Source organism: Salvelinus sp. IW2-2015, linkage group LG4q.2, assembly GCF_002910315.2.
Source record: "Salvelinus sp. IW2-2015 linkage group LG4q.2, ASM291031v2, whole genome shotgun sequence".
NCBI classification, from domain to species: domain Eukaryota; kingdom Metazoa; phylum Chordata; class Actinopteri; order Salmoniformes; family Salmonidae; genus Salvelinus; species Salvelinus sp. IW2-2015.
This window is the reverse complement of record NC_036843.1, coordinates 27025242-27096858: the sequence shown is the minus strand read 5'-3', so window position 1 is coordinate 27096858 and position 71617 is coordinate 27025242. Positions and strand designations below refer to the sequence as shown.

General features: G+C 42.9%; 4 protein-coding genes across 6 annotated transcripts in view; 1 reads left to right on the top strand and 3 right to left on the bottom strand.

Moving 5' to 3' along the window:
• LOC111963541 (transcription factor HIVEP2-like) overlaps window positions 1-4748 on the bottom strand; it is a 13115-nt gene extending 8367 nt beyond the window's left edge. The window contains exons 1-2 of one of the 2 annotated variants that reach the window (XM_023987052.3): window positions 4504-4748; window positions 1-1604 (exon numbers count right to left, since the gene is read on the bottom strand). The exon at window positions 1-1604 is cut by the window's left edge and continues 2424 nt beyond it. In XM_023987052.3, coding sequence (XP_023842820.1) covers window positions 1-1521 — 1521 coding nt within the window. In that variant the 5' untranslated portion in view covers window positions 1522-1604; window positions 4504-4748. The remainder of the gene's footprint in view (window positions 1605-4503) is intronic. The other variant, XM_023987053.3, reaches the window with a different exon arrangement.
• Window positions 4749-17303: 12555 nt separating this feature from the next.
• On the bottom strand, window positions 17304-30283 carry LOC111963557 (plasma alpha-L-fucosidase-like). Its single transcript, XM_023987089.2, has 7 exons — window positions 29952-30283; window positions 29541-29728; window positions 28897-29236; window positions 21871-22081; window positions 21124-21314; window positions 18671-18779; window positions 17304-18395 (listed from the first exon to the last, which is right to left on the bottom strand). The coding sequence occupies exons 1-7, from the start codon at window positions 30143-30145 to the stop codon at window positions 18258-18260; spliced, it is 1371 nt and encodes a 456-aa protein (XP_023842857.1). The 5' UTR covers window positions 30146-30283; the 3' UTR covers window positions 17304-18257.
• Window positions 30284-30355: 72 nt separating this feature from the next.
• Window positions 30356-41705, top strand: LOC111963566 (putative deoxyribonuclease TATDN3). Of its 2 annotated transcripts, none has more exons than XM_023987105.2 (9): window positions 30356-30511; window positions 30632-30664; window positions 31151-31309; window positions 31418-31480; window positions 33343-33452; window positions 33597-33652; window positions 37877-37989; window positions 38256-38336; window positions 40934-41705. In XM_023987105.2, exons 1-9 carry the CDS (start codon window positions 30458-30460, stop codon window positions 41075-41077), a joined length of 813 nt encoding a protein of 270 aa, XP_023842873.1. In that variant the 5' UTR covers window positions 30356-30457; the 3' UTR covers window positions 41078-41705. The 2 variants fall into 2 exon arrangements, with proteins under 2 accessions (XP_023842873.1, XP_023842874.1); XM_023987106.2 differs by having other exon boundaries at window positions 30357-30511; window positions 38259-38336.
• An 11725-nt stretch (window positions 41706-53430) lies between these two features.
• LOC111963572 (dnaJ homolog subfamily C member 5B) lies at window positions 53431-63008 on the bottom strand. The gene is made up of 5 exons (XM_023987114.2): window positions 62835-63008; window positions 58943-59067; window positions 57779-57992; window positions 57323-57473; window positions 53431-55465 (listed from the first exon to the last, which is right to left on the bottom strand). Exons 2-5 carry the CDS (start codon window positions 59056-59058, stop codon window positions 55410-55412), a joined length of 537 nt encoding a protein of 178 aa, XP_023842882.1. The 5' UTR covers window positions 59059-59067; window positions 62835-63008; the 3' UTR covers window positions 53431-55409.
• Window positions 63009-71617: the final 8609 nt, after the last annotated feature.

Genomic DNA, 71617 nt, shown 5'->3' with positions numbered 1-71617 from the left:
ACCTCCAGGGGACGCCCTCTCATCAAAGGAGTGGCTGCCTCGCAGGCCTTGTGGCATGTCCAGACACGAAGCTGAGGACGTGGGCATCGAGTTGCTCCGCACCAGCTGCCCAGAATCAGAGAGCTCTAGTTGAGCCTCTTTCATTTCTTCCCTTGTAAATGAATGTGTGTTTATTCTGATCGATTCTATCATTGATTCCTTTTCTTGTGTGAACACGCGGGAAACACCTCGCTCTGAAGACTTACGATCACTTATTAAGTCTGTAGTGCAAGTCACAACAGTTATGGCCTGTTTCGGGTTCGGTTTGTAACACTTCCCAAACATAATCTCTTGATAGGACTTGGCATTTGTGTTGGGAGGACCACCCGTTTGGTGTTCTGCGCTCTCGGAGCGTGAGAAGTAGCCTGAGTCTGTGCTGCCTTTGCTTCCCTGGCTAGGCAGGGAGAGAGATGTGTCAGTGTCACTGCTCCTTTTCTCTGAGAGCCGGAGTGCCAGTCGCTGCTTGATGGCGCTGGATTGAATTGCACGACTGACCTGAGAAACGGCTGGAGCTTGAGCATCATTGATCTCCGGGAGCCTGGCTGAACGCTCCTCAGATAATGTCGATGTAACTCCCTGTTTCTGGGCAACGAGATGCAGTACTCTTACAGCAGTGGTGCTATCTGGTTCCTCGACTGAAACAGAGTCCAAGAACGATGAATAGTCATCATCCGTGTCAGAGCTCTGCTCAGCGTCAGAGTATAACTCTCCTTCTCCTTCTAAAGATCCCCGGTCCTCTGTGTTGGCATTGTAAGAACCCAGTTCTGAAATTGGCACTGTCCCAGCTTTGACAGAGTGAGCATGAGATTTTCTGTGTTTGTATAAATTGCTCTTGGTTTTGAAAGAGAAGCCGCAGGGAACGCAGGGGTAGGGTCGCTCCCCAGTATGTGAGCGAATATGCTTTTTAAGTACGCTGGGTTTGGCACATGCCCTCCCACAATAATCACACACATACTTCCCAGGCTTCTGCTGCTGCTTCTGCTCCATCTTACTACACACGTCCTTGGATAGCTCCTCTATCCCTGACTGGGAACAGTGTTGAAGAGACGCAGGTAAACTGGGGGAGCTCCTCTGAGGAGAGGGCCCTTCACAGTTGCCATGGGATAGCGGAAGTGCAGAAACCAAGCCATCTGCCGTTTTCTGTCTTGCAAAGGGAACTGTCTGTCTCTCCTGTGGTGGATATGATGTTAATACATTGTAATGAGGATGACTGCAGGCTTGATCCTGTAATTGGCGTAGTGATTTCCCTAATTGTCTTAGGTTCCCTGAGTCAGACTTTTCTGTTGAACCACATGTGGTTCTACTCTGGTCCTCCTCAGGTTGTGGGCATAGGTGCCACCCCTCCCCCTCCGAATCAGCCGAAGGGGGCATTTTAGTTTGGGCAGTTGTAGGCTCTGGTGCTGCCCACTTTTTCTGTGTAACTGTCTTTTTTAGACCCTCTTTAGAGCATTTCACCTCCACAGTAGTTTCTAGTGACTCCATGACGATTCCTCTTCAGGGTTGATATCCAACAGACAATAATGTCTGTTATGTAAATGTAGTAATATATGGAGATAAAGGGTCATCTGAAAGATATCAGAAAACTGAAATTATTATTCGTGAAATTGCATACCTCAAAATATTACCTCAAGGACACCCAAGTATTATCCCTACCAAAGACAGAATACACGATTCATCAGTAGATGCAAAGATAGCTTACTTACAAAAATACCGTACTTTATGTTCCTTCCTCAAATAAACGTGGTACATAATGACCAGTGTTCACAGCAGGAAATAAAAATCTGTCTCTTTACTAGACTCTCTCAAATACTGTTACCTCATAGTACCTCATATTACACACACACATTGTGCACCACAATCACAATGTGTGTGTGTGTGTGCGTACTGTATTTGTGTGCACTTGGACTCTAAACTCAAAGACATTGGATGTGCGTACTGTATATTATCCTGTCCTATATCTCAGCTCCATACCATGGGGCTATCTGGATCTTGGCACTATTACTATGCCTTCATCACAAATGGCACCCTATCCCTTACATAGTGCACTACTTTTGACCAGGGCCTGTAGAATGGGATGTAATCTTGTCCTATACCTCAGCTCTATACCATGGGGCTCCACAATATGCTGCGTCTCAGAGGGAACATCATTCTCATCTTCTCAGTATCAAAGGCTGTGTGCTCTTTAACGAGGTTATGTAAGATTATCTGGTTCAAACCCACTGAGCTACTCTTAATTAGGACATTCTATGAGTGACGCTCTCTCTTTTTGTTACTTCCTACCGCTCTCTTTCTTACAACCATCCTAGTATTCGCTCTCTCTCTCTCTCTCTCTCTCCCTCTCTCTCTCTGTCTCTCTCGGGGATGATACAAATCCAAGGTGACTCAAGATGCAGAGATAAAACATGCATTAAATCAAAGAGGCTGTGCTTATACTGCAAGTATGTCCAACTAATATTCAAATGAGAAGTGCTTTATCCTCCCACTTGACATATGGCTAAAGACTACAGTAATCAGATAGAGTTTTGCAACCCTCACTTAGACAGACAGACCAAAAAGGAGAATCCAGTATATACTGTGTACTGTAAAAGGTGGCTTTTTGGAACATTCTATGAGAGAAGGTTTCCAGAGGTATCGGGGCAGAGGTGACAACGTTGTAAGCCTTGAGAGGGAGGGGACAGGGGATCTATCTCTCCTCAAGGTCATTCTGACCTCATAGCTGGGTATTTTTCCATCCTTCCCAACTAAAGCAATGAGAGGAGGAACTACAAGTGCAGGGTGTCAGGGAGATAAGCCTGCCTCATTGAAACAATGCATACCTCGCCTCTGAACTGCACCACAGAGAGAGAGAGCGGGAAGGGAACAGACCCTTTAGTATGTACACTTCACAACCTCTTTTAAGTCTATTCCTCATGTAGGTAAAGCTAATGGTCGTGTCGCACGTTACAGTAATATATCTCATTCATGGTATATCAAAACTGTTCACAGAAAGATGCTACTGTACCACTGGTGTGCATAGCCAAAGAGCTCTATTTTGATTTAATCTGACCACATTTTTTTTTGTTACCTTTATTTAACTAGGCAAGTCAGTTAAGAACAAATTCTCATTTACAATGACGGCCTACCCGGCCAAACCCTAACAACACTGGGCCAATTGTGCGCCGCCCTGTGGGACTCCCAATCACAGCCGGTTGTGATACAGCCTGGAATCAAACCAGGGTCTGTAGTGACGCCTCTAGCACTGAGATGCAGTGCCTTAGACCGCTCCGCCACTTGGGAGCCCCTGGTAAATAGCATTGTCACTTGGATTGGAACCGGTGCTATGGTTAGATGACCTGAAGATAGAGCTCTTTGGCCACACACACACACACCAGTGGTGGGTTTGAAGTTGAAAAATGAAAGCAAATGCAGAAAAGTACTTCATACCTACGGTAAAATATGGTGGTGGATCTTTGCTGTTATGGGGCTATTTTGCTTCAACTGGTCTTGGCGCCCTTGCTAAGGTCAACGGCATCATGAACTTTAACAAGTACCAGGACATTTTAGACAAAAACCTGGTTGTCTCTACCAGGAGGCTGACACTTGGCCGCAAGTGGATCCAGCAAGACATTAACCCCAAGCACTAATCAAAATCCACAAAGAAATTGTTCATTTACCACAAAATCCACATTTTGCTATGACCATCTCAGTCTCTGGACTTGAACCCCATTAAAAACCTGTGGTTTGAATTGAATTGGGCAATCCATGCAGACGAAGGATATCAAGGATCTGTAAATATTCTGTTTGGAGGACTGGTCTAAGATCCCTCCCAATGTGTTCTCCAATCTCATAACACATTTAGAAAAAGGATCAGTGTGGTTATCCTTGCAAGTGGTGGGTGCTAGAGTATTTTTTTTGAATGTATTACTCATTAAACAAAATCTCTTTCTCTGAGCAATTGTATTAACATAATATAATCTACCCATTTTTTTTTTTTTGCATACAATATAGCTCAGTATTTGTATTATCTGTTTTATACAGCCTTTTTTGCAAATATTTATCAAGGATGCCAATCATTATGGATCTGACCGTACATGCTGATAAGACATGGATGATACAGCAGCTGAAGCATGTTGAATGGAGACATTGGGAAGTATACTGTATGTAGGTTATGGAAAACGACTTTATAATACCACTGCATCATATCACGTTCAAGCTATACAGAACATATCCCATAACAGGGATGACAGTCATGTAGGCCAAAACTTGCCCCTCATCCATACATCTTATAAGGACAATACATAGCGCCAGGGACACTGAGGCAGAAAGCCCATGGCATGACAGCACACAGCATGCAGAATGAACACCAATGCAAGATGAGACTGTTTTCTACTAAAGATGCATGCAGTTAAAGCACAAGATCTGTGGTAAGAAAATAGTATCTCCTTAAGCAACAGACAGACATGCAAATATAATCCTCATACAAACCTGACACTCGTATACTCCCTTCTTGTCCCATATCGCCAGTCACATGTGACATACCTCATTTTGCAAATTCCAGCGGTCCATTCTCCATCCCTGGGTTATAGTAATAACAACAATGATCAGATTTAGCGAGGAGTAAAATCTCATCAATCTTACGTTTCTGCCGCTGCTGTTGGCTGACTGAGTATTCATTCGAATATCTATTGACGTGAGCTAGTCAACAGAGAAAATACCCAAGCATGACGCGGACAGACCCAGGCACAAAAATAGCAAATGGGGCCCTGTGAGGGATTATACAACAGCCCACGTTTAAAGACATTTTCTCAAACACAGCATTTACACTTTTTTAGTGTGGGTCCAAAACACAGCAGATAGATACACTTTCTCAGTGTGGGGGCAAAACAATGTTTAAACCCTTCATATACCAAAACGCTGCTTTTACCAGCGACCTGAACACAACAGACAGCAACATTTTCTTAGCTAGAGGTTCATTTCTCAGCGGGTCCAGGAGGGAATAGAATAGAATATTCAGCTACACTTTCCCGGGGTGGGTCCTTTATACACCTAAAGGGATTCTACCAGGGTCTGGGATCCCTGATTACACTAGTCTGATAACCTGGGATGACCCAAATACACAGAAGACAGACCTAAGTAAAATCAGGGTACAATTCACTGTGATCACTGACAACTACAAACACATACAGTACCAGTCAAAAGTTTGAACACACCTACTCATTCAAGGGTTTTTCTTTATTTTGACAATTCTCTACATTGTAGAAGAATAGTGAAGACATCAAAATTATGAAATAACACATATGGAATCATGTAGTAACCCAAAAAAGTGTTAAATCAAAATATATTTTAGATTTTAGATTCTTCAAAGTAGCCACCTTTTGCCTTGATGACAGCTTTGCACACTCTTGACATTCTCTCATCCAGCATCACCTGGAATGTTTTTCCAACATTCTTGAAGGAGTTCCCACATATGCTGAGCATTTGTTGGCTGCTTTTCCTTCACTCTGTAGTCCAACTCATCCCAAACCATCTCAATTGGGTTGAGGTCGGGTGATTGTGACCAAGGCGCAGCGTGATTGAAGTTCCACATCTTTATTACAGTGAAACTTTAAACAAAAACAATAAACCAATAACGAAATGTGAAAGTAGTGGTGCGGGTCGTAGCCCCCCCCCCAGACCCCGGGTCCGACCATGGCGCCGGGCTGAACGCCGTGCCTGGACTGTGCACCGGAGCAGAGGAGGGCTCCGGCCCTTAAGCTGGGTTGGACGCCGTGCCTGGGCATCGGCGCAGAAGAAGGCTCCGGGCATGGAGCTGGGCTGGCCGCCGTGCCTGGACTGGGCACCGGCGCTGAGGAAGGCTCCGGCCATGGAGCTGGGCTGGCCGCCGTGCCTGGACTGGGCACCGGCGCTGAGGAAGGCTCCGGCCATGGAGCCGGGCTGAACGCCGTGCCTGGACTGGTCACCGGCGCAGAGGAAGGCTCCGGCCTTGGAGCTGGACTGGACACCGTGCCTGGACTGGGCACCGGCGCAGAGGAAGGCTCCGGCCTTGGAGCTGGACTGGACACCGTGCCTGGACTGGGCACCGGCGCAGATGGCACCGGACTGGTGACACACACTACAGGGCTAGTGCGGGGAGCTGGCACAGGACGTACCGGGCTGGGGAGACGCACTGGAGGCCTGGTGTGTGGAGCCGGCACAGGTGGTACCGGACTGGTGACACGCACTTCAGGGAAAGTGTGGGGAGCTGGCACAGGACGTACCGGACTGGGGAGACGCACTGGAGTCCAGATGTGGAGCCGGCACAGGTTTCACCAGACTGATAACCGGATTCTCTGGTCGAATGTTGAGCAGAACACACTTGCACAACATCTTTCTCCTCTCTCTCTACCAACTTCTCCATTGCCTCCCTGACGGTCTCTGGCTCTTTAGGGCGATTGCAGGGAACCGGCACATGACGTACCGGGCTGGGGAGGCGCACTGGAGATCTGATGTGTGGAGCCAGCACAGGTTTCACCAGACTGCTAACCGGATCTTCTGGTCAAATGTTGAGCAGAACACACTTGCACAACATCTCTTTCATCTCTCTCTCTCTCCCAACTTCTCCATTGCCTCCCTGACGGTCTCTGGCTCTTGCCTCGGCTCGACCGGCCACCCCTTGTGCTCCCCCCAAAAAATATTTTGGGGTTGTCCTTGGGCTTTCTGTGGCCGCAAACCCTGGCGTCGTCGCTGTCCTCAATTATTACCGTCCGTCTGCCGCCAAGGAAGGGTTTTGCATCCACCCATCACTTCTTCCCATGTCCAAAACTCCTTTATCTTGTGAACATGCTGCTTGGTCCTCTTGTGGTGGGATATTCTGTCACGATCGTCGTAATGAGCAGACCAAGGCGCAGCGTGATTGAAGTTCCACATCTTTATTACGGTGAAACTTTAAACAAAAACAATAAACCAGTAACGAAATGTGAAAGTAGTGGTGCACATGCACAAACACAAAACAATATCCCACAAACACAGGTGGGAAAAATAGCTACTTAAATATGATCCCCAATTAGAGGCAACGATTACCAGCTGCCTCTAATTGGGAACCACACCAAAACACCAACATAGAAATGTTAAACTAGAACACCCCCTAGTCACGCCTTGACCTACTACACCATAGAGAAACAAGGGCTCTCTATGGTCAGGGCGTGACAGGTTGGGTGATTGTGGAGGCCAGGTCATCTGATGCAGCACTCCATCCCTCTCCTTCTTGGTCAAATAGCCCTTACACAGCCTGGAGGTGTGTTGGGTCATTGTCCTGTTGAAAAACAAATGATAGTCCCACTAAGCACAAACTAGATGGGATGGTGTATCGCTGCAGAATGCTGTGGTAGGCATGCTGGTCAAGTGTGCCTTGAATTATAAATAAATCACAGACAGTGTCACTAGCAAAGCACCCCCACACCATCACACCTCCTCATCCATGCTTTACGGTGGGAACCACACATGCAGAGGTCATCCGTTTACCTACTCTGCGTCTCAAAAAGATACGGCGGTTGGAACCAAAAACACAAATCTGGACTCATCAGACCAAAGGACAGATTTCCACCGGTCTAATATCCATTGCTCATGTTTCTTGGCCCAAGCAAGTCTCTTCTTCTTATTGGTGTCCTTTAGTAGTGGTTTCTTTGCAGCAATTCGACCATAAAGGCCTGATTCACGCAGTCTTCTCTGAACAGTTGATGTTGAGATGTGTCTGTTACTTGAACTCCGTGAAGCATTTATTTGGGCTGCAATCTGAAGTGCAGTTAACTCTAATGAACTTATCCTCTGCAGGAGAGAACTCTGGATCTTCCATTTCTGTGGCGGTCCTCATGAGAGATAGTTTCATCACAGCGCTTGATGGTTTTTGCGACTGCACTTGAAGAAACTTAAAGTTCTTGAAATGTTCCAGATTGACTGACCTTCATGTCTTAAAGTATTGATGGACTGTCATTTCTCTTTGCTTATTTGAGCTGTTCTTGCCATAATATGGACTTGGTCTTTGACCAAATTTGACCAATCTTCTGTATACCACCCCTACCTTGTCACAACAACTGATTGGCTCAAACACATTAAGAAGGAAAGAAATTCCACAAATGAACTTTTAACAAGGCGCACTTGTTAATTGAAATGCATTCCAGGTGAATACATCATGAAGCTGGTTGAGAGGATTCCAAGAGTGTGGAAAGGGTGGCTACTTTGAAGAATCTCAAATAAAAAATATATTTAGATTTGTTTAACACTTTTTTGGTTACTACATGATTCCATGTGTGTTATTTCATAGTTTTGATGTTTTCACTGTATTCTACAATGTAGAAAATAGTAAAAATAAAGAAAAACCCTTGAATGAGTAGGTGTCCAAACATTTGACTGGTACTGTATATCCTCATCATATATAGGTATGCACTTGTACAGTATAAAGAGGGGGTTGCAATTTGAATGAGATTGAATCACTATAGCCTAACACCACTCTTCCACGGTCTGGTTAGCTCCTATGCCATGCTCTTTCTATCTTCCGAACCTGGTGGTTAAACTGTTTGAATTCAGAAGTGGACCAACGACGGTGAAAATGTCCCAAAGCATAATTTGTTGGCTAAAATTAGGACACCAACCGCAGGAGAGCAAACTGTCTTATTATATAGAAGTGCAGCATACAGCTTGTAAAGTGATGTCAAAGGAACTTTTCCATCCTTGGTTGGGCAATAAAGCTCTGTTCTGTTCTGTTCCCTTATCAATGCTTTGTTCAGTCTGAGCTGGCTGTATGCTGTGCAGCCTTTATACTACTGCAGTCACATCTACACCCACAGTCATTTTTAAGCATTAATTGTTTATCAACATAATTATAATTATTTCTTTCATCTTTTAAAAAAGTTCTAATTTAAACTGAATTTGATCTACACTAGATGACCAAAAGTATGTGGACGCCTTCTCATTGAACATCTTATTCCAAAATCATGGACATTAATATGGAGTTGGTCCCCCGTTTGCTGCTATAACAGCCTCCACTCTTCCAGGAAGGCTTTCCACTAGATGTTGGAACATTGCTGTGGGGACTTGCTTCCATTCAGCCACAAGAGTATTAGTGAAGTCGGGCAATGATGTTGGGCATTTAGGCCTGGCTCGCAGTCGGCGTTCCAATTCATCCCAAAAACGAGTTTGATGGGGTTGAGGTCAAGGCTCTGTGCAGGCCAGTCAAGTTCTTCCACACCAATCTCGACAAACCATTTCTGTATGGACCTAGCTTTGTGCACGGGGCATTGTCATGCTGAAACAGGAAAGGGCCTTTCCCAAACTGTTGGCACAAAGTTGGAAGCACAGAATAATCTAGAATGCTGTAGCATTAAGATTTCCCTTCACTGGAACTAAGGGGCTTAACCCGAACCATGATAAACAGCCCCAGACCATTAATCCTCCTCCACCAAACTTTACAGTTGGCACTATGCATTGGGGCAGGTATCATTCTCCTGGAATCTGCCAAACCCAGATCAGTCCGTTGGACTGCCAGATGGTGTTGCGTGATTCATCACTCCAGAGAGCGCGTTTCCACTGCTCCAGAGGCCAATGGCGGCGAGCTTTACACCACTCCAGCTGACGCTTGGCATTGCGCATGGTGATCTTAGGCTTGTGTGGAAAGGTGGCATCCTATAATGGTGCCACATTGAAAGTCACTGAGCTCTTCAATACGGCCACTCAACTGCCAGTGTTTGTCTATGGAGATTGCATGGTTGTGCGATCGATTTTGTACACTTGTCAGTAACAGGTGTGGCTGAAATAGCCCGAATCCACTTATTTGAATGGGTGTCCACATACTTTTGTATATATAGTATATTTGAACACTGTGCACAAATCATTACATGTACCATAACTATGGATACAATATGTGCATCTCTGTTATTTGTGTGAATCTTTGCCCTTTTAATACAATACAATTAACACAACTATGAATAACTGCCATGACTCCCCCTCTTCAGTTTCAGTAGGTGTTATTGGGTGAGAACAACTGGATGCTGCTATGAGAAGGAGTCCTTGGCAGGGTTTGCACCAGTTATGTACTGTAGTTAAAAACATTTTAGGAGAGGCTTAATTGTTAACATAAAACCTACACAGCATAGCAAAGGGTTGCTTACTAAACGTATGTAACAGTTTTATGAAAATAATATAAATGCCCTTATCTTGACACATAAACTTCACAGTTCTGTCCAGATATTAGACATTAAATTCCTCTTTTAAAACATACCCATAAAACAACTTACATTCACTCTAAATTATATTAATCCAAATGCAACATATCAAGAAGAAAAAACGTCGATATATATGGGACTGCTTTACTAAGTGTAGTACGAGTACAGCTAGGGATAATAATTTAGGCTTGAAGCTAAACATGAGTGCACTGCATTGCAGCTAAATCCATGATGCTACCTGTCGGTATTCAGTATCTGGAGGAGCGACACTAAAATGGCTGATACTGTGCAGTGAAGGTCAAGTTGCCAATCTATAAATATAATGCTCTGTCACAAATGGCACCCTACTCCCTATATTGTGCACTACTTTTGACCAGGACCCATATAGGGAATAGGGTACCAGTTGGGACGCACACATGGTCTGTCCCCTAGACCTTCCACACACACTGCTTGGCATTCCCAATATCTGTGCTCTGTGCACACAAACACACGTTTGTTTTACTATCCTTGTTGATTGATTCCCATTCAATTGATTCCCATTCAAAATCCTATTTTCCCTAAACCTTAACCTAACCCTAACCTTAACACCAAACGCCTAACCCTAATTTTAACCCAAACCCTAAGCCTAAAATAGCCTTTTTCCTTGTGGAGACCGGTAAAATGTCCCAATTTTCCTTGTTTTACAATCCTTGTGAGGATTTCTGGTCACCACAAGGATAGTAAAACCAAACACACACACAAATCCTCTAGTAGTGAGCCAATAATGATATAAGTAATACAGTGCATTTGTATTCAGACCCCTTGACTTTTTCCACATTTTGTTACGTTACGGCCTTATTCTAAAATTGATTCCAAAAAAATGTCCCCCTCATCAATCAACACACAATACCCCATAATGACATAGCAAAAACAGGTTTCTAGAAAATTGTACAAATGTATACTTTTTATTTTTAAGAAATATGACATTTACATAAGTATTCAGACCCCTTTACTCAGACTTTGCTGAAGCACCTTTGGCAGTGACTACAGCCACGAGGCTTCTTGGGTATGAAGCTACAATCTTGGCACACCTGTATTTGGGGAGTTTCTCCCATTCTTTGCAGATCCTCTCAAGCTCATTCAGGTTGGATGGGGAGAGTCGCTGTACAGCTACTTTCAGGACTCTCCAGACATGTTAGATCGGGTTCAAGTACGAGCACTGGCTAGGCCACTCAAGGACATTCAGAGACTTATCCCGAAGCCACTCCTGTGTTGTCTTGGCTGTGTGCTTAGGGTCGTTGTCCTGTTGAAGGGTGAACCTTTACCCCAGTCTCATGTCCTGAGCATTCTGGAGCTGATTTTCATTAAGGATCTCTCTGTACTTTGCTCCGTTACACTTTCCCTCAATCCTGACTAGTCTCCCAGTCCCTGCAGCTGAAAAACATCCCCACAACATGATGCTGTCACCACCATGCTTCACCGTAGGGATGGTCCCAGGTTTCCTCCAGACATGACGCTTTGCATTCAGGGTAAAGAGTTCAATCTTTGTTTCATCAGACCAGAGAATCTTGTTTCTCATGGTCTCAGAGTCCTTTAGGTGCCTTTTGGAAAACTCCAAGCAGGCTGTCATGTGCCTTTTACTGAGGAGTGGCTTCTGTCTGGCCACTCTACCATAAAGGCCTGATTGGTAGAGTGCTGCAGAGATGGTTGTCCTTCTGGAAGGTTCTCCCATCTCCACAGAGGAACTCTGGAGCTCTGTCAGAGTGACCATTGAGTTCTTGGTAACCTCCCTGACCAAGGCCCTTCTCCCCGATTGCTCAGTTTGGCTGGGCGGCCAGCTCTAGGAAGAGTCTTGGTGGTTCCAAACTTCTTCCATTTAAGAATGATGGAGGCCACTGTATTCTTGGGGACCTTCAATGCTGTAAAAAAATTTTGATACCCTTCCCAGATCTGTGCCTCGATACAATCCTGTCTGTCTCTGAGCTCTACAGACAATTCCTTCGACCTCATGGCTTGGTTTTTGCTCTGACATACACTGTCAACCTTGGAACCTTATCAAATCAAATTTTATTAGTCACATGGGCCGAATACAACAGGTTACACCTTACAGTGAAATGCTTACTTACGAGCCCCTAACCAACAATGCAGTTAAAAGAAATACGGATAAGAATAAGAGATAAAAGTAACAAGTAAAGAGCAGCAGTGAAATAACAATAGCAAGACTATATACAGGGGGGGGTACCGATACAGAGTCAATGTGCGGGGGCACCGGTTATTTGAGGTAGTATGTACATGTAGGTAGAGTTATTAAAGTGGCTATGCATAGATGACAACAAATAGTAGCAGTGGTGTAAAGAGGGGTGTGGGAGGGTGGGGCACTGCAAATAGTCTGGGTATCCATTTGACTAGATGTTCATGAGTCTTATGGTTTGGGGGTAGAAGCTGTTTAGAACCCTCTTGGACCTAGACTTGGCGCTCCGGTGCCGCTTGCCGTGCGGTAGCAGAGAGAACAGTTTATGACTAGGGTGGCTGGAGTATTTGACAATTTTTAGGGCCTTCCTCTGACACCGCCTCTGATACCTCTGTAGTGCCTTGCGGTTGCAGGCCGAGCAGTTGCCATACCAGGCAGTGATGAAACCAGTCAGGATCCTCTCGACGGTGCAGCTGTTGAACCTTTTGAGGATCTGAGGACCCATGCCAAATCTTTTCAGTCTCCTGAGGGGAATAGGTTTTGTTGTGCCCTCTTCACGACTGTCTTGATGTGCTTGGACCATGTTAGTTTGTTGGTGATGTGGACACCAAGGAACATGAAGCTCTCAGCCTGCTCCACTGTAACCCTGTCGATGCTCTGTCCTCTTTTTCCTGTAGTTCACAATCATCTCCTTTGTCTTGATCACGTTGAGGGAGAGGTTGTTGTCCTGGCACCACACGGTCAGGTCTCTGACCTCCTCCCTATAGGCTGTCTCATCGTTGTCGGTGATCAGGCCACAACCACTGTTGTGTCATTAGCAAATGTAATGATGGTGTTGGAGTCGTGCCTGGCCGTGCAGTCATGAGTGAACAAGGAGTACAGGAGGGGACTGAGCACACACCCCTGAGGGGTCCCTGTGTTTAGGATCAGCGTGCGGATGTGTTGTTACCTACCCTTACCACCTAGGGGCGTCCCGTCAGGAAGTCCAGGATCCAGTTGCAGAGGGAGGTGTTTAGTCCCAGGGTCCTTAGCTTATTGATGAGCTTTGAGGGCACTATGGTGTTGAACGCTGAGCTGTAGTCAATGAATAGCATTCTCACATAGGTGTTCCTTTTGTCCAGGTGTGAAAGGGCAGTGTGGAGTGCAATGGAGATTGCATCATCTGTGGATATGTTGGGGCGGTGTGAAAATTTGAGTGGGTCTAGGGTTTCTGGGATGGTGGTGTTGATGTGAGCCATGACCAGCCATGACCAGAACTTCATGGCTACAGACATGAGTGCTACGGGTCGGTAGTCATTTAGGCAGGTTACCTTAGTGTTCTTGGGCCCAGGGACTATGATGGTCTGCTTAAAACATGTTAGTATTACAGACTCAGACAGGGAGAGTTTGAAAATGTAATTGAAGACACTTGCCAGTTGGTCAGCGCATGCTCGCAGTACACGTCCTGGTAATCCATCTGGCCCTGCGGCCTTGTGAATGTTGACCTGTTTAAAGGTCTTACTCACATCGGCTGCGGAGAGCGTGATCACAGTCTTTCGGAACAGCTGGAGCGCTCATGCATATTTCAGTGTTATTTGCCTCGAAGCGAGCATAGAAGTAGTTTAGCTCGTCTGGTATGCTCGTGTCACTGGGCAGCTCTCGGCTGTGCTTCCCCTTGTAGTCTGTAATAGTTTGCAAGCCCTGCCACATCCGACGAGCGTCAGAGCCGGTGTAGTACAATTCGATCTTAGTCCTGTATTCACGCTTTGCCTGTTTGATTGTTCTTTGGAGGGCATAGCAGGATTTCTTATAAGCTTCCGGGTTAGAGTCCCTTATATAGACAGGTGTGTACCTTTCCAAATCATGTCCATCCATTGAATTTACCACAAGATGCACCTGAACTCAATTCCGAGTCTCATAGCAAAAGGGTCTGAATAGTTGTGAAAAGTGTTTTTTTTATTTTTAATACATTTGCTAAAAAGAAATCTAAACCTCTTTTCACTTTGTCATTATGGGGTATTGTGTGTAGATTGAGGAGGAACACTTATTTAATCCATACGTCTGCAATGGGAGAAATAGAATGAAAAAGGAAGGGGTCTGAAAGAGAGAAACGATGTGGGATTCCCATGGCAACAAAATGCTCATCTCTGCTAAGGTTCCTCATCTTCTTAACAATTTCTCCTAGCCTGGGAGCCAAGGTGTTTGTGCTCTGTTGCCGGTGTCACACCTGTAGGAGCAGGAAACAGAGCAGTGACAGCCAGGCTCTCAGGCTACTATTCTCCAAGTAAAGGTACAATGGGTTCTACATGTACAGTTGAAGTCAGAAGTTTACATACACCTTAGCCAAATAAACTGAGTGTAAATGTTTCTCAATTCCTGACATTTAATCCTCGTAAAAATTCCCTGTCTTAGGTCAGTTAGGATCACCACTTTATTTTAAGAATGTGAAATGTCAGAATAATAGTAGAGAAAATGATTTATTTCAGCTTTTATTTCTTTCATCACATTACCAGTGGGTCAGAAGTTTATATACACCCAATTAGTATTTGGTAGCATTGCCTTTAAATTGTTTAACTTGGGTCAAATGTTTCGGGTAGCCTTCCACAAGCTTCCCACAATAAGTTGGGTGAATTTTGGCCCATTCCTCCTGACAGAGCTGGTGTAACTGAGTCAGGTTTGTAGGCCTCCTTGTACGCACTCGGTTTTTCAGTTCTGCCCACAAATGTTCTATAGGCTTGAGGTCAGGGCTTTGTGATGGGCACTCCAATACCTTGACTTTGTTGTCCTTAAGCAATTTTGGAAGTATGCTTGGGGTCATTGTCCATTTGGAAGACCCATTTGCGACCAAGCTTTAACTTCCTGACTGATGTCTTGAGATGTTGCGTCAATATATCCACATAATTTTCCTCCTCATGATGCCATCTATTTTGTGAAGTGCACCAGTCCCTCCTGCAGCAAAGCACCCCCACAACATGATGCTGCCACCCCCTTGCTTCACGGTTGGGATGGTGTTCTTCGGCTTGCAAACCTCCACCTTCTTCCTCCAAACATAATGATGGTCATTATGGCCAAACAGTTCTATATTTGTTTCATCAGACCAGAGGACATTTTTCCAAAAAGTACAATCTTTGTCCCCATGTGCAGTGGCAAACCATAGTCTGGGTTTTTTATGGCGGTGACTTCTTCCTTGCTGAGCGGCCTTTCAGGTTATGTCGATATAGGACACATTTTACTGTTGATATAGATACTTCTGCTCCGGTTTCCTCCAGCATCTTCACAAGGTCCTTTGCTGTTGTTCTGGGATTGATTTGCACTTTTCGCACCAAAGTACATTCATCTCTAGGAGATAGAACGCGTCTCCTTCCTGAGCGGTATAACAGCTGTGTGGTCCCATGGTGTTTATACTTGCGTACTATTGTTTGTACAGATGAACGTGGTACCTTCAGGCATTTGGAAATTGCTCCCAAGGATGACCCAGACTTGTGGAGGTCTACAATTCTTTTTCTGAGGTCGTGGCTGATTTCTTTTGATTTTCCCATGATGTCAAGCAAAGAGGCACTGAGTTTGAAGGTAGGCCTTGAAATACATCCACAGGTACACCTCCAATTGACTCAAAGGAGGTCAATTAGCCTATCAGAAGCTTCTAAAGCCATGACATGATTTTCTGGGTTTTTCCAATTTGTTTAAAGACACAGTCAACTTAGTGTATGTAAACTTCTGGCCCACTGGAATTGTGATGCAGTGAATTATAAGTGAAATAATATGTCTGTAAACAATTGTTGTAAAAATGACTTGTGTCATGCACAAAGTAGCTGTCCTAACCGACTTGCCAAAACTATAGTTTGTTAACAAGAAATTTGTGGAGTGGTTGAAAAACGAGTTTTAATGACTCCAACCTAAGTGTATGTAAACTTCCGACTTCAACTGAAACATTCTCTGGTATAAAAAAAAAGTTCCTAAAAAGGATTCTACATAGATCCATAAGGGTTCTTCAATAGAAACAAGCCTTTTAAAAATATGAATGAATAAATATCTTCATGTCCACCTTCAAGATATGGCTTGATCAGAGAAAACCTTTCCTGTCTTGGCATCCTGGCTGGAATCAAATGCCCTCCTCTCGGTGATAAGAGAAAGAACAGATATGACCAGTCTAACATACATCAGCAGTGTGCTTTCTCTTGCGGAACTAGTGTCTCCTATGGTCTAAGTATCCTATCCTGAGAATTAGACCGATGGAACATGAGAACCCCTTGCTCACCCCCTATTTAACGTCATGGAACTTTTTCGTAACAATTCCGGAGCACCTCCCATCTCCTAAAGGCACAGGCCAAGCGCGTGCATTACAGATAGGAGTAGACAGACAACATTGAGACACGTTGCAATGCTCACAGACTGGACATATAGATATCGTTCACAATTGAAGGCTTAGAATTAAGAAATGTGCCTTTTTACTTCTGGACATTAAATTAAAATTAGGCTACAACGACTGACGGTTGAATTTAAGCGCATGCTGACCAACAAAAAAAGACCGCATAGCCTATACCGTAAATCGGAATACAGGACCTGTGTTGGAATCGTGTGCTTGACTCGTTCTACACTAGTTGTAATCGTATCCTATTCAAGGTTGCGTTTACAGTCGGAGAGAAATGCAGTGGATATTTGCCTCCATTCTCTATAGCTGAACGCGCTGGTGTGTCGAATTGTGACATGCATCGGTGCGTTAGACATGTTACCACATGTTGCTCAGCTAGTGGCTGACGTTAGGCTGTAGAGGGGGCTCGCGTACCGCTGATCGGCCAAGCATTTGACAGACGAGAAACTTTGTTCTCTCCCGAAACTGGAAGAGGCTATGCTATGTATCATTACTGTTTTACAATAACCTGTGGCATTTATGGATACAATTCTGTTGGCCAAAATATATGATAACAGTTAGAGGTTAATTCAATTCAAATGAATTTTATTTATATAATTTGTAAAGCCATACAACACAATTAAAACGTATCAAATGCATTCAATTCCTAATAAAATTACATATGGATTGGCATTAGTTTAAGAAGTTGCTGTGATGGTCAGTCACAATCCTGAAAACAAAAAACAAATCTGATAAAAGCCTTTGAAATTCACATGTTCAATTTCAGTGCATACAGTATCAATCCCTTATAGAAAAAGTGCAAAAATCATTATGAAAACACCCATCACAAGAATTATTCAAGTAATTTAAAATCAATTTCATTAGCCTTAACTAAAATAAAAAACAGATGAAACAATTTTGTTTACATTCAGGATCTATACTGGCCTCAGTTTCAGAATTACCATCGTTCTCCACAAAGAAAGGTCCTCCCCACACACACTTTTTTTTAAACTTGTGAACTTTTGGTTTAAACAATTGGTCTAAAATGACCAATTGGCTAGGTTGGGTTGATAAAAGCTAGCAGCTAGCCATTTTAGACCAATGGTTTAAACAATAGTCTAAGCAAAAGTATATCCCTTCTGTAAAGGAGTGGCACATGACCTGCAAGCTCTTTGACTTCCTCGCAATTATATAAACTGAGTGTGCTCATTTGAATTGACCGGTGCCCCAGGTGGGTGGAGGTTTCACTTCAGGACCATTGGAATGGTCTAAAATGTGCAAACTCACCAGGCAATGCAAAACAAATGCACCCATAGTTGAGAAGCAAGAAAAAACAGCTCATCCAACATTGATTGAAGCCCTCCCGCCAGGTCTGCAGTGGCCTTGCACTGCACCCCTCTGCTTAAAACTGGGTCATATTCAGTAGGCACAGAACAGAAGAAAAAGGACAAACAAACTATCTGAACTTGTTCAATAAGAAGCACTTGTTATTGTTTTCTGTTTGTAATTTGTTTTGCTAATAAACACGACCCTGCATTCTTTCCTATGCGGCACCTGTCAGGCGTAGGGTCCAGGCCCAGTGACATGGCATCTGACTGTAAGACAGTTGAGGCAGAAACACCTTCAGACCACGAGGCTTCACCGGCTCCCAGTACAGTGGCTTGTGACCAAGCAGCACCACCTGTGCAAATAACAGGTGATCAGAGTGGAAATGCAGATTTGGTAGCTGTTCTACCAGTCTGTCCTGTTTTCCAGATGTTAAAAAAGAAACTGGTGCATTGTTCACTTTCATCAACTGTAAACCAACACTACCTGGTTGTATATACTTAAATGGACATTCAGTCAGTATATCATACATTTTCTTTTCGCTAATAATAATACAATATTTTCAATCTAATTACACATTCTACATGTGAAAAGGTATACAAAAAGTAGCGGTGTGATCCTGTATCTTACCTGAGTCTTTCCTGTAGAAACAATAGGTTCATTCAGAACAACATATCCACTTGGAGGCCAGTCCAGGAGAACTGCATAGATGGCCTTGTCCTGTGGTTTAGCAGTGTACCTATTGGAACGCAGTCAAAAGCAATAATGAGCCGTTTATTAGTGAAAAGCTGTGCCTTTTTTTTTTAATAAGAAATGTTAACTTTGATTTAAACTAGAGGACAAACAAGTTTTGGAACATATGGTTCCTTTTGTGGGCTTATATCAAAAGCCTGTCATGAGAGTGTCTGGTAGGCATACTGTGCCCATAGAACATATAGGCCTATCCTTTCTGCCACACGAATCGGGGAACTAAATGACTTGCTAAGAACTAGACGCCAGGGGTGATGCTGTCATTCTGGTCTCCTGCTGTGGTGTTAATAATAATAAATTATTATTATTAGCTTTAGGAATCACACTTTAAATCTTGTATTTATTACTGACTTGAAATGCCATTCAAACGTTAAAAAACAGGCAGACTGGTCCGGACTAGGTTGCTTGTTTACAACTTTTTGGTAACATGTATACTTTTTACAGGAGTGAGTGATGGGATTTCCTCAACATTCTAAAGCTCCCATTGTTAAAAACTCCCCTTCTTAAGATGTGACTTCCAACATTCCATTCAGTGTAAACTGATTTGACACAAATCAGCTACTTTGACCATTCCCACCAAGCTAGGAAAAAAACTTTAAATGTAAGGGAAAACTTGGTATAGTTATATTCTCTGCTGTTCAAATCTTAAAATTAGAACAGAAATATATTCCACCAATCAAACGACACAGCTGTTTTAGTAAAGGCGTCAAACTACTTTTTATCTCAACTTTTAAACACAACTGAAAATGTGACCACTTTTCCAACAACTTAGACAGTATGACTTAGTCTACTTCTCTGCTTTACAAAATCAGCAATCATAATATAAATATATTCTACCAAATCAGGAGATACAGCTGTGTTAGTATTATTTCAGTAATCTATTCCTCTATTTTTATTAAACCTTTGTTTCCTCATATATCTCTCAAAACATGAATGTTTTTAACCCTTTCCACCTTGCATCGATTTTTGGGGGTTACATTTATCTGCGCACAGTGCTTCTGTTGGAAGTAAGCATCATGTGTTGAATTTGCCATCACGTTGAAAGAGCCTGCGTGCTGGCTGCTCTGATGAACTCTCCTTTTGCTACGGAGTAATTACTTAAGAACTACAGATGTGTCGCGTAAATCAAGTGCTATTTGCATGAGAAAAGGTCATAGAATGCATTTGCTCCATTGTTAACATTTTTGTTGGTGGCCCAGTCTGAGGGTATTGACAAATTAAGGAGTGTGGCTTTAAGCATCCTCATCACAAGCTCCACAAACACTGCTTGTTTGCCAACTTAACTCTAGAATCTACCCCTCTTGTTAATAAACATGTTTCCTCATATCTCTCAGAACCTTAAAAAGTATTTTAAGACTAAACATAACGTGGGGCTTTGGCCTTGTTCTTGGATCCTGAAATGCTGATAAAGCTTTGATTAAGGGTCCTAGCACATTTTACTAAACAGTATGTTGTAAATAGTATGTAGTACGATTAGTACACAGTATGTAGTTTTAGTAAGTAGTGGGCATGACAGATTTCAGACACAGTCTCTTTACTAGTCTGACAGTTTGTGACGGAATAGTCATTGCGGTCAAATTGCCACTCCATTTAGGGCAACAACGGCCATTTCCAATATGTCAAATTTGATAAAACTTGTCAGGATTGTAGAACCCACCAACAGTAACTGTCAGTAATATTACACTCAATCTACATACAGTAGACTGAGAAACCAAGATGGCAGCATGTCAGGCTTTGTCTGTGGTAGTGTTTGTAGTCCAATGTTCGTAAGTCAAATTGACCATTTTATCGTGCCGTGACCTATCCCAAAATGTAATTTTTTAAATGTATTGTTGTGCAGCAACACTGAAAAAGGCCTTTGCTGAACTGCAATGTGCCTTTACTATTGTCCAGGCTCAGCTCTGTCAGCTGAAGTCGCTTTGAAATGCTGATAAAAAAAAGTTGATGGTTTTCAGGAAATTTAAGATGAAACTTCCATGTATATTCACCATGCAGGGCAAGCACATAGAAAGGGTATCAACTTACAAATACCTGGGTTTCTTGTTACCTGTCTTACTTTTAGGTCTTGTGAAAAAGCTCAATCTCAAGTTGAGTTTTTATTTTCGAAATAAGTCATGTGTCATTACGTAAGCTGGACACTGTACCATGGGGCGCTGAGGCTTGTTACAAACGCCAAAGCTCTCACCCATTAAAAAAATTACTAAAATAGCCTCTAACTTCTAAACTTCTTCTACTAACATAAAACTACTTCTGGACAGCTGAAGAAAGTAAAAAAAAAATCTTAATGATAAAAAAGAAGAAGAATCTAGTTACTATTATCATTATGAACTTACCAGATGCCAGGTATGATGCTGTCGTTCTGGGCCCTCCATGCGGTGGTGTTGTAGATGGCCTCTCCATTGACCCCCAGCCACTGACCCATCTGCCTCAGACGCTCCTCAAAGATGGGGGCGATGCGTCCGTCGTGCGTAGGTCCGACGTTCAGCAGCAGATTCCCTCCACAGGACACAGTCTCCACCAACGTCTGAATCACGTAAGACACAAGTATGCACTCATAAAGCCTTTATGACAGCTATATGAAATATTATAACATCTTCCATAGGCAGGAATGCAGCCGACCCTGCACTGCTCCCAGCAACATTTTGTCGCGGAGTTTAGTTGTGTGGGGCTGGAAAAGTAACCACATTTCAGTCTATAACAAAATACATTTCTACTAGTTTCGTACATATTCTACTGTAGTGTACAATTATTAGTCTAGCAGAGAAGAATGAAGCCAAGCAAGTCATGCTGTAGAGTAGAGCATTTAGGTTACCCCCAAAAAACTGTTGTAAAGTGTTATACAAGAAACATTACAGGACCAGCAGCATTTCAAAAACAAGTCAAAAGACTTTAGACTGAGTGCACTTTACAGTTAAATTATGCTGTTTATGAGGTCATACTAAACAGGATTATGACCGATTCAGCTACAAAAAGTTTGTTATGGTATTGGAAGAAGTTTTATTGGGTAGTAAGAGATCTTAACGATCTGAATCTCCTGTTTACCATAAAATAAAGTGCTTTCAGAACCATTTCAAACTGACCGCCACAAGCTGCTCGATAGTGAAGTAGTCTTTAAGCTGGGCGTTTCTCCTGTAACCCCAGGAACCTTTGTCTATCGAAAAGCAGTTCTCCCATTTGTGTTTGAGCAGGTGTCCGGGCTGGTAGCGATCATCGCAGGTGTAGTAGCCTCCATGGGTGCAGATGCTTCCATAGCCCCAACGATCATTGGTCACCACGGTCTCTCGCACTGGGCTTTGGGGGGGGGCACATTCAATGAAATCATATCATGACGCATGTGATGTTTATACTGTTGGTGCATACATACATCATACTCCATAGCATTAACTGACACATTAAATAGACCTATAAACTTCTAAAAGACATTGGTGTAGATTTGTATACATTTACGGCCAGTTTCCCTGGACACTACTGTAATAATTTGTAGTTACAGTGTAATACCATGTAACTGGTGTTAAATGCAGTCTGTAATTACAGGAGTGTAACAACGAATGCTTGTTACAAATGTTAAAGTTTCTGATCCCAACGCACCATATTTCAGCCTGCGTAAAACACGTGAGAAGTGTAAGCCAATTGAAAACCGACCACCTCATTGACAACTCTGCAATTAAGATCTGGAGTCTGATGCCCAGGCCCAATGGCAAAAAATGGGTTCACATCAAACAAATAAAAAGTTATAATTTAGTGGTGCAATTGACAATGGGTCAATTACTTTAACCATCAATTAACCATTTTTAGACACATTAATAAAGAGCTATGGTTCAAACTGTGAGATAGGCTTACAATTTGGCAAGCACGAATGGCTATTAAGCGTGGTTGAATAATGGTTTATAAATGCATTTAAAAATGGTCATAAGACAAACTTTTATTCCATCATGTAACCTTGCAAGGGTTTCACTGATGAGGAGCACTCCCTTTGGATGGGATGCATTGGTGCAATTATTTATTTATACCAGGAATTATTGCATCATGTCAAGATCTGTCCATTTGCGCAACACGCTCAACATAACGACGACCTCGAACGTGCCTACATGTGTTGACACTGACATGTAACAGTGCGAAAAGAGAGGCGGTCGAGTAGATGGTCAGTGTGCAAAATCCAGACATGAAAGATTGCCGTGAAAGAAACATATGCGTTGTAGGTCAAAAACGTAAACACAGGAGAGAAAGTTTCCCATGCAATTTGTTTTGCTTTTTTGGATACAATAATTGTGCTAGACGATTTAACATTGGTAGTTAGCTACTCCTTAAAAAAACGTTCAAAACTGGTTCTATCAAACCCGATGGCATAAACAAACATTGCCCACTTTTTATTGTCGATATACATCTCGCACTATTTTAAATTATTTATTTACATTTTTACATTTCAATTGCTCCTTGGTCATGTGACCTACTGGACCCAAAGAAGGTTCAAAATGTCCACCGACTACCCTTCTATATTGCACACCCTTTAGTTTGTCCATTTTCATCTCACACGATTTTACATACATTTTTCAAACGTTATAATTTCAATAGCTCCTTGGTAATGAGACCTACTGACCTCAAACTACTTTCAGAATGTCCACGGACTGGCGGAGACGGGCGCCACGAGGCATCCAGTGAGGTAACGCAACTGGTCCCAAATAAGCTGGCGGGAGCCCCGGGGAGAGTTCTCTTTTCTTTGTGAAGGACAGGGCGCCCTGGAATGGGTTCGCCCCGAGAGAGGGGCCCAAGACCTGGAAATCATTGCGGTTTCGGTGGCGTCCGGTGAGCTTTCCCTGGCCCTTGAAATTCCGGGGGAGAGGGTGTAAATCTCATGCCGGGCCGTACCCATATCCGGAGCAGGTCTCCAAGGTGAACAGCCTCTGGCATGTTATAACAATGTAATTAAGGGAAGTTGGCAAAAAAGATCCGTAATTTCGGGATAAGGATTGGCTCTAAGGGCTGGGTCGGTCGGGCTGTGGTGCGAAGCGGGGCTGGGCTCGAGCCGCGGCTGTGGGAGCAGTCGCTCCATCATCCTCCGCTCGCAACCACTGGAAGTTCGTTGTGCGGCGCATCTCGCAGTCTCTCGTGCGTGGTCTCGCAAGGGGCTGCGTGCGGGGGTTCGTCGGGGTGGTGTCCGTCGGCGGGCCGAAGGCGGTGGGGGGGGGGTTGGGTCCGGCAACTCTGGACACGTGCCGGGCCCTTCTCGCGGATCTCCCCAGCTACGGCGCTCGCCGGGGAGGTCTCATCTACGCTCACTAGACTTGAGGCAGAGACTAAACCCATTGGCTCCGCAGTGATAGGGCATTGCATGGATCTGTCTCATGCCCTACGAAGTGGGGAGAGGTATCTCCAGCTTGTCTGGGGAGGGAGGCCTACATCTGATGTGGGTAGTACCATCCACGCTCATTGATTTGCTGCGGAACCATAAAACGGACGGAAGAAGCCTAGGTTCCCACTGGGCACGGATCACTGAATGTCAAATTTAACGGTGCGTGCCCACCTGCTGCGGTTGCACTCAAATCACCCGTGGGGTGACTGTGACCCCCTCATGTCAAGGTGAGGAAAGGGGATGATTATTTTCTGTTGCTTCTTCTGGCACCCGGTCGATGGTGCCGCTAGATACTGCATTGGGTATTTGGTTCTCAAGCCTATAAGTATTGCGCTGGCACTTGATTTTGATTGGGTGTAAGAACACCCAACTGATGTCCAGTTTGTAAGGCAGAAAAGCCTCTGATGAAACCACCTTCGGCGTGGCTGTGACCCCCCCCCCCCCATGTCAAAGCGAGGAAATTCGATGAAGCTGGGGTAAACGGCGGGAGATAATTAAGAGTCTCTTGAGGCATCCAAATTCATCGTAATCTAGTGACGAACATGAATGGATGAAAGAGACTACCACTGTCCCTACCTACCATCTGATGAAACCACAGCCAAGGGAACGGGCTTGACGGAATCAGCGGGGAAAGCAGACCCTGTTGAGCTTGCTGCCCCTCTCCTGATGCACACCGCATGTTTGTGGGTAACCTGGTGCTAAATCACTCATAGACAACCTGATTCTGGGTCAAGGTTTCGTACGTAGCAGCTCACTCGCTGCGATCTATTGAAAGTCAGCCCTTGATCCAAGCTTTTGTCGGGGACGGAAGGCATCTTCCTACAACATCCTCCTTCTTTACTTACGGGTTACCAGGTACACGGAGAAGGGCCAAGGGCCAGACACAGAGTGTGAGAGAGCCTAGGCAGGCAGGTAGAAGGCATAAGACGTTGGACTCTGGATAGTTAGGGGGCTAGGTGGTGGTCGTCCATCCGCCCGGGCCCGTCCTCTGGTGGGACTGAGTCAGGTTGGGACTCTGTGGAAGTCAAAAGGTCACCAGGTGCACAAGGAGGCCTCCCCCAAGGCGGGTGGCACTCAGAGTCCGAGCTGGGGCGGCCGGACTCAGGGGCTGGGGGCAACACTCAGGCTGTGGAGGTTGGGGACTTCGTTTCTGAGTGGATAAAAGCGGACGGGTCACCAGGTGCACAGAGCTTGTTTCAGGTTACCAGGTGTACAAGGAGGCCTCCATCAAGGTGGGGGGGCACTCCGAGTCCAAGCAGGGGCCGCCAAATTTGGGGGCTGGGGGCAGCACTCACGCCATGGAGGTTGGAGTGGGGACTTAGTCTGTGAGCAGTAAATAGGTGGGCGGGTCACCAGGAGCACAGTGCCTGTTTCGAATAAACAGGTTTACAGAGCCTGTTTCGGGTTACCGGGTGCACGTGGTTCCTGACAGCGGGACTATAGACGTTTTAGTAATTCCAGGGAGTAAGTTATACTCTAAGGCCAATGGAGAGGGGTGTTGACCATGTAGGGAGAGTAGGTCTGGAGGTCTGTAGTTCCAGGGAGTAAGCTACACACGCTCAGGGAGAGGGCAGGTAAGCGGGCAGGAAGTTTAGGCCTAGAGTTCAGGAGTCAGAGGTCAATGGGGTTCTATCTGGAGGTCAGGAAGGCCCCAGGGAGAAGGCCCAAGTGAATAGGTGTGTGAGTGACACTGTCCTTCAGGGGGGCATGGCAGGCAAATTCATTTTAAATCGTGGGAGATGAAAATGGACAAACTAAAGGGTGTGCAATATAGAAGGGTAGTCAGTGGACATTCTGAACCTTGTTTGAGGTCAGTAGGTCACATCACCAAGGAGATATTGAAATTCTAAACATTGAAAATTCATGTAAAAGTGAGTGAGATGAAAATGGACAAACTAAAGGGTGTGCAATGTGTAGGCCCACCGAGTGTACATTCTGAACCTTGTTTGAAGTCAGTGACCAAGGAGCTTTTGAAATTCAAATGTAAAAAAAAGTTTGTACTTTGTTTATGCTCCCTAACTAATTCAACTAGGAATATTTTTTTATTTTATTTATCCGTTATTTTACCAGGTAAGTTGACTGAGAACACGTTCTCATTTGCAGCAACGACCTGGGGAATAGTTACAGGGGAGAGGAGGGGGATGAATGAGCCAATTGTAAACTGGGGATGATTAGGTGACCGTGATGGTTGAGGGCCAGATTGGGAATTTAGCCAGGACACCGGGGTTAACACCCCTACTCTTACGATAAGTGCCATGGGATCTTTAATGACCTCAGAGAGTCAGGACACCCANTTTAATGACCTCAGAGAGTCAGGACACCCATTTAACGTCCCATCCGAAAGACGGCACCCTACACAGAGCAGTGTCCCCAATCACTGCCCTGGGGCATTGGGATCTTTTGTTTAGACCAGAGGAAAGAGTGCCTCCTACTGGCCCTCCAACACCACTTCCAGCAGCATCTGGTCTCCCATCCAGGGACTGACCAGGACCAACCCTGCTTAGCTTCAGAAGCAAGCCAGCAGTGGTATGCAGGGTGGTATGCTGCTGGCACAAAGAAATGCTGCTCACATTTCCACATGTTTATTAGCTTTGCAAAGCGAATGAATGTCCAAATCGTGAAAATAAGACCTGTGCAATGTTGTGCGCAATTTTTCCAACATCGTGACACTTATTTGGAGTCTGGTTCAAGTGGTTTGAAAGCGTGAATATCCGTCGAATATCCAACCTGAAACTGTCTTTACCTCAGTTAGTTAGCTAGGGTTTTCTAGCTAGCTAGCCTAGTGTTGGCTAGCTAAAGTTAGCTAAATGTAGCTAGCTAGCAAATGTTAGCTGCCGTTTTTGTTGGGCCTACCAACTAGACTAACTAGCTAATTACCATCCACAGAATAGACTTTCAATGCAATCTGTTGATTTTGGGGTGCTAACGTTAACTAGCTAGCTAGCCATGTGTCAAGACAAGCACTATTATTGCTAACTGAATAACACAACAACTAGCTAGGCCTAGCTAGCTATATGCCTCAACTATAAAATGTATAGTGCCTATGCTAAGTTGTCATACATTCTATTCTCTACCATAGATTCCCACAAGATCTCAGACTCCAGGATGGGAAAATGCTTACAAGAAAAAAAAACAGATGAAGATAGTCAGAGACGTTTGCGATTTCCATTGTTAAAAAGAAAAAGACAATCCCATTTTTCTAAATTAGCTAGCAATCTAGACTACTTGCCATACTATAGGCTACAAATTTGAGTCACCACTAGAATAGTTATTTTTATGTTATTGAGTAGGCACACACACATGCCTTTGTTTGATCTAATTATCAATCTAACAATAAAATTCCTTATTATTTTGTAAGAAGTGACAGGCATTTTTACATGTTGCAATTAAGTTGACTAAAGTTGAAGCTCATCTTTTGTTTCTAGGTATTTTCATATGGTAATGAGTAATTATATAGAAATTGCCCATAGGTAACTATAAAAAGTTACACTTCACTTTAAATAGCTAAATCCTGGTAAGAACTAACGAAAAACTTGTACTTATGCAGATATTACATATATGTATTCTGTGGTATATTATTGTGTTTATTTTTTCACTTGGATGGCGCTTTTAGAAGCTGATGATTAGATTGTCAGAATGGGTAACTTATTTTGTAGATACACAATAATTACAAGTAAGGACACCAAGTAATTACATTGTGTTGTACTAGTGAGTTTATTTTCTCACTTGGATGGTGCTTCAGGAAGCCTTAAAATAAGGGTCAGGATGGATAATGTACTATATAAGTACACATTAAGTACCCCTCAACATACACTTCATTTTAACTAGCTAAATCCTGTGTAACACCTAGTAATTACATTGTACTTTTGTAGATATTACATGCACTTTGTGGTGTACTAGTGTGTCTATCCTCCAACTTGGATGGCACTTCCGGAAGCCTTAAAATAAAGGCCAGGTTGTCAGGATGGGTAATGTACAATATAAGTACACATTAATGACAAGTAAGTATTCCTCAAGATACACAGGATTTAGCTTCTTAGAATGAAGTGTAACACCTAGTAATTACATTGTACTTATGCAGATATGACATGTACTCTGTGGTGTAGTTGTGGATCACTTGGATGGCAAGGAGGTACACGTTGTTATAATGGGTAACGTACACATTAAATATACGTTTTTTATTAATAGAATCTGGGATTACACCCATACGGTAGGCCCCAGTTAGTAATGTTGACCTATTTCTGATCTGTTATTGTAAACTCAACCAAGTTAACCCAGATGGTACACTTTTGGGGGGCAAGTCCTAGCAACAACATCTTGAAGAGTGCCCATTCACGGGTAGTTAATTAGAGCCCATTGAGCCTCCAACAGTTGTAATCTCGGACACCCAGTGCATCGGTCCACAAGAGATTTCAACATTGTGACAGTTATTACTGAATCTGATGCAACAATGAAGAAACTCAACACTAAATTGAAGAATTTAGTGGAAACTTGTCCATTTGTAACAAGCATTACAGACTGCAATTACCACCAATTACATGATAATACAGTGTAACTATGAGTTATTACAATTAACTACAATACTTGTTACAGTGTAATTACACTAATAAGGACCCCTTAAAATGAAGAGTTACCGAAATTTGCATCAACTGGAAGTGTGCAGATTTTTTCTGCTTTCTCCAGTTTTGCCTCTAGCACTTTCACAAATATGTTTTGGGAGTGTGGTAGATTCTGTCTATTATCTCTATGACTGTACCTCTCGTTGTATAGCCAAGCCAGGAATCCGGTGCTGTTCCAGTATTTATCAGGAGCATCCCCATCTCCATCGGACCACAGCAGCTCCGGCTTGTACTTGTTGATGATCTCATACAGCTCGGGCAGCGTCTTAGTGGTGGGGAAGAGGTTGGTAGTGTACAGGTTGGCAGCATCCTGCTTGTAAAGCGGGTTAAACCACTCAAACAGAGAGTGGTACAGTCCCAGACGCAGGTCGCTGTTGGCTCTGAGTGCTCCAGCCATTTCTCCGACAAGGTCACGTTTTGGACCCACGTCCACTGCGTTCCAGTTCCAGGAGTTCTCCGAACCCCACAGAGTGAAGCCTGCAGATAGAACAATAACAATAAACCACAAATACATTTTTATAGGCCTAATCTAGTGGAATCATATGTATTACTTTATTAAGATGGCTACAGCTTATCAGTGGATAATGCATCACACACACACACACACACAACACCACACACACACCACACCACACACACACACACACACCACCACACACACACAACCTACCTACCTACACACATACCTACACACACCTACTACCTACACACACCTACCTACACACACACCTACCTACACACACACACACCTACACACACACCTACCTACACACACACCTACCTTCATGGTGTTTCGTGGTGAGGACAATATATTTTGCCCCGGATGAGGCAAAGATGTCAGTCCATTCTTTGGCATCAAAGAACTCAGCTGTAAACTGTGGTGCAAAGTCTTGGTACTTGAAGTCTGGAGGATAATTCTTCTGCATGAAGTCAACATAGGACTTTATCTTCTGCCCCTGCCAAAACCACCTGTAATAAACATCCACACAAATGATAAAACATAATTTTTTAAATATGGGCTTGGGGAGTGAGGTACAGTTGATCAAAAACATTTAAATTCTTCAGTAATGTATATCATTTATTGAATTGACCACAGCAGGAAATGTAGATTGTGCATTTAAAGTAGGACTAATGATGAAGAAACAGCGTATTACTTTCTGTACTGCACAAAAGTATAGGCTAACCAGCTTACCAGAACCACTCGCTACCAAAGCTTGGAACAGAAAACACTCCCCAGTGAATGAATATTCCGAACTTGGCCTGGTCATACCACTCTGGCAAAGGTCGGGAGTCGATGGATTCCCAGGTAGGCTCATATTTACAACTGCATACAGTAATCATCAGGAGCAGTGCGACAGAAATGAGGGCTAACTTTGAAGAAGCCATAACTCCTACGAAGTCAGGTAACCGAAATCAGCGTTCAGTTGAGTTTTGCAACTAAAATAGCTTGCTGATATCACATGATGCTTCCGCAAATTAATCACATGAGAAAAACAGGAACACCTTTGCTAAAAAAAACAATAGACTCCGCTCATTGGACGCTGATTGGATAATGAAAACGGTGACGAACCAGGAAGTGGAATCCACAATATTTTCTTTACGTGACAATTTGGGGAGAGCTTTTGCAGAGCATGTTTCTATGAAAATTATAGCCTATTTAGTCTCAATTTCTCCACCTTTAAATAACTAAAATTATCCATGAAGGGCTTTATTGACTGCCACTGTCACATCTCTGCAGGAGATTTCGACAATGTAGGACTTTTACGTAACGCATATTGTATTAAAGCTTTACCAATTGTTGGTTCTGTATTAGATATGACAGTCTGTTTGTTTTGTCTAATGCTTTAATCAATTTATTGTATTTTCTTTCAGGACATAGAAGATGTGATTGAGAATTCTAAAAAGGTAACTGTAACTTGATCAGTTGTTGTTGCTAATGTCGTAGTCCAGGGGAGGGCCCCTAGTCATTGGCGTGTCCTAATGGTATACATTTTACCACTAGCCGGCCTCTGCCAAGTACCCTGCCCAGAACTTTATTACTTTTACTAGCCGGCTACCACCCGGTCCTCAACTATGCACCTTAGAGACTGCTGCACTATGTACATAGTCATTGAACACTGGTCACTTTAATAATGTTTACGTTACTGTTTTACCCACTTCATATGTATATACAGTATTCTAGACAAGGCTAATTCTATATAACTACTGTTGTACACACCTTTTCTATTCATATACTGTCCATAATGTATAATGTCTAATGTCTACACACTATGAGCATTTTGAATGTGTGTATTGTTAGGTATTACTGCACTGTTGGAGTTAGGAACATAAGCATTTTGCTACACCTGCAAAATATGTTTACGTGACCAATACAACATTCTTTTTTTTCAGGCTGGGCTTTTAGCACTACTAGCAGTAGCAGAACATGTCGGAGAGTTTGAAAAGATTATTCAGCTGTCACAGAGGTTCCCAGGCTTTATTTTCCCTTGTTTAGGAGTCCATCCTATACAGGGTACAGCTCCTGAGCCACAGAGAGGAGCCTTACTCCAGGTATGTGCCCCAAACAAAGATCATAATCTTCATCGCCACCACCATCATCAACATAATGCATGTCTACTACGGCACTGTTTGTTAAATGGTCATATTTTCTCTATGCAGGATTTAGATGCTGCTTTGCCCCTGATAGAGAAATATAAAGACCATCTTGTTGCTATTGGGGAGGTAAGTAGTCTTTGTATTGATTTTGTGTGTAAATTGATACAGATCCACACTATTCTCGTCCAGCAGGCAAAACTCTCTATATACACTGCCTTTCAAAAGTATTCTTACCCCTTGGATTTCTTCACATTTTATCATGTTACAAAGTGGGATTAAAATACATTTCATTTGATTTTGTTTGTCAACAATCTACTAAAAATACTCTAATGTCAAAGTGGAAGAAAATGTATATTTGTTTAAAAGATTAATCAAATTTACATAACTAAAATATAGTTCTTACATAAATATTCAGCCCTTTTGTTTAGGCAACCCTAAATTAGTTCAGGAGTTGAATTTGACTTAATAAATCACATAAGTTGCATGGACTCACTCTTTGTGAAATAATAGGCGTTGACATGTTTTTTTTTCATGACTAACCCTTCCTCTGTCCCCCATACATACAACATCTGTAAGGTCCCTCAGTCAAGTATTGAATTTCAAGCACAGATTCAACTACAAAGACCAGGGAGCATTTCAAATTAGTAGATGGGTAACAATAATAAATCAGACATTGAATATCTCTTTAAGCATGGTCAAGTTAATAATTATGTTGTAGATTATGTATTAAAACACCCAGACACGGCCTCCTGGGTGGCGCAGTGGTCTAGGGCATTGCATCGCAGCGCTAGCTGCGCCACCAGAGACTCTGGGTTCGCGCCCAGGCTCTGTCGCAGCCGGCCGCGACCGGGAGGTCCGTGGGGCGACGCACAATTGGCCTAGCGTCGTCCGGGTTAGGGAGGGTTTGGCCGGTAGGGATATCCTTGTCTCATCGCGCACCAGCGACTCCTGTGGCGGGCCGGGCCAGTGCGTGCTAACCAAGGGAGCCAGGTGCACGGTGTTTCCTCCGACACATTGGTGCGGCTGGCTCCCGGGTTGGAGGCGCGCTGTGTTAAGAAGCAGTGCGGCTTCGTTGGGTTGTGTTTCGGAGGACGCATGGCTTTCGACCTTCATCTCTCCCGAGCCCGTACGGGAGTTGTAGCGATGAGACAAGATAGTAATTACTAGCAATTGGATACCACAAAAATTGGGGAGAAAAGGGGTTAAAATTTAAAAAATTTAAATTAAAAAAACACCCAGACACATCGAAGATACAGTCGTCCTTCTGAACTAAGCTGCAGGACAGAAATGAAGGGATCAGGGGTGTTACCATGAGGCCATTGGTGATTTTAAAACAGTTACAGAGTTCAATGGCTGTGATAGGAAAAAACTGAGGATGGATCAACAACATTGCAGTGACTACACAATAATGACTTCAATGACAGAGTGAAAGAATACAAATATACAGAATACAAATATTTCAAAACATGCATTTTGAATGCAACAAGGTGCTAAAGTAATACTGCAAAAAGACACGGCAAAGGAATACACTTTTCGGCCTGAATGCAAAGCTTTATGTTTCGGGTAAATCCAACACAACACGTCACTGAGTAACTGCCTTCTTATTTTCAAGCATGGTGGTGGCTGCATCATGGTATGGGTATGCTTGACATCGGCAAAGACTGGGGAGTTTTCAGGATAAAAAGAGACCGGATGGAGCTAGACACAGGCAAAATCCTAGAGGAGAACCTGCTTCAGTCTGCTTTACACCAGACACTGGAAGAGTAGTTCACCATTCAGCAGGACAATAACCTACAACACAAGGTTAAATCTACACTGGAGTGACTCACAGCTGTAGTCGCTGTATTGAAGAAATCCAAGGGGTATGAATACTTTTGCAATGCACTGTATGTGGTAATAAGCCTGGGGCTGGGGTTAGATCCACACTAGACAGTAACTAAGTGGTTGGTTGAGGATCTTACATCACTGATAATCAGTCATCATTGTAGGTAGGCTTGGATTTCACCCCCAGATTTGTCAGTGGTGACGCAGACAAAGACAGTCAAAGACAGGTGCTTATTCGGCAGGCAGAGATTGCAAAACAACTGGACCTTCCGCTGTGAGTCCTACACTAATATAAACCAAATCAAAATTATTGATCATGCGTTGTTGTTGGCATTGATACATTTTCCTCGCAGTCCATTTGTTTTAATCAATATATCTTGTCAGATGTTTTTTGTAACATGGTGTATCAATTGTTTAGAAATGTCCATTCAAGATCTGCAGGCAGACCTACTATACACCTGCTAAAGGAACAAGGTAATTTCATATATTTCTATGTACACTACATGACCAGAAGTATGTGGACACCTGCTCGTTGAACATCTTATTCCAAAATCATGGGCATTAATAGAGCATTAATGGAGTTGGTTCCCCCTTTGCTGCTATAACAGCCTCCACTCTTCTGGGAAGGCTTTCCACTGTTGGAACATTGCTGCAGGGACTTGCTTCCATTCAGCCACAAGAGCATTAGTGAGGTTGGTCATTGATGTTGGGAAATTAGGCCTGGCTTGCAGTCAGTGTTCCAATTCATCCCAAAGGTGTTTGATGGGGTTGAGGTCAGGGCTCTGTGCCGGCCAGTCAAGTTCTTCCACACCGATCTCAACAAACCATTTCTGTATGGACTTCGCTTTGTGCACAGGGGAATTGGAAACGCATGGAAACCCATTTCATGAAGCTCCAGATGAACAGTTATTGTGCTGACGTTGCTTCCAGAGGCAGTTTGGAACTCTGTAGTGAGTGTTGCAACTGAGGACAGATGATTTTTTACACGCTTCAGCATATGGCGGTCCCGTTTTGTGAGCTTGTGTGGCCTAGCACTTCACGGATGAGCTGTTGTTGCTCCTCTACGTTACCACTTCACAATAACAGCTGTCGTGGAAATTCTAACCAGAAGAAGAGAGACTAGTTTCTTCAAACAACAACTTTATTATAAGATTTGCAAAAATGGAGCGGTTAACAATCACTCAAAGGTGCAGAATTAAGAGCCTAACGAACAGAGTTGGCTCTTAGCTTTTATGGTAAAGTCCAACCTCTTTGTCTATGTGGCAGTTAGCAGATATGTGCAAACGGGTGGGGAACATAGTGTATAAAAGGCGTTTTGCTTGTCTGTGCAAATTGATAGCTGACGTTGCCACCATTGTATGTTCCTTCCTGCAAGTTTCCACACAGATGAGTTCCTACAGTTAGTACAAATGGGATGTCACAGAATTAAACATCGGTACACGCTTCATCACCACACGCAAGGCAATCGCTTCGTTTGGTGTTTGTTTGCGAGATCACTGATGAGCTCTTTCAGATGTTCCACTACAATAGTCAAGTTACCCTCACCCTGTGGTATGAATGTACAGCAATGGTCACTTATCCTTCGGCACACTCTGCAGAAGATGTGATGCTACTACTACAGCGAACTTCCCTTCTGGTAAGATGGCCTCCTGTATACAGGGATCTTTGGCTATTTCAAGCATTGTACATTATTTGGCAAACCCCTCACTGAAAGTTGACAATAATGTCTGAAATGAAAACACTATCTCCGCTAGAATCTACAACTAACACCCCTGTGCAGCAAACATTCTGTCTCAAACACATTTGCACATAAATCATTCCATCTAACCCATAACATGTTAGTCACTACTGCTAGTCCACTTATATAGTTATTAACATACTAAAACATGCTCATATCAATTGTACTGTATCATCCAGAAAGCCATATGTATTGATGCGCTTTAACATTAGAATACTGATAACATGGTAAAACAAAACCCCTACTATCAATGGTTATAAAACCCATCAAGGTTATACAACCCAAATTTAGAATGACAGTCCTTAGTGTTTCACGTTGAGTCTATCACTCAAATTCAAGACCCTCGATTTAGCACACGCCGACACAGTTATAATGTACATTTACAAACAGGGGACCATGTATATACAGTTTATACTACTTATATTACCAGTATTAACTTTTCTCATTACAGACCCCATTAGTATCTGTTTTACTGTCGCGAGTCGCATTTTAATGACAGATCGGTATCTCAATGCATTTTAATTTAAATTACAATACGCTTCCCAGTGTGTAGACCTCCAAAATCAACATGATACTCAAAATAAACAGTTTAGGGCAACTCTAAATCAATTTACAGGCACAGTTAACCACCCCCTCCTTACTGGAACTCTTCTCCTGATGTTTCTTCCCTTTCTGAAAGTCACTGAGCTCTTCAGTAAAGCCATTCTAATGCCAATGTTTTTCTATGGAGATTGCATGGCTGTGTGCTCAATTTTATACACCTGTTAGCAACGGGTGTGATTGAAATAGCCGAATCCACTAATTTGAAGGAGTGTCCACATACTTTTGTATACAGTGCATTCGGAAAGTATTCAGACCACTGGACTTTTTCCACATTTTGTTACGTTTGTTACGTTTCACACTACGTAGTACTAACACGACAACACTTGTTTGCTTGTTGTGTAATTTTTTAAATAATAATATGCATTTTATCTGAACAGATGTGAGGCTTGTACTGTCTGAACTATGTCACTTAATGTGCTAATTTGAACTTGTCTCTTCCTTTTAAAAAAATATTTTCCCACAAAAAAATGTGTTACGTTACAGCCTTATTCTAAAATGTATTACATTGTTTTTTCCCCCATCAATCTACACACGATAACCCATCGTGACAAAGCGAAAAACGTTTTTTGTAATTTTTTGCTAATTATTTAAAAATAAGAAATTGAAATACCTTATTTACATAACTATTCATTGAATTTCAAACACAGATTCAACCACAAAGACCAGGGAGGTTTTCCAATGCCATGCAAAGAAGGGGACCAATGGGTACATGGGTAAAAAAAAAAAAAAACGGACATTAAATATCCCTTTGAGCATGGTGAAGTTGCTAATTACACTTTGTATGGCGTATCGATACAACCAGTTACTACAAAGATAGAGCCATCCTTCATAACTCCGTTGCCAGAGAGGAAGGAAACTGTTTTGGGATTTCACCACGAGGCCAATGGTGACTTTAAAACAGTTAGAGTTTAATAGCTGTAATAGAAAACTGAGGATGGATCAACAACATTGTAGTTACTCCACAAAACTAACCTAAATGACAGAGTGAAAAGAAGGAAGCCTGTACACAGTAAAAATATTCCAAAACATACATCCTGTTTGCAACAAGGCATTTAAGTAATACTGCAAGAAAGGAACTTCATGTCCTGAATACAAAGTGTTATGTTTGGGGCAAATACAACCCAACTCATCACAGAGTAGGGCTCTTCATATTTTCATCGGCAAGGACTAGGGAGTTTTTTGGGATGAAAAGAAATGGAATAGAACTAAGCACAGGCAGAATCCAAGAAGAAAACCTGGTTCAGTCTGCTTTCCAACAGACCCTGGGAGTTGCTTACCAAGCAAGACGACATTGAATATTCCTGAGTGGCCTAGCTACAGTTTTGACTTAAATTGGCTTGAAAATCTACGGTAAGACTTGAAAATGGCCGAATAGCAATGATCAACAACCAACTTCAGAGTTTGAAGAATTTTTTAAAAGAATGATTTGCAAATATTGTACAATCCAGGTGTGCTAAGCTTTTAGACTTACCCACAAAGACTCAGAGCTGGAATCACTGCCAAAGGTGACTCTAACATGTATTGACTCAGGGGTTGAATCCATATATAATATATTAGTGTTTTATTTTTAGTATATATATATTTTTTTTTTTATATTTTTTTTTTTACAAAGGTTCACATTTTTCTTACACTTTGACAGAGTATTTTGTGTAGATCGTTGACAAAAAATGACAAATCCATTTTAATCCCACCTTGTAACACAACAAAATGTGGAAAAAGTCAAGGGGTGTGAATACTTTCTGAAGGCACGGAATCTGCCAAGTTAATTCATATAGTAAACAATGCATGTCTCAGGACTACCTGGCCTGATGACTCCTTGCTGTCCCCACTCCACCTGGCCGTGCTGCTGCTCCAGTTTCAACTGTTCTGCCTGCACCTTACAAGAACCCTGACCTGTTCACCGGACGTGCTACCTGTCCCAGACCTGCTGTTTTCAACTCAATAGAGACAGCAGGAGCGGTAGAGATACTCTGAATGATCGGCTATGAAAAGCCAACTGACATTTACTCCTGAGGTGCTGACCTGTTGCACCCTCGACAACCACTGTGATTATTATTATTTGACCCTGCTGGTCATCTATGAACATTTGAACATCTTGGCCATGTTCTGTTATAATCTCCAACCGGCATAGCCAGAAGAGGACTGGCCACCCCTCGTAGCCTGGTTCCTCTCTAGGTTTCTTCCTAGATTCCGGCCTTTCTAGGGAGTTTTTCCTAGCCTTCGTGCTTCTACACCTGCATTGCTTGCATTGCATTGCTTGGGGTTTTTAGGCTGGGTTTCTGTACTGCACTTTGTGACATCAGCTGATATAAGAAGGGCTTTATAAATACATTTGATTGATTTTGACTTTCCACTAGGTGTTGAGAAAGCTCTTCTTCATGCTTTTGATGGGAAACCCTCAGTTGCCATGGAGGGAGTGAAGGCTGGGTATTACTTCTCCATTCCTCCATCTATAGTAAGAAGTGAACAGGTAAAGAGTTTTTTAATTATTATTTTTCTGTAAGTGTATTAAGGCTTTTGTTAAATTCACTTTAAATGAATTGTGATTTGATTTGATTTCTCACACTAAGTAGTACTAGCACTACAGCACTTGTTCGCTCGTTGTTAAAAAAAAAAATTGTTGATGCATTTTATCTGAACAGATGTGAGTCTTGTACTGTCTGAACTATGTCACTATGTCATGTGCTAATTTGAACTTATGTCACTTCCTTAAAAATAAAATAAAAATCCCACAAGAAGCAGAAGCTAGTGAAACAGCTGCCGTTGGAGAGCATGTGTCTAGAAACCGATTCACCTGCCTTGGGTCCAGAGAAACAGGTAGGATTGTTAACTTATTTATTTATTTACACTCAAAAACAAAATGCAATATACACTAGTGTTCAAAAGTTTGGGGTCACTTAGAAATGTCCTTGTTTTTGAAAGAAAAGCTCATTTTTTGTCCATTAAATAACATCAAATTGATCAGAAATACAGTGTAGACATTGTTAATTACTGTTGTAAATGACTATTGTAGCTGGAAACGGCAGATAAAAAAAAAAAAAATGGAATATCGACACAGGCGTACAGAGGCCCATTATCAGCAACCATCTCTCCTGTGTTCCAATGGCACGTTGTGTTAGCTAATCCAAGTTCATCATTTTAAAAGGCTAATTGATCATTAGAAACCCCTTTTTCAATTATGTTAGCACAGCTGAAAACTGTTGTCCTGATATAAAAAACAATAAAACTGACCTTTAGACAAGTTGAGTATCTGGTGCATCAGCATTTGTGGGCTCGATTACAGGCTCCAAATGTTCCGAAACAAAGACCTTTCTTCTGAAACTAGTCAGGCTATTCTTGTTCTGAGAAATGAAGGCTATTCCATGTGAGAAATTGCCAAGAAACGGAAGATCTCGTACAACGCTGTGTACTATTCCCTTCACAGAACTGCGCGAACTGTCTCTAACCAGAATAGAAAGAGGAGTGGGAGGCCCCGGTCCACATCTGAGCAAGAGGACAAGTACATTAGAGTGTCTAGTTTGAGAAACAGACGCTTCACAAATCCTCAACTGGCAGCTTCATTAAATAGTAGTAAATAGACTCCGGGATGCTATTTTAATGGACAAAAATGTTGCTTTTCTTTCAAAAACAAGGACATTTCTAAGTGACCCCAAACTTTTGAACATTAGTGTACATAAAACATGACAATGTATATATACTGAACAAAAATATAAATGCAACATAGAAATGTCCTTGTTTTATAAGTGACCCCATATTTCATGAGCTGAACTTAAAGATCCCAGAAATTTTCCAAACACACTAAAATTAGATTTCTCTCAGTTGTTGTGCACAAATGTTTTTACATCCCTGTTAGTGAGCATTTCTCCTTTGCCAAGATAATCCATCCACCGGACAGGTGTGGCAGATCAAGAAGCGGATTAAACGGCATGATCATTACACAGTTGCACCTTGTGCTGGGTACAATAAAAGGCATCTCTAAAATGTGCAGTTTTGTCACACAAAACAATGAACACAATGCCACAGATGTCTCAAGTTTTGAGGGAGCGTGCAATTGACATGCTGACTGCAGAGCTGTTGCCAGGTAATTTAATGTTAATTTCTCTACCATTTGGCAGTAGGTCCAACTGGCCTCACATCCGCAGACCACGTGTATGGCGTTGTGTGGGTTTGCTGATGTCAAAGTTGTGAACAGAGTGCCCCATGGTGGGGTTATGGTATGGGCAGGTATACAGTGCCTCCAGAAAGTATTCAGACCCCTTGACTTTTTCCAAATTTTGTTACGTTAGTCTTATTCTAAAATATATATTTTTTTTAATCCTCTTCAATTTACACACAATATCCCATAATGACAAAGTGAAAACAGGTGTGCTAAGCTTGTAGCATCATACCCAAGAAGACTTGAGGCTGTAAATGCTGCCAAAGGTGCTTCAACAAAGTCCTGAGTAAAGGGTCTGAATACTTATGTAAATGTGATATTTCAGGGTTTTATATTTTATACATTTGCAAACATTTATAAAACCTGTTATTTGCTTTGTCATTATGGGGTATTGTGTGTAGATTGATGAGAAGGAAAAAAATATATCGATTTTAGATTAAGGCCGTAATGTAACAAAATGTGGAAAAATTCAAGGGGTCTGAATAGTTTCCAAATGCACCGTAAGCTACGGACAACAAACACAATTGCATTTTGTCAAAGGCTATTTGAATGCACAGAGATACCATGACGAGATCCTGAGGCCCAGTGTTGTGCCATTCATCAGCCGCCATCACCTCATGTTTCAGCATGATAATGCATGCCCCATGTCGCAAGGATCTGTACACAATTCCTGGAAGCTGAAAATGTCCCAGTTCTTCCATGGCTTGCATACTCACCAGACATGTCACCCATTGAGCATGTGTGGGATGCTCTGGATCGACGTGTACGACAGCGTGTTCCAGTTCCCGCCAATATCCAGCAACTTCACACAGCCATTGAAGAGGATTGGGACAACATTCCACAGGCCACAGTCAACAGCCTGATCAACTCTATGAAAAGGAGATGTCGCGCTGCATGAGGCAAATGGTGGTCACACCAGATACTGACTGATTTTCTGATCCACACCCCTACCTTTTTTTTAAGGTATCTGTGACCAAAGGATGCATATCTGTATTCACAGTCATGTGAAATCTGTATATTAGGCCCTAATGAAATTATTTCAATTGACTGATTTACTTATATGAACTATAACTCAGTAAAATATTTGAAATTGTTGTCTGTTGCATTTATATTTTTGTTCAGTGTAGATTGAAATCCATATGCCATTGACTTTATCCTGGTTTGAAAGTGGTTGTACATCAAATAATGTTTGCATCTAAGAATATATTTTAGAGATGGTGTTACTAACACTAGTCATGCTTTTGCATCTTGAACATAGGTGAGAAATGAGCCAAAGAATATCTCTGTCTGCGCTGAGTACATCAGTAAGATCAAAGGGGTTCCCTTGGAAACGGTGATGGAGGTGACGACACAGAATGCCCTGCGCCTGTTCCCTAGGCTCAAGACATTACTCAGAGCCTGAACAACCAAGTCCGGGTTTCAATCCAAGGCATGTTATATAGCAGTGCATGGCTCTTGACCTTTTTAAAGGTAATTTACGCTTGAGGGAAAGGGAAAGGGGGACACTTAGTCAGTTGTACAACTGAATGCATTCAACTGAAATGTGTCTTCCGCATTTAACCCAACCCCTCTGAATCAGAGAGGTGTGGGGGGTCTGCCATAATCGACATCCACGTCTTCGGCGCCCGGGGAGCTGACATGCACAGTGTTTACCGTGAATGTGATCTCCGCGAACGTCAGGGAAATTTTCTTTCAGTGGAGCATGGTCAGTGCTCTGCTCTATAAGAGGCCTTGGATTGAATCTCACCCTCTTGGGTGAAGTTCCTGAAAGTCACCACTGTCTCACTTTGGTGTTATATCAGCAAGAAGTTAGAGGGAAATAAGGCAACAAAAAGGCCTACAAACTGAACAGCATTTATAAAGACTTTCAAGTTAGAGCTGCTTTTGGACTCTGTATGCCTTGGAGTTGAGGTGTAGAGTTTAAAAAACAAACTTTGAGATTTAAATGTTTCAGTATTTCTGTTCATATCCATCATCTGTTATATAACAAACTAAATAAATATGACAAATGTATTTCTTTAAGTAAATATCATCAGATTTCTTGTGCTACATTCCTTGTGCTACATGTAAATTATGTGTTACAACGACACCAGACAATATATTTCGTTTTGGTAGACCTTGTCTGTTATCTTAATAGGAAAAACAATATTGAAAGAAACAGGAGCTTTCCCACAGAAGTGCTACACCAGGAACACAAAAGCACGTCACTACACAGGAGAGTCATTTGAACAGTGGCGTGCCGTGGGCCTGGGGCCTAGGCCTTCAGTGAGGTACTACACAGTCCCACCCGAATTAATCCACCTCTTATTATCATCAATTATGCCATGGCTCTAGACACTATACATTTAGACAGAAACGCAGTATAACCAGGCGTTGCGTCACCTTGAAATTGACAAATTGAAATTTTTGGGTAAACAGTGTTTAACAGACAACTCAAGTTTGCAAAGCCAGTGTGGCTCCAAACACCAAATCGATCACTTGCAAATAATAGGTATTCCCAGCAGTACAGTTTGCAGTGCTTCTCGGAGCCTTTGAGCCATTGACAGCGCTCGTAGTTGAAACTTTGAAAGTGGGGCCGAGCGAACGAACCCCTTTCCCGCCTGTGACAGGCTTTGTGGCTCGGGCGACCTCTCCTTACAATGTCTAACTTTTCTTGAAAAGTTCGTCTTGAGAATGGCGTTATAATTATATCCTCGACGAAATCGATATCTTCTCCTCCTTCGCCATTGTTGGGTTCAAAAAACAGCTTAGTAGAGTTTCCTAGATCTGCATAGACCTGCCCATAGGACCCCCTCTCAATATTGGTAATCCAATCAAAAGACGTGGACGCCCTAGGCTGCTAGCTGGCTCCTGTGTAACACTGGAGCCAGCCAGCAGGCGTACAATAGCCAACTCTAAAGCTGATTGGTTGACACAAAATTTTAATTTCATTCACTTTAAGCTACAAGCGCCCGCACTGTTGATTCTGAAGGCCTGAGAGCAGATTTTAGACCCTGCAACACATGATGGCTGAATATGATTGGATAAAAGATCTAACATAAAGACCAGCCTCCAAATCTCAACCTGGGGCTGGAAGCAGTGCAACCAAGAGGAAAGCTATGAAATGAAGAGTATAACTCTTACTCTGGGGAATAATTTAATACATATTTGTGGGAAAATATATTTAAAAAAAATTATATTCTGATGATGTTTAGGCCAGCAGAGAAGGCCTTGCAGGCCCTGACGGCCCACACTGCATTTGAACATATTTCTAAAAAATCTAAATGCATTTTTTTGGCAGAAATGCTTCTGGAACATGTGAACTTTCATGTGCCTTAATAACAAACTTGTATTCCATCTGTAAATTGTTAAATTACGAGCCTAGTTAGTTTAGTGAAGGAAAGACAGGAACCTTCCGCTAGCCATGATTGGCTGAGATAATGGATGGTCCTTCTTTTGACCTCACCCTCTCACCTTCCCCCCCTACTCACAAGGCAGGCAATACGCTTGACCTCATCTTTACTAGATGCTGTTCTTCCACTAATCCATTGCAACTCCCCTCCAAGTCTCTGACCACTACCTTGTATCCTTTTCCCTCTCGCTCTCATCCAACACTTCCCACACTGCCCCTACTCGGATGGTATCGCGCCGTCCCAACCTTCGCTCTCTCTCCCCCGCTACTCTCTCCTCTTCCATCCTATCATCTCTTCCCTCTGCTCAAACCTTCTCCAACCTATCTCCTGATTCTGCCTCCTCAACACTCCTCTCCTCCCTTTCTGCATCCTTTGACTCTCTATGTCCCTATCCTCCAGGCCGGCTCGGTCCTCCCTCCTGCTCCGTGGCTCGACGACTCATTGCGAGCTCACAGAACAGGGCTCCGGGCAGCCGAGCGGAAATGGAGGAAAACTCGCCTCCCTGCGGACCTGGCATCCTTTCACTCCCTCCTCTCTACATTCTCCTCTTCTGTCTCTGCTGCTAAAGCCATTTTACCACTCTAAATTCCAAGCATCTGCCTCTAACCCTAGGAAGCTCTTTGCCACCTTCTCCTCCCTCCTGAATCCTCTCCCCCTCCTCCCTCTCTGCTGATGACTTCGTCAACCATTTTGAAAAGAAGGTCGACGACATCCGATCCTCGTTTGCTAAGTCAAACGACACCGCTGGTTCTGCTCACACTACCCTACCCTGTGCTTGACCTCTTTCTCCCCTCTCTCTCCAGATGAAATCTCGCGCGCTTGTGACGGCCGGCCGCCCAACAACCTGCCCGCTTGACCCTATCCCCTCCTCTCTTCTCCAGACCATTTCCGGAGACCTTCTCCCTTACCTCACCTCGCTCATCAACTCATCCTTGACCGCTGGCTATGTCCCTTCCGTCTTCAAGAGAGCGAGAGTTGCACCCCTTCTGAAAAAACCTACACTCGATCCCTCCGATGTCAACAACTACAGACCAGTATCCCTTCTTTCTTTTCTCTCCAAAACTCTTGAACGTGCCGTCCTTGGCCAGCTCTCCTGCTATCTCTCTCAGAATGACCTTCTTGATCCAAATCAGTCAGGTTTCAAGACTAGTCATTCAACTTAGACTGCTCTTCTCTGTGTCACGGAGGCGCTCCGCACTGCTAAAGCTAACTCTCTCTCCTCTGCTCTCATCCTTCTAGACCTATCGGCTGCCTTTGATACTGTGAACCATCAGATCCTCCTCTCCACCTCTCCGAGCTGGGCATCTCCGGCGCGGCCCACGCTTGGATTGCGTCCTACCTGACAGGTCGCTCCTACCAGGTGGCGTGGCGAGAATCTGTCTCCGCACCACGTGCTCTCACCACTGGTGTCCCCCAGGGCTCTGTTCTAGGCCCTCTCCTATTCTCGCATACACCAAGTCACTTGGCTCTGTCATATCCTCACATGGTCTCTCCTATCATTGCTATGCAGACGACACACAATTAATCTTCTCCTTTCCCCCTCTGATAACCAGGTGGTGAATCGCATCTCTCCATGTCTGGCAGACATATCAGTGTGGATGACGGATCACCACCTCAAGCTGAACCTCGGCAAGACAGAGCTGCTCTTCCTCCCGGGGAAGGACTGCCCGTTCCATGATCTCGCCATCACGGTTGACAACTCCATTGTGTCCTCCTCCCAGAGTGCTAAGAACCTTGGCGTGATCCTGGACAACACCCTGTCGTTCTCAACTAACATCAAGGCGGGTGACCCGTTCCTGTAGGTTCATGCTCTACAACATTCGCAGAGTACCGACCCTGCCTCACGCAGGAAGCGGCGCAGGTCCTAATCCAGGCACTTGTCATCTCCCGTCTGGATTACTGCAACTCGCTGTTGGCTGGGCTCCCTGCCTGTGCCATTAAACCCCTACAACTCATCCAGAACGCCGCAGCCCGTCTGGTGTTCAACTTTCCAAAGTTCTCTCACGTCACCCGCTCCTGCCGCTCTCTCCACTGGCTTCCAGTTGAAGCTCGCATCCGTTACAAGACCATGGTGCTTGCCTACGGAGCTGTGAGGGAACGGGCACCTCCGTACCTTCAGGCTCTGATCAGGCCCTACACCCAAACAAGGGCACTGCGTTCATCCACCTCTGGCCTGCTCGCCTCCCTACCTCTGAGGAAGTACAGTTCCCGCTCAGCCCAGTCAAAACTGTTCGCTGCTCTGGCACCCCAATGGTGGAACAAACTCCCTCACGACGCCAGGTCAGCGGAGTCAATCACCACCTTCCGGAGACACCTGAAACCCCACCTCTTTAAGGAATACCTAGGATAGGATAAAGTAATCCTTCTAACCCCCCCCCCCTTAAAAGAGTTAGATGCACTATTGTAAAGTGGTTGTTCCACCTGGGATTACATAAGGTGAATGCACCAATTTGTAAGTCGCTCTGGATAAGAGCGTCTGCTAAATGACTTAAATGTAAATGTAAATGTAAATGTCTGGACATGCCGGGAGATGAGTTTGGATTGGTCTGCCATGTAGCTTGCTTCTGTTTATGACGTGAGCTGCTCTGTATGTGTTGATAATACTTTCTACCGCAGTTTTTGAAATATATAACGTTAGCCATTGAGAACTACAAAAGTTTTGCTACTTTTCTAAATATTGATGCCCTGAATTTAGCAGGCGCTATCGACAGATCAGTTGGAAAAAAGTGATTTGGTACTTTCTGCATACGCCACGGTCAGTGTGATCTGGAGTAACTTGACACAATGCTGGCAAAACAAGATGTAGCTGCAAGAGTTAAATGTTTCCAGTCTGTCGTGAAGCGTTCATCCATGTATACGGGTAAGAGTCTAGCTATATTTTCAGATATTATATGTTTCTAGTTTTGTCAGAAAGTCGTTTTCATGGCAAGTTAAATTGTACTGTTAGCTAGCTAGCGAACGTTAGCTTGCTGGCTCGCAAGTGAACATTATGTGTATGATCTGTGTAGTAATATTATTCGAATCAGAAACCGTTTGCATTCTTAGTTATAGCCTTATGTTAGCTAGCTAACATTGAACCTGGTTGGTTAGCTTTAGCTACTTGCAGATTCATACTACATCTATGACAATGTTTGTATTGGTTGGTAGTAGTATGAGTTGGGATTATGCCGGTTCATTGTTTAGCGAGCTACATCTGAACAAAAGATAAGACTATATGTCTAAACAAAACACTTTTCCAGATGATTACATGACCCATCAAGTTAGCTAAGTGTGTCTGGGGTGATTCATATTTGGTTGTTTACTAAACTAAACTAATCACTCTGTTTAGCAAATGGTCTCACATGTGAATCCTTAAAGAGATGGGTGGAGCTAACGGTTAAGAGGGTGTAAACGATGCTGAATGGGTGTAGACAAAGAAGAGCGCTCCAGTAGGTGTACCAAAACATTCAAGGGCCATTTTCTCAAGTGGGATTAGAAGTTTATCAACTTTCAAAGCAGAATTACTTTCCTTTTGTTCTTCAACTGCAGTGTATGAAATACAATTTTGTAGCTCTGAGTCTCTACTTTTATCCAATGTAAAAAATAAAAAATAAAAATTACATTCAAATTTTGCTACATAAGACCGAATCATGGCGGTCGTTCAGAAATGTTCCTGCTTTTAAACAGCAATTTTACAGAGATTGAATTCTATATTTTACATTCAGGAGGTATACAACAAAGTATTAGAGAATAACTTGTCACTCACTGTTAACATAAATGTTTTTCAAGCAGCTGGCCAGTACATGCTAGATTTTGTTCTGGGTTCGTGCTGAGTACAGCAGTAAGATCTCCCTATGACAAAACCCATAATGCGTTAAGTCATTCCCCCATAGTGGTCCCTTTAGTTCAGTCTCAACCCTCATAGTGATAGTGGTGTCAGTCCAAGGGGTCCTGGTACTACATGCAGTAGACTAGCAATTCTCAACGGGTGGGTCACGACCCTAATTTGGGTCGCAGGAGGTTTTTAATGGGTTGCGGGTGTTATGAAAGAATACTACAGTCTAAACTTAACCCAGTTAGAAAGTGTTGTTGTAATGAGAGCCCACGAATGGACAGAGTACCACATTCCAGGCCAAGATTTACAGTTCTGTAATTGACGCCGCCCCCTTTCAACAAGACCAATAAACTGCTATCCCTTTATCTCTTTATGACTCTGAATGGCCCTGAGTAGGTCAGGAAACATAAACCAGACCCTTCTGCAAGTCAGCAGACCACCTGGTGATCTGCATGTGTATCCCAAGAGGACAGTCAGGAATTGTTACTCTTTGTAACGAAGAGAAAATGGCACCAAGAGTACAAAAGGACATTTAAACATGTTTTCTTCACTGTATTAAAACTGAAGGACTCATGACACGTTGATGTAACCTGAAACAATGTGATATCTTTCTTCTGATTATCCTATGTCATACAGTAAGTTTAATTGGTATTTTAGTGTAACATAAAATATATGGATTTTACACAAGAAGTGTTGTACAGGCTACATATCCTATGTTAAAGATTATGAAACGGTCTTCTGTACAAGAAAAACATGAGGCTCAGGTTTATCTCATAAGAACATTAATTTGCGGGGTTTTCCTGAACAACAGGGCGTTCGCGTTTCACACTGTCCGGCTGTTAGAGCCGGCAGGCTCTAAGTCAGATCCAGTTTTGCAAGGCGAGGCCACGCCCGTGGGACGAATGATCCCAACTCCTTGGAAATTCAAAATACAGATCAAGGAAGCCTTATTCAACTCAAACAGAAGAATCACCTGAGAGGAACTTTGCCGAACAACACACTCTGCTCACTCACGATGAAATGCTGAGTTGCATCCGTGGCCTCCAACTGCTCTTAAATACAAGTAAAACTAAATGCATGCTATTCAACCGATCGCTGCCTGCACCTGCCCGCCCGTCCAGCATTACTACTCTGGACGGTTCTGACTTAGAATATGTGGACAACTACAAATACCTAGGTGTCTGGTTAGACTGTAAACTCTCCTTCCAGACTCAAATCAAACATCTCCAATCCAAAGTTAATTCTAGAATTGGCTTCCTATTTCGCAACAAAGCATCCTTCACTCATGTTGCCAAACATACCCTCGTAAAACTGACCATCCTACCGATCCTCGACTTCGGCGATGTCATTTACAAAATAGCCTCCAATACCCTACTCAATAAATTGGATGCAGTCTATCACAGTGCCATCTGTTATGTCACCAAAGCCCCATATACTACCCACCGCTGCGACCTGTACGCTCTCGTTGGCTGGCCCTCGCTTCATACTCGTCGCCAAACCCACTGGCTCCAGGTCATCTACAAGACCCTGCTAGGTAAAGTCCCCCCTTATCTCAGCTCGCTGGTCACCATAGCAGCACCCACCTGTAGCACGCTCTCCAGCAGGTATTTCTCTCTGGTCACCCCCAAAACCAATTCCTCCTTTGGCCGCCTCTCCTTCCAGTTCTCTGCTGCCAATGACTGGAACGAACTACAAAAATCTCTGAAACTGGAAACACTTACCTCCCTCATTAGCTTTAAGCACCAGCTGTCAGAGCAGCTCACAGATTACTGCACCTGTACATAGCCCATCTATAATTTAGCCCAAACAACTACCTCTTCCCCTACTGTATTTATTTATTTATTTATTTTGCTCCTTTGCACCCCATTATTTCTACTTCTACTTTGCACATTCTTCCACTGCAAATCTACCATTCCAGTGTTTTACTTGCTATGTTGTATTTACTTCGCCACCATGGCCTTTTTTTGCCTTTACCTCCCTTATCTCACCTCATTTGCTCACATTGTCTAGAGACTTATTTTTCTACTGTGTTATTGACTGTATGTTTGTTTTACTCCATGTGTAACTCTGTGTTGTATGTATGTGTCGAGCTGCTTTGCTTTATCTTGGCCAGGTCGCAATTGTAAATGAGAACTTGTTCTCAACTTGCCTACCTGGTTAAATAAAGGTGAAATAAAAAAATCTCCCTAAGGGGACCGAAACATTCCACTGCACCCTAGTGCCTGAACAAGCTTTATTTCTTTGGACTGAACGGAATTGAGGACTGAGTCTGAGAAAGAAAGAGAACGTCTCCTATGCGTGTGAGCTCTGACGAAGGAAGATGCTTCTTCAGCTGTATGCTCCAACGCCAGGACCACTGGCCTTTTTCTTGTTTCATCTCTGTCATAACGGAAACCCAACTGAACCAGACGACACTCAGCCAAAAATACACGTAGATACACTTCCGGTCAAAAGTTTTAGAACACCTAATCATTCAAGGGTTTTTCTATTTTTACTATTTTCTACATTTTAGAATAATAGTGAAGACATCAAAACTATGAAATAACACACATGGAATCATGTAGTAACCAAAAAAGTGTTAAACAAATCAAAATATATTTTATATTTGAGATTCTTCAAATAGCCACGCTTTGCCATGATGACAGCTTTGCACACTCTTGCACACACTTTTAGCTGAGTGTCGGACAGATGCCGAGCAGTTGCCATACCAGGCGGTGGTGCAACCGGACAGGATGCTCTCGATGGTGCAGCTGTAGAACCTTTTGAGGATCTGGTGAGCCATGCCAAATCTTTTCAGTCTCCTGAGGGGGAAAAGGGGTTGTCGTGCCCTCTTCACGACTGTCTTGGTGTGTTTGGACCATGATAGTTTGTTTGATGTGAACACCAAGGAACTTGAAACTCTCGAACCCGCTCCACTGCAGCCTCGTTGATGTTAATGGGGGCCTGTTCGGCCCTCCTTTTCCTGTAGTCCACGATCACCTCCTTTGTTGTCCTTGCACCACACTGCCAGATCTCTGATCTCCTCCCTATAGGCTGTCTCATCGTTATCGTGATCAGGCTGATCAGGCTGATGACACTGTTGTGTCATCAGCAAACGTAATGATGGTGTCGTGCTTGGCCACGCAGTCGTGGGTGAACAGGGAGTACAGGAGGGGACTGACCACGCACCCCTGAGGAGCCCCAGTGTTGAGGATCAGCGTGGCAGATGTGTTGTTGACTACCCTTACCACCTGGGGGTGGCACATCAGGAAGTCCAGGATCCAGTTGCAGAGGGAGGTGTTTAGTCCCAGGGTCCTTAGCTTAGTGATGAGCTTTGTGGTCACTATGGTGTTGAACGCTGTTGTCAATGAACAGCATTCTCACATAGGTGTTCCTTTTGTCCTGGTGGAAAGGACAGTGTGGAGTGCAGTTTAAATTGCGTCATCTGTGGATATGTTGGGGCAGTATGCGAATTGGGGTGGGCCTAGGGTCTGGTGTTGATGTGAGCCATGACCAGCCTTTCAAAGCACTTCATGGCTACTGACGTGAGTGCTACGGGGCGGTAGTCATTTAGGCAGGTTACCTTTGCTTTCTTGGGCACGGGGACTATGGTGGTCTGCTTGAAACATGTTAGTATTACAGACTCGGTCAGGGAGAGGTTGAAAATGTCAGTGAAGACACTTGCCAGTTGGTCCGCGCATGCTCGCAGTACACGTCCTGGTAATCCGTCTGGCCCAGCGACCTTGTGAATGTTGACCTGTTTAAAGGTCTTGTTCACATCGCCTACGGAGAGCTTGATCACACAGTCATCCGGAACAGCTGGTGCTCTCATGCATGCTTCAGTGTTGCTTGGCTCGAAGCGAGCATAGAAGGCATTTAGCTCGTCTGGTAGTACTTGTAGGAGATGACTACCTCAAGCTCTAAACCCTCAGAGCTATTAATCACACCTGTGGGGAGAGGGGCATTCTTTTTACCAAACCACGTGACCTTTGTTTTGGAGGTGTTCAGAACAAGGTTAAGGGTAGAGAAAGCATGTTGGACACTAAGAAAGCTTTGTTGTAGAGCATTTAACACAAAATCCCAGGCGTGGCCAGCTGAGTATAAGACTGTATCATCTGCATATAAATAGATGAGCGAGCTTCCTACTGCCTGAGCTATGTTGTTGATGTAAATTGAGAAGAGCGTGGGGCCTAGGATCGAGCCTTGGGGTACTCCCTTGGTGACAGGCAGTGGCTGAGACAACAGATGTTCTGACTTTATACACTGCACTCTTTGAGAGAGGTAGTTAGCAAACCAGGCCAAAGATCCCTCAGAGACACCAATACTCCTTAGCCAGCCCACAAGAGTGGAATGGTCTACCGTATCAAAAGCGTTGGCCAAGTCAATAAAAATAGCAGCACAACATTGCTTAGAATCAAGGGCAATGGTAAGAGGACCTTTAAGGTTACAGTGACATATCCATAACCTGAGCGGAAACCAGATTGCATACTAGAGAGAATACTATAGACATCAAGAAAGCCAGTCAGTTGATTATTGACAAGTTTTTCCAACACTTTTGATAAATAGGGCAAAATAGAAATAGGCCTATAACAGTTAGGATTAGCTTGATCTCCCCCTTTAAATAAAGAACGCACCGTGGCTGCCTTCCACGCAATGGGAACCTCCCCAGAGAGGAGAGACAGGTTAGGTCTCTCCTCTAGGCTTGGCAATGATAGGCTTGGCAATGATGGGGGCAGCAACCTTAAAGAAGAAAGGGTCTAAACCATCTGGCCCAGATGTTTTTTGGGGGTCAAGTTTCAGGAGCTCTTTTAGCACCTCGGACTCAGTGACTGCCTGCAGGGAGAAACTGTGTAGCGGGGCAGGGGGAAAAGAGGAAGACGCATCTGGGATAGTTGCATTAGAAGGGGTGGGAGATGAGGAAATGTTGAATGGGCAAGGAGGCATGGCTGAGTCAAATAGGAATCCTGAATCACATTGACTCTGTACTTGTACCCCCTATATATAGCCTCGCTTGATATTTTACTGCTAATGTTGAATTATTTGTTACATTTCAATTTTTTACTTAACATCAAGTTAAAGCATTGTTGGTTAAGGGCTTGTAAGTAAGCATTTCACCTGTTGTATTCGGCGCATGTGACAATTTGTTTTGTTGATTTGATTCTGGAAGGTTATCCCATCCCCACAGAGGAACTCTGTAGCTCTGTCAGAGTGACCACCGGGTTCTTGGTCACCTCCCTGACCAAGGCCCTTTTCCTCCGATTGCTCATTTTGACCGGAATACTTTCAGAATGCACTATATGTCCATTGCGCTGCACACAATTTAATCTTAGTCTTGAATGATGAATGACAAGATATACCAGAGATAAGAGACTGTTGATATTGCAACCACACAACTCAAACGGCAGTTCACCAGTTTGAAAGAAATCGCAAACATCTTTTTATGTTCAAGTTCTCAAGAACTGTTTTCTGCTAAGGATAACCGGTTTGTATCTGCCAATTTATTGGCTGTCCAGTATCCAGACAATCTGTCCCCAGAGCTTCCTATACAGTTACTCTTTCCGCAACGTGTCGAGGCCGGCAATTAAGGAGAATGAGAGCCTCAATTAAAGATGTTACGGAACTGCTGTATTTGAAGCACCACTCCCTTCTGCCCAGTTTCCCTGTTGTTGCTACGGCAATCAAGCTGTTTTTACCACACCTGAAACGGTCACTTCTGCGGAGAGATCGTTTTCTAAAGGAAAACTCATAAAGAACTACCTAAGAAGCACTTAGGCTCTCTGTGTTTTTGAACACCTCTGTAAGCTCCACTCATTGCACTGGCCCCGTCGTAGCGTTGGCCACGTTTGTTCACTGACATCCACTCATACTGTACTTTCAATTAGTTTATTTTTTAGTCCCATTCTTGAAGCCCAAGAAACAAACACTTATCTTCCTAGTACATATGGAAATTAAAAAGGTTTATGAATTACTTTTGAGGGTTACTGTCAAAACGGTTTATTAAATAAAAATAGACATCGTGACAGGCGCATGGGCCCCCAGAGCTTGTGGGCTCCCCTCATTGCGGGGGGGGGGGGGGTCCGGTACGCCAGTGCTACATACCCCAGTAATGTAATTGAGTATGTAGTATCATCCTCAATGAGATGGTGTTTCTCAAATCCATCATCGGAACATTTCATTCTCCTCCTAAAACAGCTACTGAAAGTTTAGAAAGAATCAAACAGGCTAAAAGGTGCCTGCTTAAACGAAAAGGAAACACCACTGTCCTTATGGCATTGCTACCTCTAAGTTTACAACACAAATCTCCAAATGAACTCTGCCAGTCTCTTAACATTGGTCTGGTTCATGCCTGCGTCTGTTGAAAACCTGCCACCTGTTCATCAGGTGTGGTTTTCAACAAGGATCATTACATGCTGTAGAAGTATGGTATTTTCCTGAAAAATAAGTTTGTAGAACTTCTGTGAGAAATGAATAGGCAGACAATTCTTTACATAACCCCCAATTTATTCAATATACATTTATATAAATATTTTACAGTATCAACAGTATATAAAGTAGAAAGTAGCATCAAAACAAAAAGGAAACATTTTTATTAAAGGTGAATGTTAGTAACACATTAATTCAAAAATAAAGCCTTTGAGGAATCCTGCATATTAGGTTGGGGAAATTAAAGAGCTATGGATTAAATATCATATCAACAGCATTTGACACAAAGCCACCACAGTTAAATCCTCAGGGAGAAATTAAAGTCAATGGACAAATAATCACAGCAATGTTTAAACTGCATTATATATTTTTTTTTCTTCAGTTTTCACTGAATGTGATACTGCTGAACTACAAAAGAAACCCACTTTAAAATCTGAGAATTGCTGGTATGTGAGAGAATGACTTTCAACAAATGGCATTATTTGGTGTCCAAGTGTTTAAAAAAGTTGAGCAGGTGTGCTCAGGAAGTGCTCCATATAAAAATAGAATGTGCACTATACTGCACAGAAACAGAATTTGACACTGACTCCAGATCACACAAGAGGACAGACATCAGAAGAAATGGGAAGTCATATGGGTCAGGAAGACATTTTTAAATGACAAGAACTCCAATATTATTCCATGTAAAGAGAGGGAGGTATAAGAGAGGCATATGAGAAAATGAAAAAAGTAAGCACATGTATGGAATCATAAGCTTCGGAAAATTGAAAATAAAGCTTGACAGCACAAAAATATTGCCTAAAACAAACATATAAACACATTTAAACTTTTGGCGTCTCTTCACATTGGTTCATAGGTTGCAGCGATTGGCTCCCACACAAGGGGTCGTGACAGTCCACAGCGGCCCTTATTATAACTGGATCATTATGCTTAGAAGGGTCGTTCCACAAAATGAGTCTCTTTTGCATTCCTTTAATATTTAAAGTAGAAATTGTGCACCAATATTTACCAAAAAAAAGTGCCATTTAATGTAGACCACAACTTTCAATACAGCTGATTATTCATATTAATAAAGACTTTCTAAAGTGCAAAGATTCAGCATTTTGGTATGTCCCTTTGTGCACCCTCTGTGACTTCCACGAAGATTTTAACCCATTTAACCTCAATGGTAAAATGTGTTTTTTATTAAAGTTGAACATGTGCTCTTTATGACAGAATTATGTGAACGTTTTTACCAAGTTACCCTACCCAAAATTGACACATTTTGTTGAATGACCCACAAGGCGTTTAAAGTGCACATTAATTTACAACTTCAGACTCAGGCTGCGCTTTCCCTTCTTTCACAAATAGCTTCCTGTTCCCTATATAGTGCACTACTTTGGACCAGAGACCTATGGGTCCTGGTCAAAAGTAGTGCACTACATAGCTCTGGTCAAAAGTAGTGCATTACACATAGGGAATATGGTGTCATTTGGGAGGCACATCAGTTTCTATTCAAACACCCTCCCTACACTCGCCATTGAGCATGCATAGAAGCCATTACTCTGCACATATTGTTCTGTACTATTAAAAAAATGCTAAATTTTTCAATCTACAAAGAAAGATCCCCTCAGCATTAAGGTCAACTTGGCAGTTGGCACAATCATAAGAATGTACGATTCTTGTAAACACAGACCCCAATTTATAATTAAAATGAGCCACAAATATAAGGCTTTGGCCACATATAGTACGGTGGGTCGACTGCATGAATTAAGCACCAGCCACTGATTAAAAAACAAACCACAGAAACTGATCACAGTAATGTTCGCTGTTTTTCCAGAAATCCTGGATGGAGGATTCCAGATTTCCTGCTTATTCCCTCCTTATTTCGGGAAAACCTGTGAATTTTGGGAAAGTTACCAGAATTTTGCAACCCTAGTTGGGAGTAACCAGAGTGGGCAGACTAGCCTGGTCCCATATCAGTTTGTGCTGTCTTGCCAAGTCCTAATGACCATACGAGTTGGCAAGACAGCACAAACAGATCTGGGACCAGGCTATGGGAAGACATCTCGCTGACAGGTTTTTACTGGTCCGCTGTGGTGAGTATAGGGTCAGAGTGGTTTGGCTGCAGATTGCTCGTGGTCGAACTAGGTCTTCTCATTAGCAGCAGCATGAGGCTGGATCACAATGGGTTCGTGTTCCCCTGCAGGGAGAACAGAGATGTACTGTTAATTCACTGAGCGCTTATCTTTAAGTCCAAGCCAGGACACAAGCAGGCAGAAATCACCTATTAGAAAAATATACTTTTATTAGTCCATATGAAATAAAAATGTGTATTCTGCTTTTTTGAACCAACCCTTCCTATTAGTAATGATAATAAACATTTTCAAAACATGTTTTGTAAACATAGGCTGCGTTCTTTTCCCACTAATTGGTCTTTTGACCAATCAGATCAGCTTTTTGCCAATAATTGGGTTGCCTGTGTAAACAGCCATTGATTAACAGAACAAAATTAAAGCATGGCCTTAATCATGTCAACATCACAAAGAACGCATGGTTGGCAATGGGGGAAAGAATTGGAATTGGAATGAGTTCAGCTAGTGGTGTGAAGGGACACGAAAAGCTTTTTAGATAGAGCTGGAGCATGAAAGACTAAAGAAAGCTCCCAACAACAAAAGTAATCACAGTGATAAGCACACTAGCATAGTTCGAGTTAGTGAGCACATTCGGAGCTCAATTTCCAATTGCCAAAAGCATATGGGTTAATAAGTTGCTAGCCCACAATAGCATTAATCAACGGGCGTAAGCAGTAAGCACGATATACAGTATACAAAATGCACAAAGAGTGTTAAAGCCGACCCAGTTTGGAGTTTCAACTGAGTTGCCAGAGGTTGCCCTAGGGCCTGGCTGAGCCATTATTATTATAGTCTCACCACCGGCTGTGAAATGAAAAAACATTTTCAGACTCCTTCTACTTCATCCCTTTAAGCATGTGCACTGGACCATCTTTAAAGTGATGTCCTGGTTGCTCTAAACAAAGAGGCGGATTCTAAAACTAGCTTCTAAAGATGTATTGTTCAACACATTGACCCACACAGACGTCATACGTACGGAGTGGCTGCAGATCGGACTTTTCTGAACCCCTCTTGCCAATTTGTATTTATTTATTTTACTTACTAGGCAAGTCAGTTAGGAACAAATTGTTATTTACAATGACGGCCTAGGAACAGTGGGTTAACTGCCTTGTTCAGGGGCAGAATGACAGATTTTGGCAGCTCAGGGATTCGATCCACCAACCTTTCGGTTACTGGCCCAACGCTCTAACCACTAGGCTACCTGCCGCGCCAAAATGGCTAAAGGCCCCAAAGGTTTTGCGCATATGCAGGATTCTCTACTTTACGCACTACAGGCTACTGGTGGCAAATAGTGCTTGTTTAATACAGTTGAAAAAAAGACATGTCTGCAAAATCACATGATGATAGTATTCTACATAACAGAACCAAATATAATAGCATAGTGTAACATTACTGTAAGACAAAAAACACCACCTAATTTCTTATGAGATTTTAGGATGGTTGTGCGATTGGTCGCATTTTTCTCATGTGGCCAAAACTCAACAGCATGCCCCAGTAGCAAAATATGTGCTTTAATCACAGGTAGGTTATGCTACAGTTTGCTCTAAAATTAATTCCCTGTACATCATTCAAAACAACACTGTATAACTCAAGATCTAAATGGATATCCCCATAAAACTGACTGAGATCAAATGGTTGGTATGTAGATGCTGCATGGACGTTTCACCGGTAAAACTTGGAGAATTATAATTCACGATTGACAGTGAGAAATGGGAAGGGAGGGTAACCCCAAAAAATGTGTGTGTAAAGTAGAGGTAATGATACACATGCGCAGAACATGAATCGGATCTTCAGTTCTGAGAAAATGGATCCAAGGAGCGGGGCGAGGTGGTTGCCTATATGGATCCGCAGCCTCTGCCTAATACTTAAAGGATTATCTCGTACTCCCCCAGGCCTTGCCTCCCCCAGGCCTTGCCCCCACTCACCCCTGTCCTGCTCAGCTCTGATCTGAGCCTCCAGGTCGTCTGGGTCTACGTATCCGTGCTCCCCCTCCTGTGGCTTGCACCTGCCACAGCAGAAAAAGCAGCAGCAACAGCAGCAGCAGAGGGTGAAGATCCCACAGCACACCATCAGGGTCTGGGAAATAAAGAAGGAATTTGTTTCACACAGGGCATAATTGACATAAGTTGTCATGCATACACTTGTGAGTGTTAGAAAACTATAATAACCCGATTTTTGATTTCTGTGAACCCTAATGACCTTAATGATTAACATGCAGTACAATTTAGCAATGCCTAGGTCGTGAGTTAATTTCTAACGGGATCACATACACTTAGTAAAAATGTACAGTATGCACTCACTGTACAATAAGTCACTTTTGGGTATAAGCGTCTGCAAAGTGTATGCATATGAAAATGTGTAAGCCCTAAAAGACTTCTCACCTTAAACCAGCACTTGTGAATGAGGAAGTAATATTTAACGCTCTCGTCTCCAAACTGCTCGGCCACATAGAGGCCCATGGAGCCGTACTCGTCGTAGACCTTCCTCTTGGTCTCGTCGTTGAGGATGGAGTTGGCATTGTTGATCTCCTTAAACTTCTCAGCTGCCTCGGGGTTGTCTGGGTTCTTGTCAGGATGATGCCTCAGTGCTAGTTTCCTGGGAGGAGGAGGACTTTTATTTATATTGTCACGGGGAAACGTAAAGTCGTGCGCTGCTTTTATTCACATGAGTAAGTCACGGGAGAGTTTGAGTTTAGAAATATAATACACGAGAATCATTTGACCTCATTTGCAAAAACCACAGAGCAGGTAATCAGGTTACCAGTATGCAAATATGTCTTTTGTTTTATATCTACTAGAAATCTTCCAAAAAGAGTAAGGACCGCCTATGCTATCGTTTCAGTTAATGGTGCTTTCATTAAGAAAACAGATGTGTTTTTAACTGTTCTGTAGTCTTTCTCAAAGCATTTGTCTGTGGTTGAGAGTTTTATAACCAGGGGTGAAAGTAAGGCGGTATGGTCCGGCAAAATAAATAGTGGGTGTATGCCGTACCAGTAAAACATCACAATAATTAAATCGAAGTGTCAAGAAGACCGTAGGCTATTACACCACTATTTATCATTCCCGTATGTCAGAGGCATGACAAATGAGCTACTGACAACAGGTGGTATAGCCTACACTCTAAAATGTGACAAGAACACTGACATTTTGCCATGGCAGAGATGAGTATGCGACACAGACCTGAGTGTGGACGCATGCATTTTGGCCTAATGACAATCGCCTCTTTCCATTCACCACTGTTTGGAGGCTGGAAATATGTTGTGAGTGGATGAACATACCTAGTAAAGGCCTAGTAAAGGAGCCCTTTGAAGTGATCGTTTGGCAATCAGATAAAAAGCATCGTGACCGGTTGTGTTTATGCCACAATAAAAGGTCATACATTTTAAAAGTTAAATGACAAATCTTTACGACTAGGCCCACAGAGATCCTATTGAATTAACAGGGATTCTATATGTAGTTCTATGATTAGGCCCAGAAAATCTTTTGGTGCACATATAGGAGGTCCCGTACCAAGAAGAAATGTGATCTACTTTCACCCGTTTATACCTGTATGCCTTCTTTATTTCTTCTGCGGATGCCCCCTTCTCCAGTCCTAGTATATTGTATAGACTGTCACCTGCGGTGGACATCTTACGTTGAGGCCTTTGGTTTGGTTCCGCCATGTTTTAGATCTGCAACAATGATAAAGACAACAGCTATGACTGGTATGCCATGAGGATATAGTGAAAGATCATAGGCTTTGCTTGTGTTTTAGCTCATGACACAAGGATGCAAAAAATGTGCCACATTACGTTTCTGTCTGCCACCAGCCTGCATTCGACCCCATCAACTACGCATTAACCCCACCCGGCACCAGTGTGTGTTAGAGATGTTGACGATAAGCATGGCCTGACTCTTCTCTCTTAACTTCCTTCATACTGGACACAGAGACATAAAAACGGTCTCCACTAGTTCATCTGACTCTGGGGAAGTAGATAAAGGGCCTCGTTGCCAAAATCCCGAAGAATCCCTTTAAATAAACACCATCATAAACATAATTAATTATTACTTTGTTAAGGGCAGGTCTTTGGGAATTCATTTATGAATTTAAGAAAATGCATTTCAAAGGAACAGAATGGCATATTTTGAGTTTAAATACACAACTGTGCTTTGAGTGTTTGTTGCAAGTAATGGCAGTAATTCAGCCACCAAAAATATATATTTTTTTAAATAGAGCTCAAGGGTTAATATTTAAGAGTTGTTTGGCAAGGATAGGCTATGTCATGGAAAGAACAGGTGTTCTTAATGTTTTGTAATCTCAGTGTACGTGTGAAATTAGTTTCGATATAGTTTTGGTGTAGTCAGGGGCGCGCCACGAGGGATTTTGGGCCCCATGAAAAGATATCACATTGGGCCCCACCACCAAAGGCCACACCAACCCTGCGCAATTGCTGTAACCACACACCTCCAGAACCCAATCGACCCATTCAAAGCTTTAAATAACTCTACCTTTGCAGGCTTGCAACTCTCTTGTAGTCCAATATTTATTGTACGATATTTACTGACAGTGAGCTGTGAAAATATAACACTGTGCAGACAGACATGCAACATTCTGCATAAAGTGGAATTCACTATTTGATGCAAGACTGATATCCTCTATAAGAAATGTGCTGAAGGCCATCTTTTACAGTCTAAATGGTAAAATTCTTGAATGGAAAATTCTCTTAAAATGAATAAATAACTTAAAATAAATATAACTTAAATATACATTAACCTCTTCAATTAAAATAAATTAACATTATCATCTATAGAATGACATAACAAACAAAATAAAATCAAAAGCAGATTTTTGAACTAAGTATACATACCAACTAGACAATAAGCAGCTGTAAAAGTGGAAAAGGAAAACAAAATGGAAATGAAAAGGCCTGATGGTGGCGCTAGAGGAAAGGTCAAGAGGTCATCAAATCAATAGGTTTCTTCCACTTGGGATCTTGATTGTGCATAACTAATTTTATGGCAATCCAGCCATTACTTTGAGATATATCTTGTTCTCAGTCTGTGGGCATCATGTGTGTAGTGATCCAATATCCATAGCAATGCAATTTAACAGTTAATCACTGGCCTTTGCTCAGCCTTACTCACCAAGAGCCCAGCGCCGAGCCTTCTTGCTAGCAAAGTCACTGATCAAGTCTTTGAAGTCCAGCTTCCTAGCTAACTGACTTTCAATGGACAGCATGGCAAGACTGCAAAGCCTGTCCTGGGACCTCAAATAGTTCATCAGTTTTAGCTTACTGAAAGCTCTATCGCCAACAGCAACAGTCACAGACAGTGTGCAAAATATACTACAGCAATGCACACTTCTTCAAAAATGCTTTACAGCTGCATCTTACAAATTGTATTCAGGTGACCAAGAGGGGACAAGTTAGTGGGGAAAGTGGCAGCATATACAGTGTCCAGGTGTCTTACTTAATTTTGAAACTAAGGTGTAAGATCTCTGGGATACTTCATGATCAGTGGTTGGTACACAGCAGGGACTTTATCCTCACTAATCTGTCCAACTTTCAGAACAGCAGAAAATTATTCTACCATTTTTTGCAGTGGTGTGGAACCTAGTGTCCAAGTCATTTATGATGTTGTCCATAGCAGTAAAAAACACTGTGTTCCCAAAACATCGTTGCTGCACTGTCCTGAGCTGTCTCCTCTTCAGAGGTCTCATCATGGAATATCTTCCTTTTCCTCTGGCGGCTGTGTTCCTTGCTAAATTGAGGTGCAACATCCATTTGCGTAGCAATCAGTGTTGCCTCAGACAGGACAGAATCCCATCCATCCCCCCTGTGCCCGCATGTTCTAAACAATGGCGAACCAGTTACCAACACCTGCGCCGAACGTTGTGCAACAGGTCATTCATATGTTTACCTAATTACCTAAGTTTAGAAGGGTCAGAGCCAGTGACACAATCAAATCATTGATTGGGTTAAGACGAACCGTCACTCCAAAACTAGCGGACTCATTGTCTACGCCTCCCTCTAAACCCCGCCCTAAATAATGCCAAAACTCGCAATCGAAAAGACTGGCTGTGAAAACAAAGATACGAGTAGCGTAACCAAAAGGTAGTACATGCGGGCAAGAGCGTAGGCAAAATGTATTCAATAGGATTGGTTGCTGGGAAAGTTTAACCGAAAACGGTTTTTGCATTTGTTTTCAAATATATATTTTTTTAATAATTTGACATTTAAAATTATTTGCTTACAAGTTTTGGGGTTTTGCTTTAGATGTCTTACTTTTGCTTACAATTCTATACATTTTGCTTTCAGTTGTTTGGTTTTTGATTTCAACATCCATTATTTCACCCATCCACAAAAATATATTTACATTCTCAACTTTATTTTTCATGTTAACGATATATTTTATTTTGAATTCAATACATATGGCGTGAAATTGGGGGGGGGGTGACATGTCCTCTTAATCTTAAACTGCTTATAACATAAATTATGTTTGTGATATTAAGATTCTAACAAATTATGTTTGTGATATTAAGATTCTAACAAAGATAGTGTGTTAGGCTTATTTAGGAAAGGTCAAGGACAGGGAGGACATAACTTTAAAAATGGCAGAGTACTTTCGTTTTGAGTCAATATGATGCTCTCAGCTCTCCTAGTGTTAAATGGTTACGTCTGTGGCTGCCTAGCCTACTATCTCCTGGTCGCTGAGCCTTGCCTAGCCTACTATCTCCTGGTCGCTGAACCTTGCCTAGCCTACTATCTCCTGGTTGAGCCAGTAAGAGATTGCCAAGCCTATTGTGATTATTACTCTTACATCAGGGTATTATGTTCTATTCTCATTAATTATAGGCCTATGGCGTATTATGTGTAGGTCTATGTGAGTCGCATGTTTTGTAATAGTAACGGATTTACGTAGGCCTACACGACTATTGGTCTGTAATGCGAAATCCCATTTTAGATGGTTTGTTGGGTGCGATCGATTACAGTAGAGTATAGCGTGGGCTATGCTTTTATGATAATTTGAGTGCCCACATTTTGGCACACCTATATTTTTGCTGGCCCTGACATGAACGAGACCACTGCTTTTGACATTATAATGCTTGTAGAAAATAAATAAATTTGATTTGATTTAGAGCAGTCTAATGGGAGTTTGAATAGGAGCTTCCTGGGCGTTAGCGAACAAACACTTGATACTCATCGTCGACATCTCTAACGCACCCAGTACTGACCTACAGCATAACCATTCACACATGCTCGTTGAATGAACCTCCGTAGTTTATTAATTTGAGACAATGAAAACATCGATGAGAAAATAAAATAATCGATCCGCCATTAAAGACTGATCCTGAAACAGATTGTGGGAAAGGTACGCTTTCAGTTGGTTAGATAAACTATGCATGAGGAAGTCAAGTGCATAAAACACAAATAATCACACACAGCCACATTCTACCCACTTTGTTTCGACGGGGGTCGATAGTCTCCTGGTGTCCGTGCACAATTATTATTGACGCATTTGCCAATAAAAAAAAAGAACAAGTGTAGACTCAAAGAAACAAAATCTCCCAAAACAAAACTTGCCGGTGACTTCAGGAAGTAGAACATGCATTATAGCCTGCCAATTCCGGTTTGTAGTGACCGGGTTCGCTTGTGGCGGGTTTGCGCATAAAATCACACACGCGCTCTAGTTGTACTGGAATGTAATTGCGGCCATATGCATAGAATCTTTGCCATATGTTTCTATCCGCGACACATGGAAAATGAACACATATAGTGGAACATGTAACAGCATTACATTATTACAAACAGTGTTGATTGTTCTTGTTGAAAAAAATACTGTTTATTCTTGATGCCTTATGAAAACACAGATGCGCCAAACTATTTGTATTATACCAATAACAACCCATTTCTGTTTCAGCCTACTAAGTAAAAATAAGAATAATTTGATTGAACACTAAATAGAATGTAATACAAATATCAACATAATAAGAATCACATAACATTCAGGTCATATGCATTGTCAACCAAGCTGATCAACCAAATGTTAAATTTGGTGTGAAACAACTATGTTCAGTTTGGTAGTAGATGGAGAGATGTCACTGGAGGTCCCATCATTGTGGGTTCATGACATTGATGACAATCTTTCCCTTGTTTCTATTGGCTTCTATGTGTCTGTGAGCATCAGCTATCTTCTCCAGGGTAAACATGCTGTCGATCACAGGTCTCAGCAGGCAGGGGGAGGTGATAGGGTCTGAGAAGTGAGGTAGTGCCCTTTCTGAGAAGGCTCTCACCAGATCTGCACAGGAAAAAACACACTTTACATTCAGGAAGTATTAACAAATACATTGCTGTCGGGGAAAGGCATAATTATTTAATTGCATGCTGTGAGAGTTAGAGGTTTGAGAGCAGCAGGTTGCTTAGCAGTTAAGAACGTTGGACCAGTAACCGAAAGGTTGCTAGTTCAAATCCCCGAGCTGACTAAGTGAAAAATATATCGGTGTGCCCTTGAGCAAGCCACTTAACCCTAATTACATTAGGGTCGCTGTCAATAATGGCTAATCAGGGGGAGTAGGATATGCAAAAAACTGTACTGTACTCATTGCTTAGAGAGACTTGGTCATTTCTTCAAACAATCATTTTTATTTAATATTGATTAATTATTGCAATAATGAAACCGTCAACCCAACAGTCTTGACTGTTAGGCTGAGAGCCTACCCTTTACAGACAATGCACAGTTTATATAGCTGATACCCAGAATGCTTGGTTCCACCCCTCCCATATAGATTGGGGGGCACCATAAGCCACTTTGGGTTCATCCTCTGGTCGTCTGCCTCTGGTGCTGTCTCCCAGATGCTAGGATAATTAGGAATACTGAGGCCTTTGGTCTGTTCCTCCAGGCTCTCTCTATCTTGGTGACTCTCACCATATTTTATCTATGGAATGCCAGCTGTAGCTTTTTAATCACCAAGCCATCACTTAATCAGTTGCCAGCCCAAGCTCCATAAAGAACCCTCTCAGTTAACTCAGAAAGGAGAGAGTCCTAAGAACATTTACATTTTTACATTTAAGTCATTTAGCAGACGCTCTTATCCAGAGCGACTTACTCTATTAAATAAAACAACAATTTGGTGCATAAATAACATAATCTTGTAATCCTGCTACCACAACCTCTCCCAGTTGGACCCACCAACTGGGTCCAACTGGATGACATCTGCTAAAAAAAAAAATCTCTTAAGTCTATGTTGATTAAATGTTTTCTCTGTATATATTTATCTCTCTGTATGTGTAAGATTTGAATACACACACTGAATTGTTTGCATATAATAGACATATTATCAAATACTCATTCGATGTTGCAAGCACAAACCCTTGATTCATAATTAAACCGCATGGAATGGCAAATGCTCTGCATCAGACCGCAAGGCGCTACAGAGGGAAAGTGAGTACAGCCCAGTACATCACTGGGGCCAAACTTCCTGTCATCCAGGACCTCTATACCAGGCGGTGTCAGAGTAAGGCACTAAAAATGTTCAAAGACTCCAGCCACCCATAGATTGTTCTCTCTGCTGCTGCACGGCAAGCAGTACTGCTGAACAGTTAATCAAATGTCTATCCGGACTATTTACATTGACCCCCTTTATTATTGTTGTTTATTGAATTCATGCATTGACTGTCTTGCGCTGGCTCTATGCGCACTCACTAAACTCTACCCACACACTCACACATACTACACTGACACTCCAACAAACACACACACTACATACGCTCACACACATGCATATTGGTGCCACACACAGACACACTTTTCCACACAGGCTGTTGCTACTCTATTATCTATCCTGAATGCCTAGTCACTTTTACCCCTACATATACTGAACAAAAATATAAATGCATCATGCAACAATTTCATTGGTTTTACTGAGTTACAGTTCATATGAGGAAATCAGTCAATTGGCCCTAATCTATGGATTCCACATGACTGGGAATACAGATATGCATCTGTTGGTCACAGAAAAAAATGGGCCTCACAATGGGCCTCAGGATCTCATCACTGTATTTTTGTGCATTCCAATTGCCATCGATAAAATGCAATTGTGTTCATGGTCTGTAGCTTATGCCTGCCCATACCATAACACCGCTGCCACCATGGGGCACTCTGTTCACAACGTTGACATCAGCAAACCGCTCGTCCACATGATGCCATACACATGGTCTGCGGTTGTGAGGCCGGTTGGACGCCAAATTCTCTAAAACGACATTGGAGGTGGTTTATGGTAAAGAAATTAGCATTCACTTCCCTGGCAAAGCTCTGGTGGAAATTCTTGCAGTCTGCATCCCAATTGGACACTCCATCAAAACTTCAGACATCTGTGGCATTGTGTCGTGTGACAAAACTGCACATTTTGGAGTGGCCTTTTATTGTCCCCAGCACAAGGTGCACCTGTGTAATGATTAGTAATGACAGTCAAGACAACACAGGAGTGGCTTCGGGACAAGTCTCTGAATGACCTTGAGTGGCCCAGCCAGAGCTCGGAATTGAACCCGATTAAACATCTCTGGAGAGACCTGAAAATAGCTGTTGAGCATCCAACCTGACAGAGCTTGAGAGGATCTGCAGAGAATGGGAGAAATTCCCCAAACACAGGTGTGCGAGCTTGTAGCGTCATACCCAAGAAGACTCAAGGCTGTAATTGCAGCCAAAAGTGCTTCAACAAAGTCTGAGTAAAGGGTCTGAATACTTATGTAAATGGAATATTTTTAGGTCAACGGGGCTCATAGTGTGGCATATGGTGGGTGTGAGGCAATGAAGCAGGCAATGGAGGTGCAACAAGTGAGAGTGCAAAGAAAGGTGTCATATGCTGAGCCAGTGAGTGTGGTCCAGGTCCAGGGAGATACAGGACCATGGGAGAGATGGGTAGGATCTAGACCGGGGATTACGGGGAAGGTGGGCAGCGATATGTTATACATAGATAAGATAAAGCTGGTGACGTTCATAGCAGCAGCTATCAATAGCACAGCGAAAGAAGAGTCTAAAACAGAGAGGATTCAGCTAATAGTGAAAGCTGCTGGGAGACATCGGAGTATGACAGGGTTGGCATGGGAAGAGGTTCGAGATGACCTCAATCAGCCGAGGGTGGAGTCATGTATTACTGGATCTTAGTTATGGTAGTAGTACTACAATGGAATGCTCCAAGCCTGTCGGCTAATGGGCAGGAGTTCAAGCAGTTCATTGTACAGTAGATGTGCCAACTAAGCCTGAAGTGATTTGTGTGCAGGAAACATGGCTCCAACCGACTGTGGAGTTTATCATACAGGGATATGTAGGGGTTCGTAGGGACAGAGATGTAGGGGAGGGGGGATGTGCCACTTTCATAATGCAAGGACTTCCTTACAGGATGCTAGGCAAAGGTATTGAACAGGAATATGTGGTGGTGGAGGTGTGGTTGAGAGGAGGGGTGCTAGTGGTAGAGAACTTCTATAATCTGTGTCAGATATTGGACCTGGAAGTGCTGGAGAGGGTGGAGGGCCAGGATAGAAGTAAGGTCATGTGGTGTGGAGATTTTAATGCGCACAACACACTGTGAATGGGGAAATGGATGGATGGAAATGGCTAAGTGATGGAAAATCTGATAAATTAAAGATCCGGTGTGCCTGAATGATGGCCGAGGGACCAGGATTGATGTAGCCACAGGGAAAGAGTCTGCCTTGGACCTCACTCTGGTATCTAGTGTGATGGCCGAAATCTGTGAGTGGGAGGTATGGGAGGAGTCGACAGTAGGGAGTGATCATTACCCCATAGTATGGACAGTAAGCCGGAGGGAGTAGGAGGTGTCAGTGGATGGAGTAGGCAGGTGGGTGTTTGGCAAAAGGGGATCCGTTTCAGGAGCTGAGTGAGCAGGTGATGGCTCGGGTGGATATGAGAGGGGATGTGGGTAGTATGAATAACTGGGTGAGAACAGCGTTAGTGGGGGCAGCTACTGAGGCTATACCTAGGAGTTTAGGGAGGAGGACTGGGAAAGCAGTCCCATGGTGGATGGAGGAGTGTGTGGCAATGGTGAGGAGTAGGAACAGGGCACTTAGAGTACTGAAAAGGACGCATAACATCCAACATCTGATTCAGTATAACAAGCTATCGGCCAATAGCTTTAACATCAAATGTATGTAAGATTATGGAATGTATGATTACGGAGAGGCTAACTTACTTCCTGGAGAGGAGGGGGCTAGTATCACAACACCAGAGTGGGTTCAGGAAGGATAGGGGAACTATGGACCCAGTGCTCTGCTTAGAAGTCACCTCATTTGAAAGGCTAGATGTCATACACGGGCAAGGACTCAGAATATGTAGTGGAGCGTTTCAGACCTACCCAGTGTCTACCCTATAGGTGGAGATGGCGGATATGAATTATTGGGTCAACCTTCAGGGACATGGGGTTTCTCATCCTGCGAAAGGGATTTTACAGGCGTGATGGGAACATGAGCGAAGACAAAACACAAGCTTTGGGTGGGTGGGTAATACCCAGGCGAAGGAGATGGGACTGTATGGAAGGGAGTTTAGTCCAATGGTAGCTATACCTGTAAATCCACCATGGCTACTCCCGCCTCCAGTAGTTGTCTAGAAGTGTTGGAGAGAATTAAGATAGGGAGGGTGTTGAGCCATTTGATTTGTTTAAGAGATGTCTAGATACTGTGGGTAGTATGAATACCATCAGGATTTTGTGACCATTTACACAGATGGTTCTAAAGATCCAAGGATAAAACATACTGGGTCAGCATTTGTAGTGCAGGAATGTGGGGTGGCAGTCAGGAAACGTATTACAGATCATCTGGCTGTATATACGGCGGAGCTGAATGGACATACTGTTGGCCTTGCAGTGGGTGGAGGAAGTCAAGCCAGACAGAGTAGTTATTTGCTCGATTCATGTGCGTTGTTGATGAGTCTCCAGTCCTTTAGCTCACATAGCAGACAAAATTATGAGGTGCTACAAACCCATTGCAGGATTAGACAGATGGGTATACAGATAAGATTTACTTGGGTCCAAGCCCATGTCAGGGTGGAGGGGAACAAGGCAGTTGATGTACTGGCTAAACAAGCACTTAGTAGTGGGGATGTGAGGTTGTAGTTTCAATGAGCATGGCAGAGGCAAAAAGCCTGATATGGACCGTGATGGTGCAGAGATGGCAGGAGCAGTGGAATGGAGATACTAAGGGCAGGCATTTATTTCAAGTACAGAGGAAAGTCAAGGAGGGGACGATGGCAGGAAGGGACAGAAGAGGAGGCTATTTTTACCAGATTAAGGGTGGGACACAGCCAGGTGAATAAGACCTTAAATGTAATAGGAAAGCATCCAATAGGAAGGTGTGATTATTGCCGGAAACAGATACGGTGGAGCATGTATTGCTACAGTGTGGAGAGTATCAGAGGGAAAGAGAGAGGCTGAGATCTAGTATGAGGGAAAAGGGGATACAGGAAATGAGTTTAAAGAGTATATTGAGTAGAACATCATTAGATATAGTCTCAAATATTTTTATATATTTTTTAAGAGCAACGGGGTGGCAGGTAGGACTTAGTTTCTGTCACACCCTGATCAGTTTCACTGGTCCTCGTTATTGTCTCCACCCCCTCCAGGTGTCGCTTGTTTTCCCCAGTGTATTTATCCCTGTGTTTCCTGTCTCTCTGTGCCAGTTTGTCTTGTATGTTTCAAAATCAACCAGCGGTTTTCCTGTTTTTTGCTTTCTCTTTTTACCAGTCCTCCCGGTTTTGACCCTTGCCTGTTTTCTGGATTTTGTACCTGCCTGCCTGACCATTCTGCCTGCCTTGACCATGAGCCTGTCTGCCACTCTGATCTGGTTTTGACCTTTTGCCTGTCCACAACTATTCTCTTGCCTACCCCTTTGGATTAATAAACATTTTAAGACTCCAACCATCTGCATCTGGGTCTCGCCTTGTGCCATGATAGTTTCTCCCTGTCTAATGCACCATAACGTTGGATGCCAACTGCCGATAAACCCCACTGAAGAGAAGGTCAATGGGCAAATAGGTCGAATCCCAACCGGGACGGATGATCAATGGTGATCGAGGGAAGATGGCGGAAGAGGATGCTGAGTTCGAATTAAGCATCGAGTCAAATAAATTTGGTGAAGATGAATGTTCTGAATGGACAACAGTAGTATTGAAAACTGGAACAAAAAGGAAATGGTCTAAAATTGGAGTAGAGAATACTTGTGTAAATGATCATTTTGATTAATTGTATTTCTGGAGAGCAGAGGAAGATTGCAGTGGGCCTCAAAAGAATCCGGACAACAGAAGTTTTGTGTTTTGAACTTCGGAGTAGAACAGCCATCAAAGGAATCATCTCAGGGGTGACAACGTATGTTCAGGTTGAATACCTGAAGAGAATTCCTGGTGTGGTTGGTGCCCGGCGTCTGACCCGCTGGGTGAATGGAGAAAAAAAGAAAGTCTGTCGGTCCTGTTGTTTTTTGATAAATAGCAAATACCTACGCATATGAAGCTTGGTTATGTAAGATACGCTGTAAGAGTTTTCGTCCCCAAACCACTGCAGTGTAAGAATTGTAAAGGATTTGGTCCTGTTTCAAGTGTGTGATGACGAACAGAGTATATTGAAGAAAGGTATGTAGAAGGATGACAGTGTTGCAATTGTGGTGGGGATCATGATCCCGAGTTCCTGGAGTGCCCTGTGAGGGTGAAGGATACTAAGGTGGCAAAAAGTTAGAGCGGTCAACCTCAATCTCCTATGCAGGCAATTAAAATAATTGAGAAAACAAAAGATGCTAGTGAAGAGATGGTAGTGGATACACCACAGCCTGTAGTAAATGTTTGCTGCCAGACAAAATATACCCTGTGTGTTAAAAAGGTGGATGTTGTTGTGTTCATTGCCACAGTTATAAACTGTACAGCACAAGTCGCAAAGAAGTAGAAGAAACTAGACATTATTGTGGCTACAGCACAAAAGTTTTTGGCACTCAAGGATTTTATGTCGTAAGGGGTACTGGCACAGGAAGACCTGCCCTCCCAGGTTCCCCTTGAGCCTGTGTAGGGATCAGATCTGTTATATTTATTTATTTTGAACAGCAAAGTTGTTTGATTAATTTTATAATTTTTTTGGTAGTTCAGTTTTTTGGTTGTGTAATCGCCAATATACCAAAGAAGAAAAATCTCAACCGGCAAGATGGCGGAAGCAGAAGCAGGTGTGTATCTTGAAACTAATGACGGTGGAATCGAGGAAGATTAGCCTGTTGTCCAAAACAATCAAACTGAGCAAAGTATTGTTAGAAAATAAAACGTCCAGTTCTGTGAATGTCCCCTCGTCTTACAGGAGGAGTACGGCTTGTTGAAGAGGAGCGGATCAAGTGGCCAAATCTGAGGAACCCATTTGAGATATCCAGACCGGTGGAAAGAGTGATCCGTAAAATAAATTCTGTGAGGATTACGAGAAGTGGACTTGTTCTGATTTCTTGTACTTCTGAGGAACGGAAGGATTGTGTTTTTTGTTTCACCCGATTTTAGAAGGTTGCCATGTAGTCAGTGGCGGAACTAGAGTTTTATACGTGGGGTGGCCAAGGCTACTTCAGGGGGTCCATAGACCATGACAGAAAATGAGTGTGTAACCTTAACCTGGCATCTAAGGAGCATGAATGAATCCGATGATTTCTGATTAGAGGTAGAAGTGATAATCCACTTAATCAGGAGTTCTTCAATGTGACAGATAGTGTGGTCCAAAAGGGTTACTTCACTAGGATTCTTTAACATACTATGAAATCAGTGTCTCTACCTCAGAACTGCAGCTCAATTTCTTTCTCTCTCTCAAACACCTATTTATTGCCTTACCTCCCTTATCTCATCTCATTTGCACACATTGTATATAGACTTGTTTTTCAACTGTATTATTGACTGTATGTTTGTTTACTCCATGTGTAACTCTATGTTGTTGTATGTGTCGAACTGCTTTGCTTTATCTTGGCCAGGTCGCARTTGTAAATGAGAACTTGTTCTCAACCTGCCTACCTGGTTAAATAAAGGTGAAATAAATAAAATAGTCAGTTATACATCAGGGTAATTACCACACCTGAAGGTGTTACGCAATTGGGTAACTTTGACAATCAAATGGGTGGGTATAAAAAGGCATTCAATTACAATCCTTAATAACCTGTTGGAAGATTTGGTGAATGGAAGAATTCGGAGAGAGCGAATTTTCAGAGACCAGCAAGATTTACTGGCCAA

Bases quoted from the DNA above. Each gene is read 5' to 3' on its own strand.
- LOC111963566 (XM_023987105.2), top strand. From the start codon at position 30,458: ATGAAGGGCTTTATTGACTGCCACTGTCACATCTCTGCAGGAGATTTC. The intron at 30,665-31,150 runs GTAACTGTAACT...CTTTTTTTTCAG, and splicing joins TGATTGAGAATTCTAAAAAG to GCTGGGCTTTTAGCACTACT. The intron at 33,453-33,596 runs GTGAGTCCTACA...TCAATTGTTTAG, and splicing joins AAACAACTGGACCTTCCGCT to AAATGTCCATTCAAGATCTG.
- LOC111963572 (XM_023987114.2), bottom strand. From the start codon at position 59,058: ATGGCGGAACCAAACCAAAGGCCTCAACGTAAGATGTCCACCGCAGGT. The intron at 57,993-58,942 runs GTATAAACGGGT...TCCTCCTCCCAG, and splicing joins GAAATAAAGAAGGCATACAG to GAAACTAGCACTGAGGCATC. The intron at 57,474-57,778 runs GTGAGAAGTCTT...TTTATTTCCCAG, and splicing joins TTCACAAGTGCTGGTTTAAG to ACCCTGATGGTGTGCTGTGG.
- LOC111963557 (XM_023987089.2), bottom strand. From the start codon at position 30,145: ATGGCTTCTTCAAAGTTAGCCCTCATTTCTGTCGCACTGCTCCTGATG. The intron at 22,082-28,896 runs GTACAGTCATAG...CCCCCCCCAAAG, and splicing joins GCTTGGCTATACAACGAGAG to CCCAGTGCGAGAGACCGTGG. The intron at 18,396-18,670 runs GTAAGATACAGG...TTATTTGCACAG, and splicing joins TTTCTACAGGAAAGACTCAG to GTGGTGCTGCTTGGTCACAA.